At 40.9% G+C, this 72,089-nt stretch overlaps 1 protein-coding gene across 1 annotated transcript; it reads right to left on the bottom strand.

Annotated features, from left to right (window-relative positions):
* Positions 1–17,164: 17,164 nt before the first annotated feature.
* trabd2a (TraB domain containing 2A) lies at positions 17,165–69,192 on the bottom strand. The gene is made up of 7 exons (XM_076079872.1): positions 69,079–69,192; positions 67,123–67,683; positions 45,051–45,197; positions 44,390–44,564; positions 25,407–25,497; positions 21,117–21,389; positions 17,165–17,363 (listed from the first exon to the last, which is right to left on the bottom strand). Exons 1-7 carry the CDS (start codon positions 69,181–69,183, stop codon positions 17,165–17,167), a joined length of 1,551 nt encoding a protein of 516 aa, XP_075935987.1. The 5' UTR covers positions 69,184–69,192.
* Positions 69,193–72,089: the final 2,897 nt, after the last annotated feature.

Genomic DNA, 72,089 nt, shown 5'->3' with positions numbered 1-72,089 from the left:
GTTTAAGCCTCACCCTTTATAGCACCTGTTCAATACATGAAACACGAGCATACACAAAGAAACATACACAAAAAGAAGAAAAAAACAAACTAAAATTATGGTAAATCGAAGCACCAATAAATGCAAAGCCTATTTTCATCCGTGTACCAGAGTTAATTGGATAGTTATTGTTGATTAGTGGGCGGTCACCAGCCAAGGAATTTGCATTCAAATTGTGTTTACTTACCGGTTTAGTCTGGGAAGATGCACGTGATGCTTTATTAATTCAGTTTTGCTCTTAAGTCAGTAAACATCTCCAGGCCATTAAACGAGACGGTAATGGCAGTTTGTATTGTGTTGCCCTCAACTGTTGATTACTTTTTACAAGTTCTTTATACCATCATAGAAAAAAATGATGTGATGTCCTCTGTGTTTACCAAAAATGAGCTCCTTAGGCGTAAATACTCTTGCACAATGTTCGGTATTTTTGTGATTACAAGAAAGAAATGTAATGAGTCTAACCATATGCTAAAAATTCATCCAAAGATGAGTAAATCAAATTATTATCAACAGCCTCCTCGATACTGTATGTATGACTCATTTTATTGTTGTGTCTACTATGTCTGTCTCCCTATTATTTATTTTTTCTTTGTCCCAGTTCTTCTATGGATGTCACCCTTTGTGGGAGGTGGCCTATGACCACTTAGGACAAGTGACAGGTGAAACCACGTACCTTAAATAAAGACCAACAACAAAGGTGCCTGTCTTTTCTGCGCTTTGGTCCAGACTGAAATATCTCAAATAACCATGAGATGGATTTTCATGGAATTTAGTGCACACTGTCATAGTCGTTTGGTGATCCCTTTATTTTTCCTCTTTTTTTGTAACTAACTATTTGAAGGAGTGACATGACATTTTTACAACTATCAATTGATATTCAGAGGAAACATTTGAATTACTTTGGTTATCTGCAGACTTTTCATCACCACTATAATTATGTCAAAATGTTTTACATTTTTCCAAAACTATAGTTTATGTTACACAAAAATTATTGGTTTGGTTTGCATGCATGAGGACATGCAGTGTATAATTTAGTACAATTTGGACAGAGGAGATGTCCATTATTCATACACTTTGATTAAACAAACAAAGGAACGGCGTCCTATTCAGGAGCAGGGCTGGGGCTTCAGAGCTCTCCTTACTGAGTCGAGCATGTAGAGTTGGCGAACCGCAGCTCATTGATTGCAGTTCACTTTTTTGATGGATGCTGGATATACTAAACTGTTCACTTACCGAGGGTCAATACGCACCCAGGACCTCTCCTGCGGGCCGTATCCTTGCCAATCCACAAGATACTGAAGATCTCTGCCACGGCGGAGCACATTCGGGAGCTCTCAAACAGAGAAAGCCGGAGGTGCATCAATGACCTGGGTGGTTGGAGGGGGATTGGACTGCACTGGCAAGGGAGTTCATGCAAGCTTTGTGCACCTGCCGGAAGGGTTTGCGGCAATTAAACACTGCAGGGCCGCTTCTAGGTACTGGTTAGCCCTTTGGGTTTGGCCACTGGTCTGTGGATGGTAACTGTAACTGTATTACCTTGTGATGAAGGTGACCAGTGACAATTTGGAGGGCGATAAACCACAGGCCGAGCATTCGACCTGTTCCAAACAGGCATGTTTTGCACACACTACTAAACACAAGAATGATAGCATTGTGAGTATGTTAGATTGCATTTAGCTCAAAGCACTACTGTGCCAATACAGTACAGCCTCACAAAGTAGCTAAAATGGGTGTATATTCTCAGTCTTCTACTTCTCCAGCTTGTGTTGGTTGAAGCTGGATAGCTGCCAATTAAGTGTGGCATTAAACCGGCCACACTTTTGGGTAGTCGAGAGACAATCGCTTCCTTGAGTACTCTGAGAATCGTGCGACGGACGATCAGAGAGAAGAGGGTTGAAAGAAAAGATTTAAGGAAGAAATAAAAGCACCATTAGTGTGTTTAATAAGTTAAAGTTCCGACAGCAATTGATGGACATTCATGAAGTGAATAATTGCAACAGGCTAACTGAGTTACGGTTTTAGTTCAAAAGGTGGATCCAAATGCAAGACACCAGGTTAGTGGGTAAAATGAACAAAGGGCAAGCTTTAATAACAGGAAGCTGGTAGCAAAAAAACAAAACTGACAGGAAACAAAAAACTAAGCAGGCAGCGACATTACACAGCTGACAGCAATGGAAAAACACCAAAAAGACAAACTGAGGACAAACCATGACACAAGGAGTTTAAAACTAAAACAGGAAAAAAACTGTATAAATCCTGTCTGTCCCCTTATTTACTATTTCTATATGTTCCTTGTGCATTTTAGCTAATATTTCAGGTATTTTTCTATAGAGTTGCAAAAAGGCACCATAAATGTGTTCAGCGTACTCTGTCACAGTGTATATACAACACAATCAGTCCATCAGCATCAGTTTGATTCATAAGAAAATGAAGCTGGCAAAGACAGAGAGGCAGACTCATGAGATGTGATGTTTTTATGGCTCTTCTCAGCACACACCTGGATGATCCAACCCCTGCAGCTGGATTGGGCAGCACAGGACTTATTTTTTTATTTTATTTAATCTTTTCTTATCAGTCTTACTAGACTCGCTGCAGACCCATCTGGTGACTGGGGCCCACCTGGAAAATGCCAGCCTTCTGGATGGTCAGTCCACCACACAATGTGAAAAATGGACGAGGAGATATTGTAGTGTTGTGTGTTGTCCAGGGAGAGACTGGACTGTACCAACACATTTGTGTGGTAATGTTTTGAGTAATGATGATTATGACATGCATTGTGTGGCAGGAGAGATGTGCTGTAGATTAAATGACATACAAGTAGTTCCTTTTAGTCTTTCTTATTTGATCATTAAAACATAGATTAGATATTTCTTATTCACCTAAAACAGAACATAACATCATTTACTACATATTTTATTGTACATCAAAGTGACACATTTTAATTATGTGAATTGTGGATTCACCACCATGAGATAAACAGATTCCCACGCCCCCAAATCAAATTCTGCTTAAATCCCACATTCAGCCTTGGGCTGCACGGTTGTCCTCATCATTTATCAAAGGGGACACGTGTGTGGTAGGGTTCACCGAAGTACAACTGCTCACAGATTTGTAAGAATCAACACTGCCACCAACAGGTCTTAAAACAGAAACATTCCTTGGCCTCGTCATCTACTATACCTCTATCCTCCACGCCTAATGATCTGCTTTAAGATCACATATCATGTGCTTCTTCTGCACCGTTTTGTATTTCTTCTTCTCTCTTCTCTATTATCTCTGTACAAAGAGTAGACAGGCAAAATGAAGAGACAATTAAAACGCAATTGTCTTGATGTGCACACTGAGCGTGGCAGCAGGAAACAGCTGAGAGCAAAACAAATGCTCGAAGGAGCAGCCACAGTTTAAAATAACAGAAAATCTGAGAAAAAGGATGACAACAGTTGCAGAAATAAGATATGACAGCATAAAGTGAGCTTTATCAGGCTATGATCGCTCTAAGACCTCAGGGGAAGAGGACTGTATGGCAGGTAGAGATGTCAAGGAGTGTGTATCTGGTGTGTGGATTTTATATGCACTTGTTACTGCATCAAATATTATCTCTCTGCCTTAGTGTTATTGAGATCCTCTTATGGGTATCAGAATGTATATTTCTCTGAGGGCATCATATCTCGGAATGTATTTTTCTTCGTAAAAAATAGTTGTTCTCTCTAAGACAAAAAAAAAAACAGGTTGCTGGAGTAGAGTTCGAGATTGAAGGTATGTTCAAGAGTTACATCCACGCATCCGCTTGTCAAGAGTTGTATCTAAATATCTGCAAGACTGCGAGGAGATGCCTGGAATAAAAAGAGGGCAGAGAGGAATCAGTTATCCAAACAGTGGACAAAAGAAAATCAGTATCATAAATGGGCACTTTTTAAAGGTATTCTTCAACGATAAGAAAAAGCGGTAGATAAAATAATCGTGTCACATTCTTAGCTGGGAGGTTAAAGCGCATTATCTGCATCACGATCGGCATAATAATGGTTTCTCTACACAATAAGCTCTTTTTTTCAGACAAAGTCACTTTAGTTCTTTTAGTTCTGTACTGATTTTGAAAAGGCACAAATGAAAGCTCCTATAAGTTGTACTTGTCACTTGAACAACGGCGAATTTTCTGCGGGCACAGTCAATTCTGCGAGGGTCTAAAACTCACAATATGTTGAATTGTAAGCAATTTCCGTACTAATGAAATACATCCACATGAGTGCTGATTGACTAAGGCAGATCAGTTCTTTGCTCTGTTTTTCGGGCACCGTCGTCCCTCCAGCGTTTCCATTCTGATGTGCCATTATAGTTTCCATTATCAAACCTCTCAGAGTTTACAAAGAGGGTATATTATAAATGATGCTGTTCTCAAAGTGTTTCTTTTAATTTTCAGGTTCCAGCTCAGCCCCAAGACCTTGCACTCATCATTATTCAAAAATGGTCTGTTGGATAATTGTGACAGTGTTTTTAGAGTAGACCAGGGCTATTGAATATGCTCTGCATTCAGTGCTGCCTACAGTGGCTTAGAAGGGTCCAACAAAGTGCAAATAAATCCATTATTTCCATGTGTCTTGGGGCTTTGCATTCATTCGAACCTTCTCAGCCACCGTAGGTTACAGCCAAAAAGCATGTGTGAGCATTACTGTGACATATTCTCAAAAGCCGGTTTCTTCCCCTTTGTACCAAATGTGTTCATGAACCACATTGTGTCTAATGAAGGCATCCATACGGAGGCCTCCAGGTTCACTGTGTCTATTGGTTTGTGGTTATGTGACAACAATTTCTCTCAATTGCTTTGTCTTAACATTCTCTTAACTGCAATTGTCACAACTCCATTGCATGTCTGCAAAAGTGAGTCACTCTCACATTTCATGTCATTCATGCTTCAAAACCTAAATTGTCCAAAACCACAAAAATGTGTGCGTGACTTTGTGTGCGCCTCTGTGACTGTCCACAGCTAATCTCACATTCTGATGCAGCAGACTGCATAATATTTAGGGTGGCCACTTATGGCTGCTTAAGGACCTCTTGTGGTTGCTGTGACTCACACTTTCTCAAAACACCTTTTATTGCCTGTTTTATACTGCCATTGACTCACTTCTCTTAACTGGCCCCGTGCTAGGAGGGGCCACTAGTGATAACACATCTGAGTGTTTTTTTGATGCTGATGTATTTTTCTAAACCTAATTTTGTTTGTTTGTTTTGTTGCCTGAACTTTAAATTGTTTCCATGGTGCCTACATACTTTTGACACATTATGAGGCACAATCACATTATATACTGAGGTCGTGGTCATTTCACGTATTTCTGCGAGACATCATTCACTGTTCATACTTTTACCTGAAAAGTAATGCACTCTAATACATTTAAAGCCCATATACTCGTGAAGAAGGGAATGCAGGGTTTATTTTAACCCAATGTTTTTCTTAACCTAACCAGGTTGTATTTCTTGTGTATTAGTCCTTTCTGTTGTCTGTTCATTGTCGTTTTTTAAATTTATTTCAACCCTTGAATGCTGTATGGAGACTTGTTCTGTTTTGCTGTTACCTGCCTGCATTTTACACACTGTAAATTCTTTCTTTCGTTAAATTATTCAACAGCACTATCTGCCTGTCTGTTCTGCATTGGGGTCCTTCCCCTGCTGCCTGCACAGTATATCCAATTGTTCCCCAAATTCCTACACACACACACACACACACATACACACACACACACATACACACACACACACAAACACACACACACACACACACACAGTCTGATCTAAGATTAATATTCCAGACAGAGGCTTGGGACAATCAAAAGGGAGGTAAAGACTTCTTCAATCAACACCACCAATCAACAGCAATTACAGTGCTTGATACTAAATTTAAAAAATCTGCATTGCCACAAGCCTTGTGGATAACAATACTTGTCTGTGTCAAACTGCCATCTAGTGTTCAAATATCTCAACTGCTAAACAGTCTTTGTTGGATGTTCTTTTTTTATTCCTTAAACTAAAAAAGTACTTCTAGCCTCTAGTAGGCTTCTATATAGTCTTCCAAGTTATCCTCAATTCTGGACAGAGGTATAGCCAAACCTGTTTCAAAGGACACTGTGTGTATCAGCTTTGGCATGCATCTCCATAGCTCCTGTTCTAATGTCAGTCTTCTTCTTACCTCTACAGCGCTGTCACGGCTGTGATCCGCGATGCTTCCAGGAGTCGATAAGGTTCACCTGCTCCATCTTTGCCTTTTTCTGTCAGTAATCCGAGCTTCGCTGTTGAATACCAGAGGATCCTCGAGCTGCAGCACAAGGCTCAATCACCTGCCACATCCTGATAAAGGATCAATCCAGCCATGTGGTTAAGCCTATATATGTGGAGCTAATGATTAAGCTGTTAAAAATGACTCCTTTTATGTAATTGATTGGATTATCGTTGGGCTGTAAGCTGTCCAACATGAGCTGAATATTTCATAGTTGATGCAGAGTTGCTTTTTTAATGAGATTTTCAGGTCAGAGCAACCTCAAACCTAAAATCCTAAAATTATCAACGGGCACTTTTAGGCCTCCAGACCGTCAGTCTGTCAAGGAGAATGGGTAAGGGCTGAAATCCTCCATCCATTGTCAATGAACATAAAATGGCGTTCAATACATAAATTAATTATATGACTCGCTCATTTTGTGCACTTAAAACTTTTATTTCATGTTATTGGTGTACTACTAATAAGATGTGTTTCTCATATTGAACATTAACCTTGTACGTCGTATTATTATACAATAAATTACTTCCCTGGTTACTGAAAAAAATATTATGAGTTTTGCTACATATTCACAGTTGCTGTGATCAACATGATTTTGGGATTCCAATGAAGACTTGATGAGATCTAATCACGGTTACCCTGGACGGGAAAAAAAAAGAAGTGTACACGGAGCGTGTTCCTGTCCTGTCCCTCTGAAACCAAGTTGATTGCGCAAAAACAATGTTCTTTTGCGTCTAATGAATGTGTGACATGGCAATGGGAGATGCAATCATGAGTTATTAACATGGGGGCACTGCAGGCAGCTTATTAAGAAATGTAACAAAACAGTGGCAGCCTGGTTACATGACAGCCCAGACTCTCATTTTAACAGAAATTAGTGTGAAAAGCTGAGACGGTTGCGAAAGGAGAGTGAGAGATATGTTCATTTTTTGGGAGCTGAAACACACGATGATTTATATACTGTATATATATATATATATGAATATATATATATGTGTGTATATATACTTTACTTTGACAAATATCTTAATGAACATGTTCACAACAGGATGAGAAATGTTTATAGTCTTTGGCGTTTACATCACATAAGGGGGTGATGAAGCCTTAAGTAGAATAAGGAAAAGGCCCGTGGAGTCTAGACACTGGTGATGGTGACAAGGATGAAAATAATTCTGGAGATTTGGACGAGATGCACAGTGAACTTTGATGAGCTCACCTGGACGCTGAATGATGGGGGGGGCGCGATGATTTTGTCTGAATGTACTAACCTAACCTCTAAAATCTTTACAAATGAATCTTATTATGTGAGACTTTTCAGCAGGAACCCTTATATTTGCAGGGTTTTTTTTTCCAATGGGGTGATATTTCACATTCTCATTTCAGTGAGTTTTCTGCTACTTTCTCACAGCGTCTGACTTGAAATTGATCTTGGCAGGGTGAGGAGCCGGTCCCAGGTGCTTTGTATTCAATAACGTTATCTCCAGTTGCTCGGAAAGAACCCGAGGTGGGTAGACAGGGAACTTTATGAGACTTCACACTAGCATTTGAGAGGTGGAAAGAATGGTTAGGAATTTTCAGAGGAGGCTGGTAGCACTACCATCCGTCTTTCAAAAAGGTGATGGATTCAGCTAAAAGGAAAGAGCTGAAATGTCTTGAGAAAAGCTACACCGCAGAGGTTTAGACACTTGATTCGACGGCGACAGGCAGTATTCTGCTTGCTACTCCACAATCCAAATGACAAAACATGCAGTAAACTAGAGTGACAGACAATTTAATGAAGAGTGTTATGTTCAGCTAAAGGACAACAACGAATTCACTTTGAAAAGCATGAGCAGATAAGCCACTTTAATGTATCCCATCAAATTATAATTGTTGCTTGTTCTGTTGCTAAACCCTTCCACAGTACTGCAGGTGTAAAGACCAGCTACTTGTCTTATGGCACCTTAGACAAGTTAATTGCTAACTGATCATCACATCACTCTGCTGTAGTTCTAATAGTCCACTGAATCAGACAGTGAGAATATTTATTTTTAGTCTGTACATTTCTTGTTAAATCATATTGGTTGAAATCAGTGACGACAGAAGCCTGTGCCAGTCAGTGGAGGAGTCTGAAGTGCCCTTGAGCAAGGCAGTTAATCCCTCCAGCTGTGCTCTCTTTATGTTCTGTTTCTCTGGGGGGTTTGAGCAAAAGGCAGTCACCCTGCAGGAATCAATAAAGGTCACTAGTGGTAGGGTAAGTCCCATTAATAGTGCATGTACTGTATGAATAGGAGAAGAGTTAGTTTTATCAGCTGAGACAAGATGAGCAAGGTCTCAATCCCTGCCCGTGCCTCCATTCTGCAAGGCTTGTAAATACCCACCCAGTTAATGAGACATGAGACGTTCCATGTGTGGGAGCGTACATTTACTCTCCAATAAACTCCTGTCAGGGACAACATCATTCCCTATTTCTTATAATGGCAATTTAATAGCTACTCATTTAAAAACACGACTGGAGAATCAGTGTAAGGGTAGGCGGCAGGTACGGGGGATGGGAAAGGCAGAGAGGCATGTGTGTTTGTATGGGAGTTTTTGTGTGTAGCTTATGGTAGGAGGTACTATGAGGGAAAATAACAGAAAGAGAGAGGACACAGGCCACAGATTTATATATATATATAATACTATGGAATGTATACATTGAAATACAATTAGTCTTTATTGATTAAAAAAAGGGATCTATTTGTTGAGTTCTAATATTTCTGTATGGGATCAAACATAAGCCTATCTGCTCAGCCTCTATTTGTTAGATGATCTACTCCCCCAAGATTACAGTTGTTTCCTCGAAAATTGTACCTATATTTCACCCTCTAAAGGACTGTATTAAGGACTATACTGAATATTAGAAGTTGTGTTTTTTTTTAATATAAAATGTCTTCAACACCCTAAAAGAAGGACGAAAATATAACACTTTGTGTGGAGAATTCCACTGCTGCAGCAGAAAATAACTACAGTACCATCCATTCAAAGATGCATTGCTGGCTTTTCTGCCAAGGTAACCCAGTTGAGTGTGAATACAGCAGCACTACCATCCAACAAAAAACAAAACAATTCATTGTGCATTATGTGTATTATGTTGAAAAATGTGTGGCATAGTATGACAAAGAAAAGTCATTGAATAGTTTGTCAAAAAAAGTCATGAACAATCATAGTATAGTACGTCGAACAAAGTCATGTTATAGTATGTGTAAAAAAGTAATCAAAACGTCATAGTGTACTATGTGGATGAGTGTCTTGTGTGGCTGAAACTGTTTGTCCATCACTCCAGCTATCTTTCACATGTTACACTCTGGTTGCTTTTAACAACAACCCCTTTTTTTCTTTAGCTCTTCTGAGTTACAAGAAGTTTTTGACCTCTTGGGGCCCACTTTTTTTCGTGAATCTATTTTCTCTTAGCTGTTCTTAGTAAGATAATAGCCTTTATCTGATATTACTGCTTAAGTGGGTTTTAATGTATTCAATGATATGTATTTAATATATACGTGTTATACTTTACACAATGCATTTTTTTATGGTTTAAAGTTTTATTAAACATTTTCTTCTTTTTTGTGTCTCATTGTTCCCCTTTATTTGTTGTTTTTTTATGTAACATTTGCTGTACTACTACTACTACTACTACTACTACTACTACTACTTGCAACACATGGATACAATGAGGATGAAACGCATCACAAAATGAATAACTTAGTGAGGCGTGGAAAATGCAGAAATGCAAGATAACTGTAGAAATGGCACTAATAACAAAGCTTTGTTTACTGACCCATTTAACACAATTGTTGTTACCATTATTATCCTGGCTCGGTTCCAGGATCAGCGATGTATGTCACCCAGAAGCCTGCAGTAGCTCCACAGCTGTCAAGAGCTGTACGAAGAAATACAACACAAACTCAGAGATGACACCTGCCTGATGGGCTGAATCACTTGGATACCACTTGTTACATAACTCAGTATGTGATCTATGTATCTGCTGAAAAGGCTGATGGAGAGTTGTCCATCAACTGAAACACAGTACCTCAGCTCACAGGCAGCAGGCAGCATTGCACACCGTTTTGTTGCAGAGTGATTTACATAAACCTTCAAAGAGTTGTCAACCACTCCCTTTCTGTTTTACTTGACACATCATAATGATTGGTATGTTCGCAGTTTTCTTCTATAAGTGGAAAGAAACATACATCTGTATTATTATACTGACTTTCCAGATTGTACTATAAAATTAATGGTTCACACGCAAAAAAAAAACAACAAATCCCGACCATATCTTTTAATTTAGCATATTTTTGTGACACAATTGTCTTCATTGTTTAACAGGTTTTACAGTCTAATTCAATATTAGTGATGGCCATTCTGTGGTGCTTGATTCAGTTGGTCAACAATTGCTTGAATTCACTAACATTAAGCCATTTTTCTTTTAAAATTAAACTTTTCAAATGTAAGAGGACGAATGTGCCTGAACCCACTACTGCCACACTTTGGTGCAAAATGCAAAAGCTAGACTAGGGAAATATGTATTACAATGCAAAGCAATACAATCTGCTCATAAGGATGACTGAGCACTGTATGACTGTGAGAGACACAGGTGAGAGGAAAGTCAACTCCACTCCCTTTAGTTACCCATCATGACCTTTTAGCTTCAGCTCTCTCCCTCCCAGTGACTGCATTGACCCGGAGCACACATTCCTGAAGCTGAATCTGAGAACCTCTGCCGGGGGTAACTCGTAGTTTGAGTTAGAGTTTATTGAGAGTGAAAATGGATATAAACCAAACCCACTCAGAACCATTTAGACTATGTGTGTGTTCCATACGTGTGTACAATGGTGGTATGGTGTGTGTGTGTGTGTGTGTGTGTGTTATGGCTCCAAGTTCGAGCTCCCAGTGTGGGCTTCCTTTTATCAATAACGCACCAAAAAAAAGTGGTTCCCTGTGAATGGGATCTATTGACCCTGGCTGTAACTGAGTGACACCCTGTGGTGTAGCACCAGCTCACAAATGGTCCATTTGTTTATAAGCTGACAATCACAGGTAGGCCGACCCTGAGAGGCACTGACAGACATAAGCAACGTTTTGCTCTAAGACTCCTACCGAACAGTAAATGTGACTTTAAGTGCAACAAGGTTTAGCCTAAATAGCTGTTTTGATAATTAATTTGAGCATTAGGAAGAGGCCTGTTTATCTTCGATTTTGCCAAGGGAAAATAAACTGTGATTAGTTGCGATTACATTGCATTATCTTCTGTGGCAACGTTCAAATTTAAAGACAAAAACAGCAGATGTTCATACTTCAAGACTCAATATACAGTACAATGCATGTATTTTAGACTATCACTAAATAAAAGTATTTCTATCAGCATCTTATAATGCAAGCATGGTGGAGACTTAACGCCACTTTTTCATCAGAATAGAAAACTAATAATTCTTAAATATTGTAGATGCTGATGAGGAAGTCTAATTTGTGCGTAAGGAAGGAATCTATGGAATCTCACTTCCTTGTAGAAATAGACTCTTTTTATAGAAGATATTTTGTCATTGTAGGAAAAGCACAGGTGTTACCAATGACATTAGTAATCGCTAGGACTGTGAAACTGAAGCAGCTAAATGGAATTTAACCATCATTCATTTTATTATTTACATCTGTGCCTTTTCTGTTGTGCCGTGTCAAAATGTCTCCTGTGAAAAGGACCTGACAATTAGATGAATCCTCCTTTTGTTAAAGCCACATAAAAAAACAACTCGCACATAGAGACGGGGTGGATGATTCGATTTTTAATTGGAGTTCTGCTGCATTCTATTCATTCTCCCATTTGAAAGGCTTTATTGGCTTTGCATAACTGAGCACAAGCAGGTGGTCGTGTTTCTAGTCAGGTCACTTTTTTGAATAATATTAATGTGTTGCCAGCAATCAGTAACAAATTCAGGGGGACTATGTGTTAACTTCACTGTTTCTCCATTCAGTTATTCACAATGAAGAATTGGTATGTAAATGGGCCCTCTAGAGTAAACCCCTAGAATTCAAAAACACGAGTCCCAGTCCTTCGAATGGGTTGTTGTAAGTACCTTTTTAAATTTGGTAATTAATAATAACAATTCTGAAAAAAAAAAATCATGGAAAAGTACAAAGCATAGAGGGAGACATAATCCAGGCCCTGAATATTTCCAATACGTGCATCTTCCATTGTCCTTAGAACTGCTTTGAATTCATTGAAACTAATAGGTTCCTGAAGTTTGGAGTATTTCAGGGATTAGTTTCACACAGAGGAGGCAAGCATTGTGATTTTTTTCAACCCACCAAGCCTTTGGGAAAACGCTGGGGATGTACCATGACTTTTAAAGGTAATGGTGTCTGAAACTCATGGGTGAATGTCCCCTGTGCGTGTATACCAACACTTCATGAATAAGGCAGAACATGTATTATGTCGAGTTGGGGCTGGAGAATCCATTTGTGGAAACATTTTTGTCTTAAATAAAACTGCCATAAAATGGCCTCCTTATTAAGAAAACTCAAGTTTATACCTACAGCTTTAAAATAAGAGGTGGAGCAGTGACAATACATACATCATTTCTCCTTTTGTTCTCCCCTGTGTTCAAATGTTGATAGACAATCCAAGAATAGAGTGTTCTCTGATATAGAGAAATCCTGTTATTTACACTATGAACTCCCATTGGCCAAAGCTCTTAACTGCATTGAAAACATATTAAATATAACCCCAAGGAGATTTACAAAACAAATATACAGAGGACTCAACATGAACACTTATTACCGTGGCTCTCAGTTAACACACTGCAATGACTCTTAGTCCGATGCAGTAACAATAGCCACAATAAGACCGACACATATAGGCATATTTGTACAAGACTGTGAAGGATTGACCAGCGCTACATCAAATAAACAATAACATGCTGGGCTTGTTTTAATAATGGGAAAAGGATTTGACCGTGCGGCTCAAAATGTACAGAGAGACTAGTTATATAGACGGCTGCACGAACGCATAATCGGGTGGATGAATGCTTCAAAGGATTGGTAATAATGGGTGAAATTAGTATCCATGTCCTGGCAAAAAGAACATGAGAAGCACTGATTGATCTGGATCAATGGCAGGAAGATACCAAAGTCACAGTGAACACATTTCTTCTCTCCGACATAATTATTTACTCGTTTTTTATTATTTCTTTTTAAAATCATGAAAGAAAACAAAACCAGTCATTCTACAGCGCATACGTTCTGTCTGTCGTTAAATTCAGTTGTGCATCGCAAGGTGTGATTTTCCGATTTCTTCACAAGGGATGTGTTATTTTTAACGAGGTCTTTAGCTATACCGGCAAGCGCCAATAAATATCGTACGATTCCCGTGTTTCCAGGACATAAACTGCCTACGATTTTCAATGCCATGTCTTTATTTTTTACCTTTTCTGCTCCACAGGAAACAGGCGTCTGCATGGACATCTGCTTTCAATTTCTACAGGTTTACTTTTTCCAATCTGGCAACCCCACCTCCAGCCCAGTGTGGCGTGTTTTCATAAGACCCATTTTCTTATTTGATTGTGTTTTAAGGGGTAGATGTCTGTCAAGAGCATATTTATTTCATATGAACGTGATGAAAGAGGGGATAATGAGCCACACTGGTGCGGTAACAGATCCTAAAAAATGTTCCTTTACGTGATAGAACCAATTTAACTAAGATTCACCTATCTAGATAATGCTTTATATATCGTTTTGTGCGTAAGAAAGTGTTCCAATTGATTCTGGTTGAAATACTATCCTGCAGCTAATTCATGTCCATCATGTTTGCCGTCACTGGACTCCTGGGTGTGAGCTTGCAATTACGCTCAACTGATATAGACGTACAGGCTGTACAAGCTTAAATTACATATTGAACACTATTCTTCATGCAGTGTATCTGAGCTGTAACATCAGCCATTAAAAATACTCAACGGGAGGCAATTAGAGGGGTGACCTGCACCTCTGTTTGTTTATTCTTTTATGGAGTGACTGAGTGACTTACGTGGTCTGTTGTTTTTAAAGTTTATTGTTACACGGAGCCGAAGAAAGATCTTGTTTTGAGCCACATTCTTCTTTTTTTTTTAAACATGATGTGAGTTTCATGGGGTTTATTTGAGCAGTTTGCGTTGGCGATACACGGTTATGAAATAGAAAGCTGGTCCTTCACTGCACATTTTCTGTGCCACATTACACATAGGATCAACGGGGGAAAAGTCAGAGGCATAATGTGTTAGAGAGACAGATTCAAAATGCCACCTACCTTAATCAAATTAAAGAGGGAAAATCCAGATGCTGTTTGTGTCATATATGATCAGTCTGGGATGGCCTTTCCATCCCAGATGTTACCCCTGAGTCAGGTCAGCTTTTACCATCAAACTCAATTAGTGATTTTACTCTACTTCCCAGCATGCCTTTCAACAAAGGAATGGCCTGGACTCAGCATGCAGCCGTGAGCTGAAACTGCTCCTTCTTAGCGGAGGAAAAAAACAGTATTGTTGTAAGAAATCAAACAAATCAGACGGAGAAAAAGCTCTGTTAAATCTTAGTGAGAACTTTGTGGATTGAATCAATTACCTCTCATACCTCACTTATACCTGAATATCTTGTGTCTTAACATTAATCGTGTACATCAGTTATACTATAGGCAGACCTCTATGACCTCCTCTAGCACAAACTAACAACTCAATTAGCTTTCTTTTCCTGTTGATACAACACATCAATTAACTCTCATTTCCTGTACATCTAAAGAGTCTGTTTTTCCTGTTTGTTTCCTGCAGGATCGACATGCGCTGGAAAAAGCAGCTGCCTTGTTTGTGGCCGGACCACATGCACACATCAAACAGCTTCTAATAGCAGCCTTATCACAGCACATTAACCTCACATAAACATGCCATGAACCTTGGGTCAGGGCAGGAGGGCAGCATGTGTGTGTGTGTATACTCACCCACACATTTGTTCAGAACAGCCAGAACACACGATCAGTGTGATGCCGTTGTGACACCAGATTACTGATTTGTATCAATAATTAATAATATGTCTTAAAGTACCTTGAGACATATTACATCTTACTGCATTTAACCGAGAGACACCTGATGCCTGAGTATACATGTAGTGAATTATGCTGTCCTCTGTCAAATGGAGGCAAAAATGCCACAAAAAATAACCTCTGTAGCGCTGAGGGGGAATGCAGAGTCAGGGGCTACTTAAGTGCTGGTTTTTCATGAAGAGCACTCCCTCTCACACTGCTCTTAGTCATTTGATTCATTGTTAATATGAACATATTGATCAAAGCAGCTCTGAACCTCTTTATGATGGCAGGATCTGACCGAGTGATTTGCTTTGCAGCCAAGCACGAGCAATACAATCAGATTTTAATGTAGATAAATATTTTATTGTTGTCATAGTAATACTATTACAATCAGCTCATGCCGTAAGTGAAATGTGAAAGACCTAGAACACTATGCTGTATGTCTGTGTAGACAGCTTTACATATTTAAGAATTATTACTATCATATGCATTTGAAATCATACTTGAAAACATTTGAAATAATACATTTGGAAATCATGACCGCGAAAAATTTGAAAAAAACAAACAAACGTTGGGATTGTTTGATATGGCCTACAGTATAACTATAGTAGTTAAATAAATTAAACAAATGATCTCTATGTGGAGAAAAAACACACATAACGTGAATCCTTTCAACAGACGCATACAGCAACGCAAGTGATAACACTGATACATAAAGTATAATACCCTTTCCAAAAATGTCATGTCAGTGAGACACCTGCCATGGGCTATGGTGGTTAGTTCCTGATTTTGTTTTCAAAAATATACTGCATATCTATTTATATATTTATATAAACAACAACAAAACTTTTGATGATTTTCATTTTTTTTTTTATAATTCTAAAATACATCTATAATATTTAGAAACAATATGTACAATTAACCCCCGCAATAGGCTTTGATGCAACAAATTCTTCTAAAATTGAAGAATAAATTAAGGTCTTAGGAGAAACACTTCTGTTTGTAAGGCCAGGGGGGTTTAAGAGCCGATAGACTTTGCTTGTCACACTCTCTCTCTCTCTCTCTCTCTCTCTCTCTCTCTCTCTCTCTCTCTCTCTCTCTCTCTCTCTTTCACACACACACGCACACACACACACACACACACACACACACACACACAGACGAAGGACATATGGTTCCAGTTGTACTTACTGAAGGTAATTGATATTCAGCAATAGTTTCGGCGAAGTTCTCAGGTTCATTCAGTGAACAGATGAGAACTTATATTCTCAGAGGCTTGAATGTTGAATATTTAGAGTCTATTGTAACACTAAGGGAACTGACACGCTGTGTAATGTCAGTGAGATGTCCGGTAACACTTCCCGTTTGTGAGCTTTCGCTTTTCTTTCCTGCTGCGTTCTGTGTACTCGCTCCTGCTGTGTGTGTGTGTGTAAAATAACTGAAACCTTATAAAACATTTATGTTTCAAGAGTCCTAACGTTATATGAACTTACATGCCCATGAAGGCCTCAATTTGTAAGAGACGTGTTCTATATGATTTACCATTCAACACAAAGTGTATCTAACCCAACATCCATGGAGTGTATTGTTACCAGACAGCTACAGCTGATATCACATCCTCTCTCCATGCTGTTTCGTCGCCTCTGCGACTCACCACACTCTTTTCCAGCTTCCTCTAGGTCTTATGATGCACGATCAGATCTCGCTGCACATGAGCCGATACAGGAAAACCACCACATGTGAGAGTTCATCCTCATGAAGGGCTGGCTGCTTTTATAGAGTCCCAACTAACTAATGCTCTACTAGAGAAACGCAGTCCATGCCTGTGGGATGACTGTAAGCAATGTGCAGAGGAAGACAAGTAAAGATGGTGAGCTCGAGGAGGTGGTCCATGCTGAAGATATGTGATGGTGGTGGCTGTGGACTCTGTCAGGTGGCTGCACTGTGATGTAACCATTGATGATGCGAACCAGTGGGGGAGGTGGAGACTGGACCATAGTGCTGCGGAGAGAAGACAAGAGAGCAGAACAGATAAATTAGATGATAAAAATCTATCCTTTTCTTTTAAAGGCCCCAAAACCAATTTTCTAAATCAGCTTTTTACTATGAATGATGGGGTCCTACAGTTAGAACAGCTTTGCTTATTTAGTGTTTTTGTGTGTGTTCTCCTCAAAGGTTTGAGAAGGACGGAGTTCAGTTGGAAAATGTATTTGATGTTACATACTGCCATGAACCAATCAGGGTTTAGCAACATTTATCAACAGTTATGGGGTTGTGTGGTCATGTTGCCAGGCTGCCGTCAGTCAAATGTGATCAAATCCTCATGAAGCAGATTAGTAAGTAATAGCAAAGGATGTTTTTTTTTCCTAGCTTTAAATTTGATCGTTGCTTTTTTACTCATGGCTATTAAATATCATAGAAAATATTTCAAATATGAAACCAAGTTGGCAGGGGCCTCTAATGTACGTTGTGAGAATAACAATTCAAAAGCAGGTTTTTTTTTTTTTTGCAAGAGTGTGTTGCTCAAAAACCTTCCCATATTCAGGAGTTACAACAGTTTGGGTAAGACCTTATTATTTCCGGACTAATTACCATATTTATTTATTTTATACTTCGCCACTATACTGTTCTTTGGGATTGAAAAGAAAATCATAATAATCTGCAGAAGAACCGGACTCCCTACGTCGCCATGTCGTCCGCGATTCAAGAGAAAATGTGCAGACTGCATGGAAAAAAAACAATGGAAATATGAATGATGCTACACAGGAAACATTCTCAACAAAGGAATCCACAGGCCAATCAGCAAAGATTTAGCGAATACAAAACTCCGAGGCTTGCAACCCATTGATCAGCGTATGGCTATAAACCAACAGCCAATCAACCCGCATGCTTCGCTCTCTTTCTCTTTTTCTTCTCCTCCCAATATTATATATCCTGTCTTTCTGTCTGTATCTGTCCTCTTTTAAACAAGTCTGGCAATTAAATCATTTCTGATCTGCCGTTTGATCTGCAGAGCTTGTGTGGTTTGGACTGGGACGAGGCCAGGCAAAACAAACACCCAAGTTCCTGAAGTCGGAATCTCCTCATACCAGTGAGCTGCAACAGCAGTGTGGAAAGAAAAGTGTGTCTATCACCATTGCAAAAAAAATTCAATTACGTCCCAGCCCTCACCTATCATCGGTCGCTATTCTGACTGCAGACAAACGAGACCACATTTAGAGGGATTGTTGTGGACAAAATGAGTTTCCGTTTGGATGGCCGGCTGCAATCTCTTTGGCTGAAGAAGGGACAACATTGGAAACGTTTGGAGAGTTAAGCGCCAGTGAAATTAAGATGGTTAAAATATGCAGTGTTAGAATCAGTGATAGATGATCGAAAAAAACACCCAAATAGGCAATAGCACATAGATCACAGTGACATGCCAAAGCAGTAACAATCCTCTCTAGAATCAAACACAAGCCGCTTCGCAGATTACACTCTTTTTATTTCCCTCACAAAATTACCCATGACTGATTTCATTACTCACAGACACTTGGAGATAATATTATAAGCTTTGCATTGATTGGTGTTGTCTAAAGACTGTACAGCCTGCAGCTTTAGGCTTTAGTTATTAAATACATTTTAGTATGGACGATTATTTCAGACCAAACAAGGGGCAGAACTCTTAACTGGTACCTTGTTTAGCAAGATTTATTTATTTTAAAGTGTCTGTAAATTATTAAAGCAGCAATTTAAAAGTCCAGAGCAAACATTTTTTTTAAAGTTATGGAGCAGGTTTATTTAGATTTGAGGGCAAAGAGAGGTGTCATGCATCAAACACAACGGCGAACTGTGGCTCTATAGTTCGGTAACTCTCTCCCTTTCTCAATCATCCACCTTTTCAGACGTTAAAATATACAAAGATGTGCACCGTGTACACTAACATATGTACACAAACAGTCTGTTTCCTTTCCGTTCAAAATACACGGGCTCTCAGAAAGAGAGAAAACATTTCTGCAGACATAATGTACACAAGCGTTCACAAACCCCCTCTGTTCCTGTGAAGAACAGACGCTACATGGTTGGACATTTCTTCCTGTAAAGAATTTGGAATTTTGTATACTGTATATGGAAAAACACATACGGATATATGGAGGTAAAATATATCTAGATGCTTGAGAGCAGAGTCCAGTTTTGCAAACCCTTACCCACCAGTAAGCTGCAATTTTGAAATCACTGGAATAAATTGTAGCCTTACCAGGTTCAATTTGAGATAAAAAGACATTTTATCTTCTCTTATTTCTCATTCATCTTGTTCCTTTCACGTGTTCCGCCCCCAGTGCAGGACCCACAGTCCACTGCACTGTTATTATGCAACTTGTTATCTGCTACAACAGCAAACGTAAAGGACTCAGATCTGCTCACGTGCTTAACCTCTAGCAGAACTGTTGAGTTTATCCCAATATCCCGTAGTCAGATTTAAACATGCAGAGAAACATGCTCACACCGATGGACAATTTACATTCTCCCAACCACGATAACCTGCATGTCTTTGGACTGTTGAAGTAAACTGTAGCAGACAAAGGAGAATGTAATGTAGAGGGAATTTGCAGCTTTGTATTAACAAAGGAAGAGGAAGAGTCGGGGTAAAAAACAGACTTCAAATATTGAACTGAAATGACATGGTTAATGGTAGCCTATGGCTTCGGCAGGACCAGAGTTTATGTTCCTGCATAAACAGTTTCCATCTGTATAATGTTGATACTAGCCATCGGAAACAAGCACTAAGTTCCACACAAATTAGGAGTCTGGGAGGGTTGACCAGGCAAACACATGCTCATTCAGGAGTCAGATAAAAGAAAAAAATTATACTAAAAAGATTCAATTTGATTTTGCACCTTTATACTATGTTCACACTACGAGCGACAAAGCAACATGCTACGAGCAATGTTTTCTCCCACAGTCCAAAAATGTGCATGTCGGGTGAACTGGAATCTCTTAATAGGTGTGAATGAATGTGGTTGTCTGACTATAAAGTATATGTTATGACTTGTGATGGATTATCCCCTGAGCAGCATAAGCTGGTGTAGAAAATGGATGTCGGGTCAAATAAACCTTTTTTGCTTCCTGCCCACGTGCACAATTATATTCATCACAACATAACATTGTGCCATTACAACAAACTAAAATAACTGTCAACACGGCAGACCACACCTTGTGCAAAGGTCTCCTTTTTGTCTGAAAGGTGAGCTTGTTTTGTTGTCCGGTCATAGATCCCTGCCTGGAGCTACTGTGAGAACAAAACCGGATACTTAGCAGGAATTCCCAGGCTGCTATTTTTCCATCTAAGACACTTATCTAGGAACTAGTCTGGACTCATACTACGCTGCATGGAGTGTGTGTGTGTGTGTGTATGTGGTGATATCTGTGCAGATTGCATGAAGACTATGGTGATGTGATATGGTGGCTGTTTGAGCCTGCGGCATCACACCAGGAAGTGTCAGTTCTATTCTATAGACAGGTGGAAAGGCTGCATTACACATTTCCAATTGCCCCTCCCTCCTCTCACATCCTCTCCGTCTTTCTTCTCTGAGCTTTTACCGTTATACTCTTTTCTTTTCTATTGTCAACACCTGTGACCGTCTCGCTTTTTCTACGTTTCTCCTCATCCCTTTTTCACAGCACAGGAGACAGACAAGTCATTAATGACAGATGTGTATCAGAAACAAGATGCCATGCACGTTCATCTTTTCACCCCTCCCCCTGTCCTCTTACCTCTCCTCAATGCGAACCCAAAGGTCATTAAAATGCCGGTGCCGCTGTTTCTTCTGCTTGTTCCTCCTCTTTTTCTTCAGCATTTTTCTCTCTGCTTTCTCAAGCAGCTCCAGGCTGTCCGGCGGCAGAAGCATGTGGGGTAACAGATCGTCCTCCAGGGGATGCCCCTGATCGTCCTCTTTGTGGGGGAGCTCGTGGAGGAAAGGCTCGAGAAGAGGGGGCTCATCGTGGTAGTCTTCTGACTCTGGCGAGTCAGGTCTGGATGATGATCTCCTAGTGGGTGCAAATCACAGGAACGTAAGATACTTTTGAAAGAATTTAGTCACAGAATGTGCCATTTACGCTTAAATATGACCTTTAACGTCAGCTTATGTGGTATGTGACCTATTTGTCCCACACAATATTATCAATACTTCTGGAGTAAACCTATATGATGGGTAGAATAGTGTTTTTAGTTGTCCTTCAAAGGTACTAGGATTTGTGGATGCTTTGTTCAGCAAAGACTGTAGATTGTTGTTGTTTGCATGCAAATTATGCCAAACAAATGTGAGTCTCAGGAATGCTTGTTTTCCTCTAGTCTTTTTTCTATGCATGTCCCTGTCAGTTGGGTGGATGGTAAGTCAAAGTTTGCACAATTCCAATATGGGCTGAAATCATGGCAATACAAAATTACGTTTGGTTTGGAGAGACCAGCTAAGCCACTTCAGGTGGAATCCACCACCAAAGCCAAAAATCTTCTCTGCCGTATTGTCAAGTATTGGTTCCTGAACAAATGGATAAATGGTGGAGAAATTGATTGTGCTGCAGAAGTGTTATATATTCATTCACACACACACACACACACACACACACACACACACACACACACACACACACACACACACACACACAAGAACACAGATCTGCAATGAGATAGCCACCCGCGGAGTCTGCTATGGTAGACTGCACTACATGCTTCACAGCAGGAGGTATAAGCTCTGCTTGGGTTGGCCTTTTCAACAACACTTCTTTGGTGGCTGGTGGGTAGTTTGTCAGATTTATCTCCATTACAATCTACATAGTGGAAAAAAAATAGACAGCCCCAGTGAATAAGGAACATCACTGAGCATATTTTTTTCCTTAAACTGAAGAATCTAAACATGAGATCTTTACAGCTATCCGACCACCACAGTGCACACGGAGAGTTGGTTTACCACCGTCGACTTAAAGGACGCATATTTTCATGTCGAGGTGGCTCCGAAACAAAGGAAATTCTTGCGTCTTTCACTTTCCAGGGGATAGCCTACCGGTACAACAGGCTGCTGTTCAGCTATTCTGTTGGCTCTCCGCACCTTCAGCAGATGTGTGGATGTGACACTGCAGCCACTGCACGACCGTGGCATGAGTGTCTTCTTTTATCTTGAAGACTTCATCATCATGGCCAAGTCCAGAGAATGCGATATGTTCGACAAGGGTCAATTGGTCTTACTCCAGTTGAGGTTTGCGGTCAACTGGAAGCAGAGCACAACAACCCTCAGCCACTCCAACAGGTGGCTGGGGGTTGTGTTCAATGTGTGCAGGTTGCGGTCCACTCTATCGGAACACAGATAAACAGCCCCGCAGCAAACAGTTGGCAAACTGTGTGATGATGACTGTATTGACCATCATGAAGACTTACAGTGTTCTTGGTCCTCCACCACTTCAGGCCCCTTATATGGGGGAAACACGTGATGATGAGGACCAACAACTGCACCGTGGTGGCCTGCACAGGCAGGGCGTGGTTCAGCCCGCAGCACTGCTGGGTCATTCCTTGACTGGAGAACAGGGGTGCCCACCTCATGTCCAGAGGCGGAACCCTACCAGATGAGTGGAGGCTTCCCACCAAGGTGGTGAAGCAGATTTGGACATGGTTCAGGAAAATCCTGATCCACTCCTGAGGGTGGACACATTTGCACCAAAGTGCCATGGCCAAGAAAGCCACTTTCCCCGCCTTTATCAGACTCATCCCTTACACGTTGGAGAAAGTGAGGGAGGAGCAGGTGTCCAGGCTAGCCACTAGCCACTCTGCATCGTGGTATGCAGAAATTACTCAGATAATGGCGGGCCAGCCCTGGAACATCCCCAAGTTCTGGGGTGTTCCTTCTCAGGAGGCTGGTGCGATAGGCGTATTGCCCACTCTGGGACATCCTCTCCAGGCTTTGTTCCTGAGGATAGGCTGAGGGGGCCTGGACTATCCAGGCAGCAGGGTGTCTACTGCTTGTCTGTTGACTCCTGAAAGGTTAGGCCATGGCTCTACCAGCTAATTTGCATACTACCTGACTGTGATGACTCACATCTAGCTGGTCAAGATTAGTGTGGTTGGGTCTCTGGTATATTGCAGCAGGGCGTGCATTAATTGGGCTCTTCCCACCATGCCCATAGAGTCCAGTTGAGGACAGAGCCTGTGTGAGTTAGAATGGATGTAACAGTATTGTAACCCCAGTTCTATAAGCAAAAGCAGAGCCCTCGACCAAGGGGGACCTGTCGCTCCTACGTCACTCACTGAAGAGGGTGTAGGATGGCAGACAGCTGGGTGTGCTGCATTATATACTGCGGGGTCCACACGTACTTGCGTAGAGTCCACTATATGGCTCTACCTGTGCTTATAGAACTAGGGTTACAATATTGTAACCTTCATTTTTGATGAATGATCGTGGTCAGCTCTTATGGCTGTGACAACCGCATTGTTTTATTGCTTCACAGTAAAAGCCAGCCCATGTTTCGGCAGTTGAATGCTTTTCATGTAAAGCAGTATGCATTTGGTATGCATTAGCAGTAACTTAATACAGCTCTGATACAGCCTTGGGACAGTGAACAGCAAACAATGCATCGTTTCTTGTAAATCCCTCACGTATTTGAGAGCAATTCGATTTGAGTGCAGGAATGGCAGACTCCGCCTGTTACAATGGAAAATATGATTATATGATATGATAAATAAGTATCAAAAACAGGGCTTGATTCCATGAAAATCCTAAAGATTATAACTTTAAAGCTCATTGAGTTAACAGCTTCCTTGTTTAAGACTAACAATGATACACTAGTTTAAACCAATGGGAACAACAAATAGCTAATTCCTGTAAAGCTCACTGTTGGTAATATAATAACAGTTAAGTTTATAATTCTCCTGCTGGAAGTTTAAAGGCAATGAAAGTCCTTTGTATCAACTGTAAAAACAACAGTGCTCTGAATCTCACTATTTCTTTTCTTTTCTTTGATCACCAACTTCCACACCAAAATGAGCCCTTTATGTGATAAATAGATTAGTGGTTCACTCTCCATTGTCAATAGTACAGGTAAAGTACTAAATTATGATGAGACGATAAAATAATACTGATGTTCAGGAACACTTGGAGAAAGTGAGAATCCCTCAATGGATAACTACTGAGCGCAGTTTTTCCTTATTTGCAGACAACGCATTTCTCACAAGGGCCGAAGCAGAACTTGAACATCTGTTTCAGGTCTGCAAATGAACACAGACCAACTATGGAGTTGTGCTTACTGGGAAAATGATTTCCCATTTGAAATCCAGTGAAAAAGTTGAAAGGAATATATTCAAGTCAGGGCCATGAGACAGTGGTTGCCCTGTAAAATGTGGCATGGAAATGAAACCCTACACCGATTTAAGTGATAAAGTATGGGCCTTGGACTTTTACAGAATCATGTTTTCAGAAGAAGTCATCATGTGCAACAGCTATGGTGAAACATGATATCTTCTGTCTAGTTTTCCATCCGTGATCTCTGTATTTCTCACTTTCTCAGTCTCTCCTGTCATCTCTTGTTACTCAGACATTTCTTCTGCTTTTTATGGAGGTTTTTCATTTTTTTTTAATTGCTGGAACAAAAATGGCCCTGAGAAAACCAATCATTTAAATATTCTTTCATCATAAATCATTATAGGTAATGTTGATTTTTTTTGTGTACAATTTAAGGTTTGTCTCATGTCTGGATTTGTACCTAAATCTGGCTTACCAGCAATTTACCCTTCCCCATCATTAGTGAAACTAAAGCTTTTTCCATTTCAGGAAACACATTTCTACAATTTTAACTCACGAACATAAAACATAAACTCAGTGTTGATACAATTACAAGAAAAAGATTTCTTTGATTTCAGGAGGATAAATTAGTTAAATATGCACATGTATTGTCATGATAAATCACAAAATGCAGGTCGTTAAATGTGTCGCTAGAGATACCTGTGTGTGTATGTGTGTGTGGGGGGGAGGTGTGGGGGGGGGGGGGGGGGGGGATTAAGCATTTTAGCAGTAAATGTACCTGTTTACGGGCTTCCCAGCAGGGGTGTGCTCCACATCATATCCCTGGCGACGAAGCACATCAATGACTGTATTGTTGCCAAGAAAGTGACCTGCGACCAAAAAAGAAAAGAAAAGTGATGACCTCCCCTTCCGAATGCTAATGATTAGGTACTGCAAGCAAATTGACAGAGCCAGGCTAGTTGTTTCCCCGGCTTTTAGTCTTTATGCTAAGCTATGCTAACCACCTTATGGCGCATTATCGATCTTCTCGTCTAAATCTTGGCAAGGAAGTAAATCAGGTTATTTCCCAAGATGTTGAACTATTTCTTTCCTCTTGCATCCTTTCATACTTGTGCTGTGTCCTAAACAATTAAGTGCTCGACTTTTCTTTGCTTTCTATTTCCTACTTTTACACCTGCTGATTTACACCCTTTCCATTCAGCACCACCTCTCTTCAGCTTTTTCCTCTGCTACTTTTATTTCATAGACTATCCTTCATTTAATTTCTCTTCACCTCTTTGTCTCTCTTTCTCTGTCCTTGATGATTCTTCATCCGCCCTTATATCAGCCATTTTTTCTCCCTCCTCCATTTTCATCTCTCCATTCTCCTTCTTCCGTATCTCTAACTTCCCCTCTTCCCCTCTTCCTCGCTCCTGACCCTCTCAGCTCCGGGAAGTGGGGGCATTGAGGCTTCAGGTTGCCATGTCAAGAGGTCTCCATTCTTCCCCTTACTCTGACAAGGGGGAGCAGGGGCCCATTGTTTGGGCCTGTTCGGCCGTGGCACCACAGAGCTGTGTAAACAATGAGCCCCGGCACTTTAATCTGGCCCAGAGCCATCGATAGAGAGAGGTTGGCCTCGATTCACTATGGGTGCCATCATGCTGCCTCATCTCTAGAACTAATAAGTGTTGGCTAAAACTATGTCCCAGTGTGTAATAACCATGGAAGAGGACTATCGGTACTACCGAAAAGTGCAACATTTGACAAAATGTAATAACCTCTTTTTAACTAGTATTTTTGGTAAATGCAAGTGATTTTTGTCTGCTTAGCAACTCGAGAAACACTGTCCCAAAATAATAAAGTCTGATGGACCCTTTAAAACCTGATGGTCAGGTGGTGAGTTAAATGAATAACCAGCAGCTTTTAAACTCTCCGTGGGACTTGGAAACCAGACAGAGAGACAGAGTTTCCCAGCCTGCCCACGTTTAGAAACAACTCAGTGTGATTTATGTGAGTTTACTTCAGAGGATTAAGGTGGGACAAATGAAGCTGTTCGGCACAATGTAGGGCCACAGAAGGGTGGGCGGAATTCAAAACTTCAAAGGGACACACACACATACAAATTCGTATACACACGCAAATTTTAATAGGAGGTAAACCATCAAAGGTGATGTGTCCCCAAAGGATTCAATGTGTTTTTGGGGACCGAGTCTGGAAAAAAAAACTCTCTGCTATTATATGCTTGAGACAAGAGAAGGAGATATTTAAATAACCCTTGGGCACAAAACAAAAAACAAACGAAACGGTTATAAGGGGTCTGATGAATTGCCAAAACAAGTCCAAAACCCAATTCTAAAAATTGGAAGAAGCTTTTTTTTTAGGAGATCAAAAATGACACCCTGTTTTTTTGAGAGAACCTATTTTGGGAAAAATGTTTTGGAAATTTGACAAACAAAAGACTAAAGGATGACTTTAATGGAGGTAATTTGTTATGACCAGCAGTCCACCTTAACAAAAAAAAGTTTTTTTCCTTGAAAAAAAAGGCAGAACCTGCAGCCGGCCTTTGCACCGATGTCACGGAATTAAAAACAACAACGAATTCAGACACCTTTGATTAAAAATGATTGATGCCACGGAAAAAGGCAGAAAGTAGGAACAGAAAATGATGTTTTAGAAGGTCTGCATTTTCCTGAAACTAGGCCTTGTGTATGATGTAGCCTTTGGCAACTGACCTGAACTTTGGGCCCCAAATATGTCAGGTGATTCGTGACAACTACATCTCTCTGTTTCTCTCTCATCCTGCTAATACTTGCGACCAAGTAATACATTAGTCTGTGTTTCTGTCAGAAAGAAAGAAACCTCATGCAATCCTGGATGAATATTGTTCCTCAGCCTATGGAAGGGCATTCATTTTTTCTGCAGAATACAAAAAAACACTATCTAAATAGCAACGTCTGTGCGGTCAAACACTGAAAAGACTGTGGTGAGAAAACACCTGCGTCTCCTTTTCCTACAGCGACACAGCAAGCATCAATGCCTGGGTTAGTGAGGACATTTTTAGATCGTTGGGAGCCACACAGTGACTCACTGCACATAGCAAAACTACTTCCATATTTAATACTTCTACATTTGCTTCAAAACAAAACACACATGATAAAAATGCTAACATTGTGGCGCTAACTCGTAAATAAAGTTGCATTCTTCCATGCAGTGTTAAGTTTAGTTCTGCTACGCTGGTTTCAAGGAAAATCAAAGTATAACAGACATTTTTTCTGGTTATTGGTTTTCACATGGCAAATCTAAATAAAAACATTTCTTTGTACTCCAGCTATAAACATTTGATGTTATTGCTGAGTATAACTTCCCTCTCCGCACTACATAACTTCAATAAATGAATTCAAATTGATTTGATTTGGACATTATTACAGTTTTCCAAGTTATGGCCCAAAATGTGTCACATCAGTGTTGCTTTAGGTTCCCGACATAAGAAATAGTAGGAGTCATATCCGTTCAGGCTCCTACTAGAAACTAGAAACAGGCCTGCAGACCATAGTTGAGGCCCAACCCCCTGATTAAGAAGCCCACTTCTGGAGTGACATCTGACATATATTTCCACAGATTATTTATTTAGGCCAATTTCATACATTTTAAAACTATAAAATGGGCCAAAATATGTACATCAATGCACAATATGTAGACTGTATGTCTTTCCAGGAGCAGTGAGATGGCAGAGATAATGACCAGGGACAGACCTGAAAGCTCTCATTCACAGCTAACTCCCAACACGCAGCGACATTCATATATGGCACCACTGAGTCACAGATTAGCTCATGTCATGGTTATAGAAACTTACAGAGTTGGTATGTGTGGTACTGAACTTTTCAATGAAGTGACAGCGTTTATAACAGTCTATAAGTGTCTGCTATTTGGAGGAAACACAATTGCTGCCTAGATCCAGGAAGTGGGACTTTCTTATACCGCACAGAAGTTGTGTGGGAGGTGAAGGTACTGTTGGACTGTAAGGCTGCATGTACAAAGCACACAACTTTTACACCAGACACCAGGGTTCATGTCCTGTGCTCCATATGTTATTAGCTTAAGGATTCTAAAACATTTGGTTACTGTTGCGGAAAAATTGTTTTACTTAAAATAACCAAAAAAATCTTTGCAAAAAACAATCATTTTGCAGATACTGTACTAAATTCATTCTCCACCCTTCAAATATAACAGTTGTTTTTTTGTGTGTTTTTCTTATGGACTACAAATTGCATTTTGCAACCCTGTTGTACAGTGACAAACCCTTGCCACACACTTGCCGAAGCAAAGTTGTTGTTAATTAATGTATTTTTTGGAGACGCGTTGATAATTGAAATAAGTCTACTTCTTCTATATCACATCTGGAATTGATGATGCTGGCTTTGTTTTTAGACTTTTTATGAATGTCTTTCAGCATGAGATGATGTCACTTGACTTACAATATAAGATTTGCATGTAAAAAAACAGTTGAAAGAAATGGAATTGTAAGTTAGAAAACAGATCACTTATGTTGTAAGGAAAGTGAAATTATCTCGTTATCGGCGTGCAGAAAGGTTTCCTTCAAGTTAAAGACAAACCGTTCTGCACACCTGTACTTAGTAAGAGGAACACCAGATGAGAACCGCAACAGTATCCGTCCTTAGGAAGACATCCAGTCTCCACAATCAGCGGCTCACATTATTAAGAACATATGGTAAGTCTTAAATAGCGTTCCTTTTCCATACACATCGATATTTACATTACAACTTGTAACCACTGCCCATGCAGCAGTTCTCATAACATTACGGCATGTTGGATAAACAAACGCTACAGGCAGTACCGAGGCCATTCTGAACCCGTACAGCCATTGCTAGCATATTCCCTGCTAGTGCGCTATTACCACCACGACTAAGATCTGAATAAAGATGACAGTGAGGTGTCTGGTACTTTCTTTAGTCTATAGTGTTTTAGTTGCCAATAACATAAAGCCACAAACTTTTGGCTTGAATACGCCTTGCCACTGGCCAATATTTAAGGCTTTCTATTCTTGTGTAGATATTTGACACAGCCGTGGTTTTAGGAACATAAATTACACAGGCATGTTAAAAAAAGAGAGTTAAGCTACTCAAACTATTATCAAAACTAAATAATAGACTGACGTTTAGGATTTGACATTTCTAGGACATCGGATGTACTAACCAGCCAAAAGATTTTACTGGAAAATCATTGTATTGGCTCAGCGAGTTGCTAACAGTCGAGCAAAAGCTCAGGGTCTTCAACAGTCAAGAAGACGAAGCCATCCATAAAAGTGACAGGCATGTCAAAGACAAGTAACAGAAAAACTATTAGTTTTCCACTGGCATAGAGATCACACAGCCAACCTCCTGTTTTGCAGCTAAATGAACGCTCATATCAAATGTCTGGAAAAACAGGCTCTGCTTAGATAGCACTTCTTCTTATCCCTGCTTAAATCATACTGTTTTAAGTCTTTGATGGACAGTCTGTTCACCCCTCTATTAAAATCTCAACCTCACCTATTAGCAGGCAAGTGCGAAAGGAACAGGGCACTGTTGCTCTCAGAAATTAGACAATATGATAAAATACTATCAAACAGGTTGAGAGTCATTATGAGGTATTATAATGTAATCTATCAGTCTTTACTTCATTCTTTAATCATTTGTGGTAAAATACATCACATTTTTGGTAGCATTCAGTTGAACATACTGTATTTTTGTACAATCATTGAAATCAGCTCTTGGCAGCACTAGAGTAGTCATGGGATTACCAAAGTCCTTTGGATTCATCCTAGTGGGACCATGAACGTACACAATTGCAATCTGTGAAATAGGTGTTTCGATGTTTCAGTATGGAAGTGGTAAACCCCCCGACCAACTGACATTGGCATCCCTAGAGCCACTTTGCTAAAATGTTGGATGGCGACAGGAATACAGGAATCAAGCAGAAAAGCACTAAGTGCTTTATGTTAACATATCTTAACCGCAATTCAATTACTGGATAGCAGCAGTTAATGTTGTTTTTTTCAGACTTTGATAATTTATGTAACGTAGCCAACTTGTGGTGTTGAGACCTAAGAGCCTCTTAATGTTAATATAATATTCATCCTAGCAGGCACCAAGATTCTTTACCACTGGATGGGTCTTGCAAAAATTGTTTCAAAAATGGATGTTTTCGCCTGGAATCAATTTAGGATGATGTTACTTGCAACTATATGTTGTCATTTTGATCCAAATGCTGCAGGATAAGGATATGCTTAATATATTAGCATAGGAGAGAACGTCGGGAGCCAAAACCAAGATATGTTAGGTTAAATGTGTCTGCACAAAAGCCTGAAAATTCAGCTTTGGTCACAAGAAAAACAAATCTTGCACTGTCATTGGTTTTAACCACTCCAAAACCTACAGCACACTCAATTTTACCTCCAATCTGTTGCATCCCTCAATCCTCCCTTCTCTGTATTCTATCTCATAAAAATAAATGGTACGTTTGTACATTTCAAAAAACATAGATTGATGAAGAAAGAGTGAAGTCCAGTTTTAGGTTGAAACTACTGACTGAGCCAAACTAAACCTCCACATGTTGTTTTAGTGCTTCTGCTGCTCGGCCGTTAATGACCTACTGTATGGACCTTGTTTCTGAGCATGATGTCATCATTTCCTCAAGTCAAATGAACATTTTAAATCTACGTTTTTGAGCACACCCTTAGACAAAACACTTTGGTCGTTTGCAGTATCTACAAAGGGAGCTACGGTGTTAGCATGGCTAAATATCTCATCTATCTTGTGTTAACATTCAGTTCTGGTTGATTTTGGTTCTTTTTAATGACTTTATGTGCATTCATTTTTGCCTTTGTCTTGCATCATTTAAACCGTCTTTACCCAACACGCATGGTATATTTTTTCCAGCACAAACTCAATTGTCTGACTTGTCATTTTGCAAATTTGATACTGTGCAAAGCTGCCAGGGACCCAAAGTACAATACAAAATGGCAGAGGTCTTTAAAAATGTACATGTTTTTATATGATAATCACAACTCTTAAAACAGTTCAATGTTGTAAAAAATATTGTTTCACTATCCATGCACAAAAATACAGAAGAGACATTTATAAAACTATAATATAGCCGTATTACAGGTGAAGTGAATTTATCCCAACTCGTTCTTGTTCCTCTTTTATTGAAAGTCTATCTGTGCCATTCTAATTCACTGAATAAATTAACAATTATGTTTTTAGATTTCCTTTAAAAAAACGTTTTTGTGGTCTACAGAAATAAATGTAGACACTACGAGAAAGCCCACATCAGCACTATCAACTGCTTTGCTCAGCTTGTCTCTATACAATATATATAAATAAAGTTATGTTACTAGAAATAAAAACATAGTCAGTGTATTCAGAGATTACTCCTTAGGGTTAAATCATATTTTTATGGGATTTATTAATATTTGTTCGTGCATATCCATCTTAATTTTTGATACTGGAGGTTTCATTGATACCATTTAAAAGAAAATGTGATTTAGTGTAAGTGACGGTTTGTATTTTATGTCAACTGCTGCTATTATACCTCATAAATTGCCAAAATGAAATGCATTTGATAATCTGTTATGACTTCCTGAGTGTAAGATACCGGCGATATGAGAAAGCTGTGAACACAGCGGTGATATGGTTGTATGACTTTGAAAAGACCCAAAACAGCAAGCAGAGAGCACAAACACACTCTGTTCCGTGAAATAAGCCTTTCTTAAGTCAAGCCAAAGAATGCAAACACCTCAAACACCACCAAAACATTTCTCTTTGGGTTTCTCTCAGCCATAGTGAGACGCACAGTTCAGAAACAGGCTGAATTCAATAGGTCATTCCTTTATTGTCAAATTGATACGATCTCTATTTCGTAAACAGACACAGGCTGTTGAAAGAGAGATGGAGGGAAGACGAAAAACAAGTTGACGCAAAAACAACATCGGGACTCAGACAAAAAACCAAACGGTTCAAGACAGACAGAAGCAGAGACAAAGGGAATGAGGGCTGATGCCAATGGTTGAATTTAACATGGAAAGAAGAAGAAGAACAGGAATAGAGACAAAGAGAAAAGGCATGCAAAACAACACAGGAATGTTAAGTCGTCAGATGCCAGACTGTGATGGCTGAGGATAAGAGCATCCTGCCTTCGGTTCAGGGCTTAAACACCTCTCTATTGAGACTGTGTAGACTGTATCTTGACACAGTGCCCATGTAAAGTCTGCTATACAAAACAGGAGTGGAGCCGGGGCTGCTTGAAGTGATATCTTAGTTTGGCATGCAGGTTTTCCAACCATTTCCAAAGCAGAACCATGGAGACAGGGTCTAGAAAATGACCTTTGAAGAGATACAAAAAAGTACATTTCTTTTTAAAAAAAGAGTCAGAACTTCTCACCTCTAAAAGTCCTAAATCATTAACTTTAAACATACAGTAGATGTTGTTGTAGCAGAGGAAATGTGAGTCGTTGCTTTCTTCACCTCCACCTCATCTGTAGTTATCACATATCAGGACACCTTGTTTATCTGGGCAAATGCGTTATTATTAAGTAGAATCATCTCAATGTTTCTGGAACCAATGTCCCCGCCGCAGACAAATGTTGATGACTGATGTTCTGTTAAAAAAGCATCTAAGTTAAATGTATTATGGGTAGTATTTGGGGGATGTGCCCAGAATGATGGGAGAGGTGGTTTGTTTAGCTTACAAAGAAATCTTCATGAGTAAAATTGCAAAGAACAAATGTATAATTTGCCGCAGCTTTATGTTCACTTGTGGAAATTAAAGATACGGATTATTAAACATGCCCACATTTTAGTCACTTAGTCTTTTTACATGAATTATGTTTCGCCGTGTTTATCGTCAGGGTAAAAAGAGGAAAAATTGTCTGCACAAGTTCTCTTGAGATCGTGCTGAGCAACTTCAGCTTTGAATTTATGCTAAAATAAATGAGAAACAGAGCACATAAGAGGCCTGTGGTGTGAGGTTGTTTTTTAAATAAACTCACATTCAAAATTTGTGGTGGCACACAGCACTCTGGAGCCGTGTTAGGGTTTACATCTGTCAGACTGCAATAGTCTCTACACTCGCCTCAGTTTTGCTCTTTCTGCCAAGAAATTATGGCGCTTGAGCACACACCAGCTCATTCACTGTGGCCATATGAAACAGTGATCAAAGTTAGAAAATTCAGTAAAAGTGAGCAGTTCTTAAACCAGAGCACTGCTAGCTCTGAATGTCCCTGCAACTGAATGTCTCCTTTTCACCTAGAAATACTGTCTCAGAGAATATCCGTATGATAAAAGAAAAGAGATTTTAAAAGCAGTTTAAGGGGGGGGGGGGGTACCTGCCCACCTGACCTCAGGTCGGCTGAGTTTTTTATATTGACTCTGAAGTGCCGTACAAAATCGCCTTTTTTCATACTAACTGTAGGTGTAACATAAATGTAGTGATGTAAAAAGCACAATGAGTATGAATCTAAAGTTTTATAAAAGTAAAACTCTTCACAATTGTGCTTAAGTATACAGTACTTGTGTAAATGTACTTTGCACCACTGATCAGATCCAATTCAGGAAAAGTCCTTTGAGTGTTTGAATTCTCTTCACTTCGAGTACATTTTTTCAAGTGCAAGTCTACTTTGTTTCTGCCTGTGTCAGTAGAGCATGTTAGATTAACTTTTTGGTATCAACAAAGTATCTGTGAAAAATTAGACAATTCTTCTTCTTCAGTTTGACATTACCACAGAGAAATCTACATTTGGAATACAACAGGTGTATTGTTCTGATAGATATGTTGAACTATTCTGAGGGGTTGTGAGATGGTTAACAGGATAGGAAAGCAGAAAGACAATTTTTGCAGCACAAAATGTAATTTATTTTCGGATCATTTTTTCTAATCTTTGCATTTTGCTCACGAAGTACTGGATAATTGTACACCGTTATGCTCAAATAGAATGATCTCAGTCTTTGGTTGCAATGGCCACCACACATAATGCAATTTGTGATCAGTAGAAAGAGGGGTTACAAGCCCAAAACAAAGTTGTGAAGCCCTGTGATGGACCAGACTGACTGAATGAGGCTTCACACACTGCAGAGTTGAAGGATGCATTGTGGGTTCAAAAGGACTAGATTGGCATCAGTAAAACCATTAGTCTAAAACAGCACCAACAAGTTTTGAATTAATCCGAAGTGAATTTATCTAGGAAATTGAGAACGGTTTCTACCAAGCAACACAACCGGCTGTGTTATATCTAAATCAATCGCAGACTGTTATGCGCTGGAGGTTTGATCGCAATCTTTCAGCTCGTTCAACCAGCAGGAGTTCTGAGACAGAACAGTGTTTCTTTTCCTCAAACGTGTTTCTTTTGCTCGTCCCAACCTTCCAAAACAGTATTCCTTCAGTTTGCATTTTGCGGCCTCCACTTATAACACATGATCCCGGGCCAGCCTCGCTTCCTGCTGCGAGTCTCTGCTCAGCCTTTCATTTATCTCAGTACAGAAAGAAAATACCAATGGGGAGTCGGATGCAAGCTCACTCTTTAAAAAGCATTCCACATCGTAGTTTTTGTCAGATGTTTTCCTCACAGAGCTTCCATCGAAAACACGTGGCTTATGGGGCAATTTTGTGCCTATTTAATTTGAGTAATCTGCCAGAGATCTTGTTGATGTCAAATGAGGCCTGCAGATCATCTGTGATCTATGTCTAGATTATAACTAAGAGCAGATCCAAAGGCTCTGTTTCTGGCTGTGTTATCTTACCCGATCTCCCCCTATGTCACTGTTTAAGTCTTTTTTTCTTCTTTTTATCCTCCTTTCCTGGCAGATTTAGTTACTATGACAGAAACATGTGTCTCTCTTTGTCAATTACCAAACCTCCGTTCATCCCATTTCCTCCCAAATCATTCTGTCCTCTATCCCTCACTTACTAGCTAACTATAGTCTGGATAACACAGTGAGAGTGAGCTTAGCTGTCCAAAAAGTCTCTTGCCTCCCTGCAAATACTTCACAGTGAAGCATGGACAACTTTTACATCTGTGCCAACTACATCATCTGAAACAGCCTGAACAAAAAACGGAAAATCATATTTCTTTAATTACACTCTCTCATTTGCTCCAGACCTTTATTTTTGTAAAATGAAGTTATAAAACCTACGACGGTAATTGAAAATAAAACTGAGCCTGTTAGTGTTGAATGCAGACGATTATATTGCTATTGCTGCATCAACGTGGCATCACACAATTACACAAAGCTCTATTTTTGCCCTAACCCTAACCCTTATAAGATATATAAAAGTTGTATTTATATATGCTCTTTGGCATCCCAGAATCCTGCATGCATTCACACTGCTTGTGTGACGATGCACATAAGCCGTGCATATTCATAGAGCGAACCAGAAAACTCTCCACCCCAATGAAACAAAACATTATTCGATAACTCCAGGGAGAGAGGGAGAGAGTGGAAGCCACTAATCACACAAGTCATGTTTTCCTCTGTCTCTTCATATCTTCATCCCCTCTGGGCAGTGTGTTATGTTTTACCTCCAAAAACGAAAAGGGACATGGCCTGCATAACAATTCCCACTCTGAATCATCAATAGATGCACTGCTGCTTGCTAGTTACGTATATAATTGTCCTTACCCTTTTCCTTTCATATAGAAGTGAGGTATTTGTGGCCCTGGGCAAGGCCTGTTAAGAGCCAGGTCCAGGTGTATACGGAAATACTGCTGAGTTTGAATGGGGTCAGGGGTGAGGAGTTCGACTCTTTCAATAAATCAAAACAAGCTGTTGTGACAAGGTTTCCCTGCTGTGACTGGGAGAGAAGTGTGGGCTGTATGAAATATGTCTTTCAAGTGCAGAGATGGAGGCCTTTGAACCGATGAGTGCAACAAAATGTATGTGTTTAGGTGCCTTTCACTCCGCAGCTTAACAGCCAGTTAGTTTTTCAGAGCGGCTGACAGGTTTATCCTTCAATTTAAGAACAGACAGAGATGTACCACATGATACGTTGCAGATGCTGCTGACATGTTAACATCGCACTGGTAAAATGTGTTTCACCGTTGTATGGGATGTATTTAGGATTGTAAATATGTAAGATAATATTTCACCTCTGAAGAGGAAGAAGATCAAGAGGAAGCTCTATACAGACGGACTAGAAAAACAGGGACACGTGGTCAGTTGTTAAGTGTTTCACGTCCCATAAAAGATGAAGAATTGTACTGTCACTGATTGGATTTTAGTTTTAGTAAATGAACTGAGTAATATGTAATATGAGCTACATGTAATATCAAGATATAGATCAGAATATGTTTGTAATATCTATTTATTTACTTGCAGGAGTGATTCCTAGGAAACAATGCATACATGATGCAATCCGGCACGACCGTTGTAATTCTATCTCAACTCTCCCACAGTCGTATCAAGTTAAATTGCTGCTAATGCAAACCAAACATTTGTTTACTAGTTTGCATTAAAGGCATTTAACTGGCGAAACACTGATTATTGACTGACTTCTTTATCCCCATTGAAATCTTGAGGATTATCCAGTAAAAACCCAGTAAAATCCCATTTATAGTAAAAAAGACCATAAAGCGGAATATGCTTTAGAGCGGGCTTAAAGGTCGACCAGAGCCGTATACGGCGTCTCTACGTCACTCCTCCGCATTACAAATATGGTAACTTTCATTTTTCTGGCTGCAAAAAGCCAAGATGGCGTCAGCCATAATCCAAGATGGTGACGGATAAATCGCAGAACTCAAGGCTTCAAAACTGCAGTTCCCAAACCAATGGGTGACGTCACAATGTCTCTGTCTGCTTCTTATATACAGTCTGTTAGATTATCTTACTCTAAAGCAAGGAATCTGTGTGAATCTATGAACTGTGTGGAGGCAGGGGTGGGGGGGGGGGGCAGAGTTGAATCTCCCGGTGGTTGGGGAGCACAAATAACTGTGTGTGAAAGGTGCTACTTACTGTCTGTCTGTCTGTCTGTCTGCGAGTATGTGCTTAGCATATCTCGAGTAACGTTCATCCGATCTACTTCACAATCGGTATTGCATGGGGACCCACAGGAGTGCCGTGCCGAATTTAGTGCAATTTGGACAACACAACATATTCAATATCGATACACATTGAATAAACGAGCGAACGGCTCTTCAGGCCTCTGCAGACTGAGTCGAGTAAGTCTTCCTTGGTGTGCTGGTTTGAAAAAATGTGAATGAACACTGAAAAAAATCCCTGTTTTCTCATCTTCCACTTCAGCGGTTGATTTTTGGCTGTTATGACGTTTGTCTCTATTCCAGTAAAAAAATTATTCTACAACATGTTACATTCAAAACTGCAACTGTTTTTTTTTTTAAGCAAAAAGGTGTCACGCAAATTTAAATCCAGGACTGAATCCAGGTTTGGCAGACGTTTCGCCCCTGCCTGCTCACTTCCCTACCCAAAGTGTGTGGTAGGTCTGGTCTGGATTTTAATGGTGCTGTATGACATGTGTGTACTCATGTCAGCGACTGCCCCAAACAGTTGTAAACTGGCTGTTTATGAGGGTGAGGTGCTGTGAAAAAAAGCACCACGTTTCTGACTTTCACACCATCTGGGGAAGAAAGAAAAGCAAAAGAGGGCAGCAACCGCAGTGATGTAGTGCTCAGTGTGAAAACACAGTGGAGGGATTCTGGCCAGGTATGTGTGAGAATTAGCCCGGGGATATAAATAGGAATGTCCAGTCAATCAGCTATAACTCTGAGCCTACAATCTTATGTACACAGGGGTAGTTAAAGCATGGTTTATGTACAAGATGCTTTGATAGACATCTATTTAATGTTGTCTAAATTCTCTTATGACTGCTTGCTAAATAAATTGAAATCATTTTATTCCAAACTGTCTGACAGTATAATGTACTCCATATTCTGCACCAGTTTGTTCCAACTCTTTATTGGAGATATAAGATGTTTATACTGAGGGCTATGCTCCATGTGTTTTTTGGCTGCACCATTCAGTCCAATGGAAATATTCTAGTTGCTTTGTGCAAACTTTTAGACACATTTTCCAACATATATGGCATATTTGTGAGCTTTAGAAACTTTGCGATCACTAGATTTAAAAATAAAAGTCTGTGGGTTTAAAACAAAGTTTGGCTGCACTGCGTGCCACCTGGGCATGGGTCACCAGTGATGACAGTATAACAATTAAAACGTGAAAAACTGCTGTTGTTGTCTCTTTGTTTGCTCTTTTTTTCTCAGAAAACATATAGGATCAGATGCTCAAGGTGACTGTGCACCAGAAATAACTTACAAAATACCACCGTTGACACTCGTTATGTCATATTTATTTTTGACTATTACACATATATAAATGTAAATTTGGTTCAGTCAGTACACGGTGCTGACTCTTAAACTGCAGTAGAGTATTAAGTGACTATTTCCCCGCTCCAGTACCGACAGCTATCCACACACTGACAAGTCAAGGTGCTTTGTGTGAGTTATGAGTTCATGTCAAGCTCTGTCATGAGCCGGAGCTCCATTTATTACAGTCTACCCACCACACTAAACAGCTCACTAACCGAGGGGTATTCACTTTAGCGTGGCCCTACCAACCTAAATAGCAAACGATCCAAAGGTGAACCGTAATTGTCTGTGAAAAGAGTCAAACATGTCAAAGTACAGTAACCGTCAGAGCCTGTCAACCACACTGGCAATTACACCACCACAAATATTCAAATTTGTGGTTTTGGAGCGGAGTCTGAGGGGAATCGCGATGTGCTAAGCAGCTTGGGGTTGAGAAACATTGATGCATTCAAGTTCAGCCCGGAGGGGGGAAAAAAAATCAAGAAGAGCCGGCAGAAATGAAGGCCTCAGCCATCAGTAAACATATCATTTTATTAAAGTCAAGAGTGCCAGGGTATGGCAGAGATTATACGGGAACATGGGTTGAGATTGTATACATGGATTGGGTTACTGTACCTATAGAGCGCAGCAATAACCGCTTCCATATGCCTGCCTGAACATATGGCGCTTTTTAAACATCATCCTTTACGTTGAGTGATGGCCGTGGTATTTCAGACAAACAGATAGGGAGGGGGAGACAAATTTCCAGGAGGTATTTACTTACAGTACAGTAAGGTATAGTGAGGCATGACAATACCCTAAAGTCAGAGCAGGGTAAGAGCGGGCAGCGGTTTCATTATACATGGGAACACTGGAAAAAAACCTTCATTTCTGCCCCAATGGATACAACTAGAGCGCTTTATGTTAAGTTACTCCTTCAAAAATACTGCAGGCCTGCTGAGATTCAAACGCTTCCTGACAGAGTGTAAGAACTGGCAAGTCTCATCTGTCATAAATACTACTTCAGCCAGCAAGCAAAGCTTTGTTGCTTATCAAAAACCCACCAGCACCGAAAGCTTGCCAAATTCCAAAACTGCTGTCAGGGCCTTTTTATTCAACAATAGTTGCGTGTGGATGTCAGTAAAAGTCGAGGCAACCGTTCTGTTACCCTACTGACCCCTTTTTAGTTTAATCTAGCACGGAGGCTGAAGGCTATTCAGGGAAAACTGGTATAAAGAACTTAGTGTTACATGCTATGTTTCGTATTCTATTAATCTCACAACGCCCACATAATAGTAAATAAACTGCTGGGTGGTCATCACGAGCGTGCGCTACATAAACACAACACTGGTGTAAGCAGCTCGTATCATCTCCCAGTCAGTCTCTCTTTCTCTTTGTTCTTGTCTCAATGTTCAGTGAAATTAAGCTAAAAATGACGTCTGCAAAATGTGTGAGATGCAGACAGAACTTAGACAGACACACCAAAATGAAAGTGAGTGTACGGTGGGTGGGCGAAGAAAGACAGCAAGTGTGCAGCGAGAGAGAAGCGAGAGGCATAGAAGGATGTGTGTGTGTTCCTCTGGGCCGACCAGTGACCACTTCTGTTTGTTTGACTGTTGCCTCTCTGACCACCACTCTGACCAGACCGCTGCAAAAACAACATTTCTCCAACAGCGAGGGCTGGGATGCAAAACTGGTCATTCTGGTGAGTCTGGATACAACCAAATAACCTATATCTTAGAATTAATATGAAGTTATGTATAGGACTGATTACTAGTTTGGCTACGATTTGGCTGACTAATTGAATACTTCATTTTAATTGGAAAATCTCTCAAATAGTTTCTCACAAACAAACGCTACTAAATGTCTCTATGATATGACAAGAAAATGTATAGATATACATATATATATATATATCTTTCTTGTCTTATGATGACTTGAGACATGGTCCACAAAGTGCACTAAGATACTCATAGAAAACTAGACAGTGGGAGAATGAGTGCATGGCTCTGTGTGCGTGCTGCGTGTTGTGCTGGAAGCACATGAGAAATCATTTAGGGTTAGAAAATGTTAGCTCTGGTTTGGCAGTGTGCGACAGTCGACCATTAATGCTTTCTCCGTAAACAATTTCCACAAAAATAAATTCACTAAATATTTCTTTCCCCATAGACACAGACAAACATTTATCCATTTTTCTTCACTACTGTTATACTTCTAATACTACATGATCGTATTTGTGTGGGGTTCAGCTTCTTTCAATTACAATTTTATAACATTTCTGACAAGATATGATTCAACTACAGGTCAAGATTGGTGATCTACAAGAGGAGCATTGTGTTTTACTGCAGCAAAAGATAATTCATTTAAAACAAAAAAAAAGATGAATGATGCAGGTTCATCATCACATTTATATGATGCTCTTTCTGGCAAAGATGTTTACAGCGCTTCCCTTATCAGATTACAAGTTGTTGCAGTGTACTTTTTTCAGATGCTTAGTGTCATCAATCCTGACAAACATGAATGAGGCTTCCACAAACACGAAATCTTTGCAAGTACAGTTTCCTTCAATGAAGCGCAATCTGCATCCAACCAGGCAAGTTGACAGGGAATAAATTATGGTGTACAAACTGTTTTGTTAACTTGTTGTGGCAATAAAACCTATTATGGGGGAAAATGGAAACCCTCAAAGATTTTCCACATAGGTCAGTCGGGAATCTGCAGGCCAACCTCTGCAGGCTAATGGGATCATTACTGGAGAAGATAAGTATGATACATATGTGGCTTTTTCCCTCTGAATCCGATTTAGTTTGAAGTCTGGATGAATTTCAAGTAATCATAATTTACCTAAAGCTTGCAGCATTGCAATTTTATGTTCGTTTCTGGTCACTGCAACACCTCAGACTGACACTTTAGTAAATCATTAACTGAAAAAAATACAAAAAGCTCAATAATCACTGAATCTGTCAAGACGTCCTTTTGCAAAGATTCAGAGAGACATGAGATGGTCACTGATAAGACTGCTCTCACACCTGACTGCAACATGGAAGTTGAGTACGCTGACATAATGGGCTCCTTTGTAGTGTGTGCGTGTGTGTGTGTGTGTGTGTGTGACCCCTCCAGGGATAATTAGGGACATATTTTTCTCCGATCTGTCTTGGGGGCTGGGGAGTGTGTGTGTGTGTGTACATTTGTGTGTGTGTGTGTGTGTGTGTGTGTGTGTGTGTGTGTGTGTGTGTGTGTGTGTGTGTGTGTTCATGCATATGCACATGTGCGTGCACCCTAATGTGCCCCATCCCGTTCCTTGAACATGCCGATCCAACCTGCCCTCCGTATGTCTAAGACTAGTGCTTCTGGGCTGATTGCCTGTATCACTTTCACTCACCGGCTCACACACATATTCAAACACACACGCACATACAGACACACACAAATACACACAGAGGCACACACCTTTTTAGACCAAGCCCTTGTAAAGGCACCTCCTCAGGGACGCGTCGTGAAATGTACTCCTTGTTAGGGTTTGTGTGTGTGTGTGTGTGTGTGTGTGTCTGCTTTTCCTCAGCTGTTTCCTGTCAGCTCTGAGACCAACAGACTGTGAAGGCCTCTCTCTCTGCTCCAACTTTGCAGCGTCTCTGCTTCTAAATGACCAAAGAAACTTTGGTGGAGGATGTTTTCTGACGATGTCATCACAAGGAAAATCTGACTGTGAAGTTGATCGCACTAAAATGTGATCCCCTCTCCTCCATACATATCCCATAACAAGCTAAATCTAATTTGGGGCGAGCAGATTCTTTCCCATGTGTATGCGCCCTTCACTGCAAAAATATCACACATTTTCTTAAGGCTTTTAAGGTTCCATTGACACATCAACTAAAAGTCCATATTGTGCCATTAATGAGTGAGTGTGATGAACTACAAACCTATGACTGCAAAATGGACATTATAATTTAGCGTTCAATACATCGGTTTGGCCTGTAGACATTTTCGGATCGACAAAAGTATTTATTGAATGATTGAGAAGATAATCGATTGTGAAAGTAATTGTCAGTTGCAGCACTATCTTACTGAATGTCTACTTCTTGGTGCACGTACCCTTCTAGAAACATAATACAGTTTAGAGAAACCTGGCCACAATAATTCAAACTACTTTTTCAACGACATGGTCATTTACCTGCAGATGTCATTTGCACGTATGTATCTTTAGGTTTGCGGCCTTTGTATTCTCTCTTCTGCTATTCAGTGCATAATTACTTTGAACTTCTGCACTTAAAGAAGTCTTACCTTTGGCTTTTGGTTTTTATGTGTGCTTGGAAGATGTTACATTTTTGACGTTACATGTAAAGCACTATCTCGTGTGGAAAGGGTTGAATGTTTGGAATGACCAAAAATTGCAAAATAGCCCTGTCTTCTTATTCTTGTCTATTAGGTAAGAACAATGCTTTGATTAAACAACCAAAGGTCGAACAAACCAATAGATTTCCCCAGAACAAAGACTGTCCAACCAAGAAACATGATTATGCACACACACACACACACACACACACACACAAAGAAGCATCCGTGCTTCAGTAGACGACTTTGTGGAATCGTCTTTGCTGTTATCTGCTCCCTTTATACTCCCTGTTTTAAGTCAAGTCTCTTATCAGGCTCTTGTGAGGTTGCTGCATATAGTTATAGAGGAATTCAAAGAATTGAACTGACATTTCTAAAACTCTGTGAAAGCACTCAAACAGACCAGATGTCTGTTTCTGGTCAGTCCTGAGCTGATAAAAAGGATGTTTTATTGAGCTTCTGCTTGAGAGAAACACCCAACACGACACTGTTTCATCTGGACACTCAGCTGATAAAGCTGTAGATCAATGGTTTCGTCTAGTCTAGTTTAGCGAAGTCAGCTAAGCCGCTGAGCTGAGTCAAATGTTTTGGGAAACATTGTGAAAGATAATAGTCACATCCAATACAGAAAAGAAGGATTGTGGAAATGTTTTTGTGTGTTGTTGGTGTTTTTTTTTTATACAATTGAATAATATAATTTTTAATAGGAAAGGAGCCTTGCAGATTAGAGAGAGAAAGCTAATCAGTGAGTTCCACCTCTCTGATCAACCGGGATTTCTGTCCCCCTTTTTTCTTGTTTTCTCTTTGTCTACAAGAGTTTTGTTAAGCTGCTCAGTTTGTTAAGCTGTCCTTTGCAGAAGTGCCCTCGTAACAAAAAGAGGAATTTAAGTCATTTTGTTGGAGAGATAAAAGTAATCTTATTGAGTGCTTTGATGAACGGAGACTAAACAAAGACCTAAAATACCTTCTTCTTAGTCTGACATTTTAGCCTGAAACACTGGCATCTCTGGAGACAATCATTTAATACCACTGAAATATTATACTTTGTTTCTATATCCCTTTTCATTCATTTCTAGTACATCGTTAGCACCAACCTGCTCCAAAGGCGAAAAAGAAGCTCTTGTCAGGGTGTTCCTCGAGCAGTGCCTTGACCCTCTTCCCCATCCTCTCATTCCTCTTGTAGATGAGCTCCTGTCGAAAGTAGCTGTCTATTTCCTGGGCGGTCACCTGCTCGCTGGGTGGCAGTGTCACATTATTGAAGTTAGGGACCTAGAGGGTGCGAGGGGTTGATGGTTCAGTCAAGCCCACAAAGGGGAAAAGGAGAAGAGGGAGAGGGAGATTTCTTTTGTTTTGTGTTTCCCAGCGCTTTTCATTCAATTTTCACACAGTAAAAGAAACTCTGAAAACACGTTAAAATGTGTATTCAAACTGACCAAGGTGAACTGGGATTGTTGGGCGGAAGAATAGCAAATATAATAGAGAGAAAGACAAGGCACGGATAATGGAAGGAAGAACAGAAGAAGTAAATTGGCGATAGAGAAGCTGATAGAAGGGATGGTGTAGGAGGAGGTGTGGGGGATGAAAGGTGGTCAGAGGGTTAGGGGTGAAGGTAAAAGGTCAAGGGTCGTGTCACTGGGACACTCCAAAAGGTCAAGGGGTCAAAATTACTCTTAGCTTATTAACTACATTGAAAGTCGTTAAAGTTCACTGCTACATAAGAAAAAATAAGATAAGATGAGATGAGATGAGACTGACCTGTGAGGTGTCATGATTGAAGATGATGGAGTTGAGATCTCCACAGTTGTAGTGTCTGATGAGGTCTTCGGTGGTGTACGGGACCTGTAGGCTTCCTGCCCTCAAAGACTCCTGCTGTAATAACGTCTGGTTCAGGGCAAAGATCACCTAGAATGAGACACTGGCAATTAGTTTATATGTTTTTTACCCTGATGGAACCCCCCAAAGGCTCTCTGGTCTCATAGTTGTATATTGATCCAGCGAAAAGCAAGTAAATGTATGTGTATGTACAACAATTATAATTAATAATGCACGACTTTGCTCATGATCACCTGTTTCACCTCTAAAACTGTTCATGTTCTGGCACTTGAACGGGGATTATAGAAGGAAGCTGTGATATTAACTGACAAAAATGAAAAATAAATAGGTTTTAATTCAACAAGATTTGTTTCCTCTGTTACAGTCGATCACAGATGCAAACCTATCCAAACAAGACCAACAGTCTCCTGCCATGTTGGCCGGATTGTATTAATCATCTGGGGACCAGGAATCCGTCGAGTAGTTATTGAGATATTTCAGTCTGGACCAGTGGTGGGCCGTCAACTGACTGACCGACCAACCAACCGACATTTCCATCTCTAGAGCCACGTGGCTAGCGTGACCATAATTCACACATGCATCTCACACATATCTTTTTGTTACACCTTCTCGAGTGACAGAAACCTTGATGTGATCTAAAACCCAAACCGGTGGTTAACAGAGTGAAATACGTTAGATTTACTGAACTATATAGCAAAGGAGACAGTTTGAGTTGTCCCTGCCGAACCCCTCCGTGGCTCTGCTGCAGAGACTCGGCTTTTGTGTGAGCGTGAAATCAGCCAGTGTTTGGTGAGAGGGCCCTGGTGAGCCTGCCGCCTGTGATCAGTACCGCGAGGACACACATATGCATAAATGCACACAAATACACGTGAACACAAACACACACTCTGAAGGTCCTATGGTCTGCGCATAGGCGACCGAGACGGACGCACAAAGAAACCCACCGCCACTCACCTCAGCACATGCTCTCCCTCTGATCTCCCCGCCATGCACACACACACACACACACACACACACACACACACACACACACACACACACACACACACACACACACACACACACACACACACACACACACACACACACACACACACACGCGCACACCTTTCACCCTGCAAGCCATTGATCTTGAGCCTCATAAAAGAGGAAAGTTTGTATGGCTTATTTGTTTCTCAATGGGAGCAATCAGTCAAAGTGAAGATGTGTTTTGTCAGCTGTGGAACTATGTAAATGTGTCTACAGTACGTCTGCATGTTTTTACAATTCAGTGTGCATGTGTGTACGTATTTGTCTGTGTGTGTGTGTGCGCACGTGTGCACTTTCAGATCTTTGTCAAATGAATTCTGTATTGATATGCATACCCGTACGCCAACCCAAGCGGCTGGTTTTTTTTTTTGTTCATGTTCTGCTTTCTAAGGTGCTCTGATGACACTTTTCTCTGTCGGCTGGCCCATTGTGGGAGCCTCGGTGCAGCAGAGGAGAGGAGGAGATGAGGGCAGCCTGGAGCAGATGCCTTCTTGTCAGGGGACAAAGAACCCCTCCGTCACCCTCTCTTCTCGTCTCCCCTGCGCTCCCTCCAGCTTTCATCGGCCGCGCATCAAAGTAGCGCTCTGCATATGAAAAGGGCCCCGTCTTTATGCCACGCAAATTAGCCTATCGCGCCCCTCCCCGACTCATTTCACAAAAAAAAAACACCCTCACATCTGTGCCACGTCCGTGAAGGAAGGCCCTCATCTGCAAGGTCTCCCCTTTTTCTCAGCTCTCTCCTCTCCTCTTTCTCCGCTCGCCGTGCCTTTCAGCCCCTTAAATTATGGCTGTTGAGGGAGGAGGAGGGAGAGCAGGGGGAGAGAGAGAGAGAGGGGGGGGGGGGGATCAGTCATAGCCGGCTAAAAAGAAAGAGAGTTAAAAAAAAGGGGGAGGTTAAGGGATGGAAAGAGATAGACAGGAAGAAAACACAAGCGAGAAAGTGAGGGAGGATATACAGAAAACAGGAGCAGAGCGAAAGAAAGAAAACCTTAATGAATGATTTCTTTCTTTCCACTGTGATCCTCCTCTTCTGTTAGTGCACTGTGGGTCAGCGGGTGCATTTTCCCACTCGGCTCCTTTCATCAGGTCCCCCTGTTTCTTCTTCTCCTCCACTCCCCCCCCCCCCCCACCCCGCCTCCTCCAGCACGCACACACAGACACACCCCTTGCTGATATCAAAGCAAGCGGAGCCAATGAAAGTCAATAATTGTCCTTTGTCATGGAAATGCCCCCCCCCCCCCCTTGTTGAGGTGGAGTGGGGTGGGTGTGTGCATCCAGAGCAAACATCATCACAGTCAGATTCCCACATGTGGAGATTTGAAGTGTTCGGCGTCTCGGCTGAAAAAAAAAAAAACTCTCGCTGCTCTCGCTCTGCAGCACGTTGCCTTCGTTTGAGATTTGCAAGAAAAGTAGCGAGCATGCTTTGGGGAATATCTTTGAGAGGAGGATACATTAATTGCATTCATGAAACGGTTGATCAATTTCCAAAAACCCTTAGCCTGTTGAGAACAGTAATATCAATTCATCAACGGTACGCACGAGGGCCTAATATCAATTTGCCAGCAGCGGCATCATTAGAAGTGAGATGTGTCAAACTGTTTCACACAGTTCCACAAAAAGCCGACTACACACTGAACACAAGCACCTGCGCCGTACAACTGCATCAGTGATGCAGCATAGTGAGTAGTAGCGCTCTGCCTTATTATTTGAAAATCATTATTTGAACATCTAGTGATCTGGTCAAATTCAGATTTCATAGACTTTAAGCACAGCGGACTATTTGAATTCATTGTTCTACTCCACTGAGGTCTCACAAATGTTCACGGCATTGGGCTTATTATCGAGCTGATATCAAGCAGTCTGAACATTTTCATTGCAACGGCAACAAATCTGAGCCGTCACTCGAGTGAGGCAGAAGGGCCCCGCCATAAATTAGCAGAACAACGTCAATCTGGCAAACCAGTTGAGAATTCGAGGATAAAATATGAACTTTTTACAGTTTGTTTTAGTTGTAATTCATTCCAACTAGTTTGCTTTAGAACTGACAGCACTGTTGAGCACAAAGCCCACTTTTAACAGCAGGACAGGATTACGGCACGACAGCCTGCACCGCTCTAACGCAGCTCAACACCCGGCTGCTTTCATGCGACTTCAGTTCCCTCCCCAGTATATTTTAACACTGCCGTCGTATTCAGCAGATACGATAGCGTAAGGCATTTAATATCAGTGTGTCAGCAACACATTTTGTCAGTATATAAATGTATAGTGAACGTAAACTGCCCGTGAGGTCCTGTCACTGAATGAATCTGGTGCAATGGGAGCAGCATATAAACACAGAGATAAACTCCGTGTATGGTAAATTATTCTGATTGGAAGTGCTGGCAAAGGAGTTGGAGAATGTTTTCAGTAACTTAATTTCCTATTTAATTTTGATAAGGAACTAAAGAGAAGCATGTGTGCGCCTGCATGCAGCTATTGTTCTATCGATGTGTTTTCTCTTGTTTTTCTGACTTGTGTGCGTGTTTGTGTGTGTGAGCAGAAAAGCATGTCTCCGGGTTGAGTTTCATAAAAGGTAGCCCGTCCACACTGTGTTGACAAACCATGTGCTCAGACAGCCACACACACAAAACACACAGCACTTGCAGCTATCTCCCAAATATAAATGAAGACTTCCAACAGCTCGTCTGTTTCCTACTGACTCGCTGATGCTATCAGAGTAATGCAACTCTGACTCGCTCTGTCCTACATATTACACTCACATAGGGCACGAGAGGGGAAAGAGGGGATGGCTGCCGATGATGTCGACCAGAAATCAGCAGAAAAAGAAACACAAGACCTGAACCAAAGGAGTGAAGTCCAGACAAAAAGAAAGAGACAGAGATAATGAGAATATTGGACTCTCAGCGCTGATGTTATCAGTGAAATCCCAGAGGAGGAGAGCACGAAGGCAGACAGAAATAGACAGAGAAAAGGGTTCTGAGTTACTTATGAGTGATGTTATCAGTGAAATGTTAGTCGGAGCAGTCGGCCTTCAAACAAGACCTATCAGGAGCACAGCAGCACTGCCAGGGTTTTAAAGAGACTCTGAACTATAGTTCTCAGGTAGTCCCACATTTGAACACCAACACCTGGTTATTTACAGTGGGGTTTGTTTAACTGCAGGAAGTAACCTGTCCTGTATTTCATCTTCCAGACAAGGTGGGGTTATGGGACGGATTTTAGCAGCAGATTTTAGGGCTGATTGTAACAAATCGGCATGGGACCCAATATATGAAGAGGCATAGGTCATAATGTTACACCTTAAATATTGTTCTAGTTTCTTAAAGTTTGCAAAGGTCTCGAATAGATAATGTTGTCAAAACACAAATCGTTTTGCTGCCCGAAAAAGTCTAAAATTGGCAAAATTCAGATCAAAATCAGCAACTATCAAATCAATAAATAAGATTACCAATCTGGCATTCAATACCGATTTGCAGTACTTTTCATTAATGACATTTTTATACATTTGGAACGTTTTGCCATGACATTGGGTCAGAATTGGAAACCATTGTAACTCTGTGAAGCTGACTACAGCAGCCATCCCCTGAAAGAAGTGAGCTCAAACATTTTCCAGTCACCTTTTAAGCCTACAAGTGGTGACAATGTGTGATTCAAAATGTCTGGTGGAGTATTACCCTGGCATAACTGACGTAGAAGGACATTTGGGTGGTGGAAAATGTTGCTTATTGAGGACTTGTGTGATGTGAAAAAGAAATGTATCCACGTTTATAAAGAAATGTCTGTCGAGAGTAGCTAATGGGTACTGCAGCTGCAACAAATGGTCACAGCCTCATTCAACAGGTATTCACTGAGATTCCCCATTCACACACACACACACACACACACACACACACACACACACACACACACACACACACACACACACACACACATCTGCACATGCATAAATCTTTCACCACTGCACAAGTGAGCTTTCACTTTCTGGCTGAAACCCCACCATTTAAACACACACACCTGTCAGTTTGAGTTATCTGTATTGTTTTTATGTCCTCTAACCTTCCTCATCTACATGTTTTTCCTCCCGGATCTCCCCCTTTTCTCTCCTTCAGTCCTTCCATCTCCCCCGTGAGCACATTTTCTGATACTTTTCTCCCCTCTTGCCTACACCTTCGCTCTCTCTCTCGTCCATTCATCCTCCCATCATTTCATTCCTCCCTTCCTCTCCTCTTTGATCCTGTACATTCCCTCCCTCCCTCTCCTCATATGCCTCCTTCCATCCATCTCTCCCTCCTGTTCTCTCTCCTTTGATCCTATACATCCCCTCTATCAGCCAGGTCTTTAAAGATTCGACCCCTGCATTCCTCAGGTCACTCATGATCTCCTCGCTGCATGTGTGTGTGTGTGTGTGTGTGTGTGTTTTCGTGCATGTAAGAGTGTACACACCTGTGCAAGATTAGGGCGTTTCTCTGTGTATTTGTATGTACATGTATGTGTCTGTCCATGTGTACATGGGCATGTGTGTGTGTTTAAATGCTTCATCATCGTGGATTACCGCAGCCTCTGCAGGGCTCAAAGCAGACCTTTGAGGATAGCTTTATTCGTTCTCAAATATAAGACAAAAGAAAGGAAATATGGGGCCTTGATTTCCAACACAGGAGAGAAAGAGAGAAGATGGAGCGAGAAGACAAAAAAAAAGAAAGATGATGATTTCATTGCCAAGCCACACAGAGAAAAATCCCCAGGCCTACATCTTTGACAATAATGATGACCGAAAATTGTTTCCCCCTTCCCCTCTTTTTGAAAGGAAAATCCACCCTCCGGTATAATTGATATATCCTATTCCTTTTGATCTTGAACAGTTCAATCAATGAATGCTGACATGAGCAGCTCTCTGCCGAGCCAGACAGCTGAGGTCAGTGTGCACACATGAAAGTTTCTGTCTCTTCTAAATGTGCATGAAAAATGTTTTCTACTGTATGGGATAAATCAAAGAGGGGTTTATTCTCAAATGGACAACGTATTTTCAGCTCTGCAATGGTTGCAACTAATGATTATTTTTCATTGATTACTCAGTCAATTCTTTTTCTGATAACTCAATTTATCTTTTAATACATAAACCGTAAAAAGAAGACGGTGTCAACCATCCCAGAGCCCACGATGACGTCTGATCAACAGTCCGAAACCAAAAGATAATCAATTTGCAATAAGTAACAACATTTTCTAACCTGATAATGACTTTACAAAAGGTTTGACAGAAAGGATTTTTGCACCCATGCCATGAAATTGCCAGATGATTTATTGCTTTATGTGTCCAATGTTCAGGTCTGTGTGCATGCTATGTTGCACCATGTCTGCAAGACACACATCTCCCTTTGAGGACAGTAACGTTGAAAGGAAAATATTGTTTGTATGTAATGTATTGTTGATTCATTTTCAACAGTCCACCAATGGGGCATCACCTTTCTTTAGTCTAGTAATTATTGGCACTATATAACATATATATATAATTAGGCGTTAGTCATTACATACATGATAATAAATAATGTAGTTCTAAGCATCTATAGAGATACATTAGTTGTTATTACTGTACAGTATTTGTCAACAATTAAAACTTCTCTTATCTAAAAACATATTTTCTATCTTTACAACTCTATTTTACTCTCAATCATTATCTATTTATAAACCAGCCTAAATGTTGGCAAATACATGAATAAATAATTTATATCTGCTTATGTATATTACAGTGTATAGTGCTTATGAATACTAAATGGCGGGAGGTCTCTTACATTTGATCCATGTAGATCACACTAATGGCCGGCACACAAACCACATGTAAATATAGCGGTGAATACAATTCTTCTCTTTCTTTCTGTGTGTTCCCTGTTTTTCTCTCTTTATCGCTGTCCAACCCCCCCCCCCCCCCCCCCCCCCCCCCCCCTCTCTCTCTCCCCTCTCTCTCTCTCTCTCTTTTCTCCCTCCCCTCTCTCTCTCTCTCCCCTCTGTAAAAACATTGTGGGGTGCATTTACCTTGGTGCCCGGACGCAGCCAAATATTTAGGCTGTCACAGAGAATCAACCTCAAACCAAATGGCTGCAGTTCTGTGTTTGTCTGTGCGTGTGTGTGTGTGTGTGTGTGTACTGGGGATTGTGGTGATTGAAATGTCAACTTCTCATACCCTCTACTCTATCCTGCTTCACTTCACTACACCCTAAACAAGCTGTTCATGAGTCCCAACCAACAGATCCTCAGACACACACATGCCAACACTACACGTGTACAGTATCTATCACGAAAACACATTTTTAAGCAAAAATGCCAAATATTTGGTGGTTCCATCTTGCCCAACGTGCATGTTGCTGCTTTACATCATGGTGTATGTCAACAAGCAGTTCAAAGATGCCACCTTGTGCTCTTTGAGCTGCTTGACATTTTACAGCCTGAACAATAAATCAAAGAAAGGTTACTGATAGATTAATCTGTAATAAATATAATATAATCAATATAAATATGCACTAATCTCAATCGATGGAATCATCCGATTATGAATTGAAAAAGAACGTTCTAAGCGTGACAACACACAGGGTTGGCAACGTTGGCAACCACAGACATCCACTGGTTCAGTGTCTCTGTCTTTCTGTACGTCACTCTTCCTTTCTCTCTCACACACACACACACATACAAAACACCACAGAGCAGCCAGCCAGCCACTCAGCCCATCAGTCCACTAAGAAACAACACGAGCGTCTTGAAAACACAGCGAGCCACAAGGAAAACAGCCATCAATCTCCATGACTTGTCCGTCGACTGAAGGAACGCCGTTAATCTTCAGGACGGCACGAGTCAAGAACAACACTGTGTCATGCCGAGATTCAAACCAATGCAGCTGTGAGCACTTAGCGCGGATACACACTGAACATCCGAGTATTCACATTGTGTTCGTTGCAACCGGTGACAGCCATAAAAGATCCGTCATCACCTGCAAACTGCTCTTCAGTGTCACTTTATTAGTTATGTTCTGTGTGTGTCAATAGAGCAGCACATCAATACATGTACAAGTATAATCTTACTGTATGTTAAGCTATTGTTTGAGGCTCTCTTTCAATCCCTCAGCTGTCAATCTCCAGCAATAAAACAGAACCAGGTATTCATACTTTTGGGAGTTCTAGTAGCATGCTTCATATATCAGGACAGCACAGATGCACACACAGACACACATACAGGTTCTGCTGGGGTCAGACAGTTTGACCTCTTCAAGACCCTAAAGGTCACTAATGGACTTCCTACACTGATCGCTCCATTACTACGGTCACATAAACAACATTGCTTAAACCACATCAACCTCAATGGAGGGAAACGGTTAATTCATACAATGTTTATATGCGTTTGCATGTTGAGGACAGAAGCTTAGTATAATATTGTGAATCTTCTGTTCAATTTGCGTTGTTATTTTCAATGACAAAATATTAGAACCTCTGCGATGTCAAAAACAAAGACGAAAAAAAACTGACTTTATTCTCAAAATCTCAGCTTTTTACCCAAATACTGTCGTGGAATTTGTCATACTTTGCCTAATTGTTGCTTTTATCTAGCTTTCGTTTATTTAATATTTGCTCCAACAGACCAGTTTGCACAGCATACATACTGTAAGTCATTCAGCTAAGGCCTCTGTCTTCAAATTGAAAGCCCTGCAAACATTATGATTGGCCGGCTTCGGTTATGCAAATTTTCAGCTGGCAAATGCATGCTTGTGATTGGAGGAGAGAATTACCTTTGGATTCCAGTAGAGCCTGTGTGAGTTAGAACAGGGCTGTTTATTTAGCTTAAAGAAGATAACTTTTTGGAGACACATGGTTTTTACAGGACATTGACAGTTTGGAAGTTTGAAAGGTGCTGAATTGTAAGAATTAAACCATTGATTCATTTGCATCTGTGTCTTATTATTACATAATATTTGTTGGATTAACATTCCATGTCTTAAATTGCTTCATCTCAAATTGAGTTGAACTGTAATTGAGAAGTCACATTATTGCAATCAGGTGTTCAGATATTAGGATTACAATTTATTTGAAGACGTGTCTGATGATTCAGCTCCTGGTGTCTTTGAGCCCAAATGCAGGGATTCCAAAACCCTGCATTTGGGCTTAAAGACACCGGCTCTCCAACTGTGCAGGATGATGGAAAAAATGTTGTCAAGACAACATGTTCCCAGCAACTGGACAACAAACACAGCAGGCATCTGTGCCAGAAATAAATCTCCAACTTTTGACTCTGCAGAAGTCAGATAGAGAGAGACAAAAAAAAACAACACACAGCACTGCAATTTCTTAAACCACTGGCCCGGACTCAGCACCAAAAAGCACCGCTGGCAAACCACACAGAACGAGCCACGCACACACACCAGCACACAGCCACGCATGTTCACATTAATATGCATGTAAACACTTTCCGTCAGCTTGCATCGATTCCCTTGTTCTAAACAAAAACACATACTCAAAGCGCATTGCCCTAGACCTTTAACACCAGTGCAAATCCTTAACCTCACACATGCAGGATGAGTCTATGTCATGGAAAATAGGGTATAGCTTCCAAACCATCTGAGAAACGCATCTGTTTATTGTGGCGAAGGACTGATCAATAGTGGAGACAGAAGGATTGAGAGAGATAAACAGAAGGCGGAAACAATATTTAGAAACGGACAGTGGGAGGATAGAGAGAAAACGCTTGTAGGAAAGAAAAAGGAGAAAGTGATAAAGAGACATAGGTGGAAATATAGAAGAAGAGAGAGAGAGAGACAGAAGAAAGGGAGAGATAGTTGTTGTTGTGCAGACATCTGCCACGACCCACAGCCTCAGAACCACAAACGTATAAACGGCCACGAAAATATGAAAATCATCCAAACATCCTAAATGTGTTGGGAGTTCAGTTTTCAGAAAAGGATGGTACACAAATAAACATGCTCCTGTCATGTGAGATTGTGACCAAAATAACAACTGTCAAAGCAACAAAAACGGTCCGAGATACATAAAAAAAAACATTTCCATGAATTATAGATCAGGGGAAGTGTTACGGGAGGAGAGACGAGTGAAAGACAAACACTCAGAGACACAGGGACAGAGTGCGGTTTGCATCGGACTTTAGATATCGATTTGGGGATGCAGCTGCAAAGTATGCTTCAAAATCAAACCAGGTATCTGTAGTGTGGCTATAGCGACACATGCTCAGTAACACTTCATTCATCATATTTGTCCATGAAGCAATTAATAAGTGTTAAACTGATGAATCATTTAGTCTCCAAAATTCACATTAGAATGTCCTACAGTCTATCGAGATTTCTTCAAATTGCTCGTCCAACCAACCGTCCCCCAAAACCCAAAGATACTTAATTCACAATGATAAAAAACATTATAAAAGTTTAAAGGACTCAAATAAATAGACACAAATCTGTTAAATAACAAGATTAAGAGTCTACAGTTACGCTAGTGCTTCTAGCTAAAGTCACATGATCACCTTAGTCATTATTTGTCATCCTCTGGGAACCATGGGAATGTCTGTACCAAATGTCATGGCTATCCATCATAGCTGTCTGGACATTTCCCTGCACATTGTCCCCCTCAAGGTGGATCACCAAAGTCAGTGTGATTCATCCTCTGGGGACCATGAATGTCTGTACCAAATCTTAAAGTTTTGATATTTCTTATATGTCTTACCAACCGTCAGACCGACATTGCCATCCCCTAGTGCCACGCAGCTAGAAACGTTTTAAAAGTTTGCATATCCAGAATGGTGTCCGAAGTTATGGAAATAACACCAAGGTTGTTTAAACCTTTGTAAAGGGACTGAAACAGAGAAGACAGACACACACACACAGAGAGCGGGAAACATTGTGGTGAAATGAGCTGGGAGGCCAAACAGTGGCGTTGCTGTTAAGCTCTCACAGGTTTTATGATCTCAGCCGCAGCTCAGACAAAACCCCCAAAACATAAACAGTCTTTGGGTAGCAGCAACCCTGAAAACCTTCATCCACAGCGTGGAACGGACTCTGGGTGGTGGGAGGAATCCGACACACATGTTTATGTATGTGTTGGTCTGACATGTGCGGATGTTTGCACGAATACTTAAAAACATGTGTGCATATAATAGCTTACATACACCTCTATGCGATCTTAATTGTGTGTCTCTGCCCGTGCGTCTGTGTGTATCACGTGCCAACGCTGTCTTTGATGCCAGCCATGGAATCGCTGTGTTTTTTGAATTTTTAAAAGTGTATTTATATATTGTTTAATTTAACACAACGTAGTTAATTGTATGCTTATCTACAGTGGTGGGGAACATGAAAGAAGATTAAAAAAAGAGAAATAGTAGTATCTCTATTAGAAGTCAGAAACATTATCTGCTACTTGCTTCATAGAAAACCCCTCCGACAAAAACACAACCACACACTGCAGGTTTATACAACATCACTCCCTTTTCTCTCCTTTAAGGGTGCAAAAGAAGTCAGAGCAGCGGACCATCACATTTCCAGTTGTGTTCAGGCCAATATCTGTCATCCAAGACGCAACGACTATCAATCAAAATCACAAATGTGCTCCGCTGAAAAGATCTTATCTCAGAAGCTAGAACTACTGAACATTTGAGCCGGCTGCGCTGTTTGAACCAGTTCTTACATGCTGGAGGGGAACCGTGTGTTGATCATGTGATATCACAAATCTCCAATTTAATCCACTGCTGTTTTGCAAGGTGGCAAATAATGGCGTCTGGAACAATGATGAGCATCAAGAAGGACAAATTCTACATTCAGGACGCCTGACGAGACCCCCGAGGAAAGACGAACATAGTTTGACAACATCAAAGATGCTTCGGGCATCACATTTGTCGATATTCCTGATACTGGACATCCGCTTGTGTTCCTTCCTGGCTGATCACCTCTGCACAACATGCTTGAAAGTTAGGATCGGTTGGTGCTCAATGTGTTCCAACGGTGTGAATTTGTCTGTCAAGTTCACCAGAGTTCAACTCTATGCATAACTTTCGCGCTGAATAATTTGCCACTGCGGCACATTACATTTGACTTTTCCGCCAATTTGTAGAAACTACTATCCAGTGAAATATCTTACAAGCACAGGTCTGGCAATAATTCAACAACCTGTAGTCATTAAGAAGCTAACGCTGAGAACACTAACTTGACAATCGCATGCACGTCAGAGAGCAACTTGGCGGTGCTGGTTGAAAAATTCACCCGTGAAAGACGCTCCTTCATCTTACTCCCAGTGCGTGTGAAGAAATGTGACATTGTCTAGACATTTGCTCGTTTGAGTCCAAGTCTGGTCAGAACATCTGTGGAGAACAGCAAAGTCTCACAAAACCCTCATGTGTGGTGCTCACCTGTGAAATTCCACGAAAGCCATCAAAAATGTGGACCGGAGCCAGAAAGACACAAGTGGATTTATGGTAGCTCAGAAACTATGTGGTCCTTCTGAGTGTAGTTAAAATCGTGAGGGCTTAGAAATGCTTCATCAGCATCCGTATATCCATGTGAAATCACTACAGTTTCTATTCATTTGTATCACTTGGTTTGAAGTATTGGTTAGTAAAAGCATTCTTGGATAAACTCTATAAAATAACCACCCAAAGAGTCTTAAGTTTCAACATTTCTATGCAAAAGGTTGCCTCAAAGCAAATAGTAGAATAATGAATCCTTTCTCCTTTTTTTGCAGTCACAAAAAAAAAAACAAATTAATTTAATCCCGAATCACAAAGTGGCTGCTGCACAAAACCTTTCCACAGGTTCCAGGTGACACTCTGCGAGGAAGCAGAAACTATTAATCCTCTGTGTTGGAGCATGTGGACAGCTTTGGCCTCGTTATTGCTCGGCTGAAGTCCAGCCAGGTTTGGCTCATTTCTACAAGCACTGATTTAATGCAGACCAGCCACAAACCTGGCCCGCACAGAGAAAGCACAAGTATACCAGTGGCAATTTATAAGACTTTATGTCAAACTGTGAGAGGTAAACGCTCGTATGAAACTAACTACACCCCTATCTTAAAAAGTATCTTCGTCTTTCATTTATTTGCATTGTAATTTTTGTGTAGAAACAACGATAGGCTACAGAAACAAAGTACATTTTTTTATAATTTTTAATTGAGTTTGACAACATTTAGAATATGAAAGTGAATCTAAAAACAACTGCTTGTTTCAGGTGCGTTATTTTCTATTAATGGAAATAAAAATTGCCCATATGAAAGAAAATATTTTAACATTAGCAGTCGTCTGACTCATTTAACATTAGACTGTGAACACAGGCATTAAACTTTTCCCTACTGATCCACATGTACTGTAGAGAAGATAAATATGCGCATCTTATCTGATAACTCCTCCACCTTTCTCTGTTAGCATGTAGCCATCGACACGCTGTTCGCACATAGACAACACCTTAACATTGTTTTAATGGTTACAGGAAGATAGAAGTGTGATGTTGAAGTTTTACATGTGGCAGTATGGAAATTTAGCGGTAATGCAACTGCATGTTGATTGAACAAATTACTGCAACTGATACAGTATCCCAACAATACAATCATTCCTCCTTAATGGCAAAAGTAAATAAGTAGAGAAAGTGTCAATAGCAAATGCTGCATGTGGGAAAGCAACTACTGACAGCTATTAGTCAAGTGAACACTAATGCTATTTAACAAGTTTAATTAACAAATGACAGTGTAAACCACAGGAAAGTGATGAATCAATGTACAGCCTGCAAAATAAAGTATGGATTTGGTATGAATTGTAGGGAAAAGTCATTTTAAGTTGTGCCCTCTGTGTTAAAACAATGGAAACGCTACACATGGTGCTTTATGAATGTTCTGAATGAAGGATTAACTGATATCTGCAAACCTTTTTACAACTTAAGTATTTTAATACAGTAGCTAACATTATGCAAATTAAATTTGTATTTTTTTTCAATACTCTTGAATTAATATAATTCACCCTTTACCCCAAAAAGTGCATGTATATAATTCCTTAATTTGTATCAGTCACATGCTAATTGAGTGCTGATTTACTGGTCATAGCTTAGTAATAACAATGACCCTGGGGTATCGGCCACATTCAGGACAGCAAATAATTTAACTTACACAACAATAGAGGGAGTGATGGGCGCCAAACAAATTGAAATTAGCATATTAATGACTGTAATTGCTCTTACATATAACTTACATTATCTTTTCATGTGAGGAGGTCGCTGTTAGTGAGTGTTAAGTACATTTGTAGATGCAGAGCTTTTCTTACTTAAATTAAGGTGGGGGAGGCACACACTGCGAGACGGCAGACGGGCAAATGTGTTTCAGTGTTTCTCCGTGGGCTGCTTGCCCTCTGCAAGCTTTCACAATTTGGAACAGTGACTGGAAAAAAGCCGGCAAAAACAAATGAGTGGCAGTGATATTTGTTATCTCATCTGTAATAACATTCAGAGCTATCTCTAATTGTTTCACTTAAGTCATTACACATTAATCTTTGGAGTACATCTCGTCGTTGATTAATTAATTGTAATGAGCCGTGTTAAACTTGAGTGTTGCCTTGGACCTATTTGGCCAACTCAAGCATTACCAGCACGGTATATAATTTACTGCCGGGTGGATGTAAAAGGCCTCAACATGTCTTTGGAAAGTGCAGGTAATACATGATAAGCATTAGGTAACAAACACTCGATTTGTTCGAGGTATCGACCAATAGCACGGGTGCAGAGCAGTGATCATGCTACAAGGCTCGCCAAACCTGCACAAGTTTTCCTGACCCGGTGTTAAGTCAGAGAGACAAGCTATTAAATCCCCATTTGAGCTGCAGAAGCCTGCGTTACACAACCAGGAAAAGCCTGCAGCAGTCTCCAGAAGTCCGACTCTCCTCCACTGGAGTGTATTACTCTATATACACTTTCAAGGACCTACAATCTTTTTCTTGGCACACGGTTGGCACCATCCAGCTGCATCCGATCCACTTTCAATCAAATGTGCTTGAAAAACAAAACGTTGCAAATGGGTGGACATGCACATGGAAAATAAAAGTTGTGAAATTATTGTACCTTGATATGACAGCAGCAAAGAGGGGGGATTTACTCAAGATTATGTAAAAAGTGTTTACTGGAAAACGAACACACCCTCTCCTAAAATAGAAGTAAGGCTGGTTCAAATCATCTTATAATCAATAAAAACTCAATGGCATTAATCTCTATCAATAGTCCATGCAGCAAACAAATCACACTAGCCTTTGGGGCTTTTTTGTCACTTTTCCTTGTGGTCACTTGTTGACAAATCTTGTGCTTCAATTTCTGTCTATCAAGCTTTTTTGGGTGAAAAACGGGGTTTTTGAAAGTGAGATGAGCTCAGCGTCTTTGTCTCCGGTGTCGTGTATCCAGACAGATTGACAGATAATGTCAGAAATCTAATATGGGACTGTTTGGTCAACAGTGGGGAAGAAATCAAGCACCTCAGTGCCACATGAAACCAGGGACTTGAAGATAGCTGTGAGGACATGTTGGAAATTCAACCATATAGATGTGAATGCACACACACACAAATGCCCGTTCATGCGCGGACATGAACTCTTGCATAAATGCAGAGAAACGCAGATGTGCACAGCACACGCAGACGCAAACAATAATAAACGGATGCAAGCAATTAGATGATCAAATACACACTGGACACACACACACACACAACACGGCATGGGAAGTTTACTCCCTGTCATCAAAGTAGAGTGAACAAAGAAAAGAAATAAACAACTTGTGAAACAAATTGCTTCCTGCAATGTAATTGAGGATAAATGTGAAAAAAGTGAGCATCTTAGCAGGTGGATTTATGTTACAGGACAACATATTTCACTTTAATCTGATTTATTGCACCTACTTTTTTCTGGTTTTAAGAAATTACATTGCATGTGTTTCCTATTAATATCTCATATGATGACATTTACTTGGAATAACTGTTTCATTGGTTATTTAAAAATGTCCACATGATTCATCATTTGTCTAAATAACAAATGAATATTTTTTTTAAACCAAAACATACCTTATTGAGCTTAATATATTCAAGCCCAGGTTAAGATTTATTGCATTTTTTTTGGCTGTGTCTACCCATGTGAGCACATGTATACATTTCATCACTGCAGGCCCTCCTGCTCTAGTGATCCCTGAATCAATTGGTTCTTTCCAGTGGGACAAATGAGATTTAATCTGATTTGCTGCCAGGGTATTGCTGTGCAATACTGTCATCGTGCCAGCATGCGTTCTCTCTTTCTCTCCCTTACACACACTAACACACACATTTTCTTTCTTGCCAAGGATTAGATAAGAAGATTGATAACACTCTTACTGTATGGCTGTATGGCAAATAAAGCTACAACTGGAGACAGTTAGCTTAGCTTAGCAAAAACTCAACATGCAGGCAGAAACCTCCAGTTCTGAAGCGTGAAAGCAATGCTGAAGTGTCTTAAAACTTGCATTCCCTCTACTGAACAGCAGGGGGCGACTCATCTGGTTGCAAAAAGAAGTCTGATCGTATAGAAGTCTATGAGAAAATGACCCTACTTCTCACTTGATTTATTACCTCAGTAAACATTGTAAACATGACTTTTATGGTCTGAATCGACAGCTTCAAGTGTTCTTCAATACAGCATGATGTTCATTTAGTACATTATGGTCCAATTTAGAGTAAAATAGGCCATAAAGCGGAGCTTACTGTGATTGACAGGTCGCTACCACTACTAGAGATAAATACGCCGTCTCTACGTCAGTCCAAATATGGTAACTTCTGTTCATTGGTTGCAAAAATCCAAGATGCCGACGGACAAAACGTTAAACTCGAGGCTTCAAAACGGCCGTCCACAAACCAATGGGTGACGTCACGACTACGTCCACTTCTTATGTACAGTCTATGACTCAACCAGAGCACAGTGCAGCTCCAGGACGATGTACAGAGTGTGCAAGTGTTGGAGCGCATTTGGAATAAAATAACTGGATGTAATTGTGACACCAGGAATCAGGATAGAATCCAATGGTAGGATTCCCAAAGCTTCCCACTCCTACTCATCATCATTATCATCATCACTCTCATTTTGCCGTCTAATCTTATTACAGAGGTGATTGAGACAGATTTTTCCTCAGTGGCAGCTTGCCCAAAGCGCTGCCCATGTCGGGCTGGAAAATAAGGACAGCCATTGTACTGTCTAGGAAGTCGAGCGCGTACGTATAACCAACACACTTAGCGGTCTAAACCATCGGGACAGCGCAGGGTGTGGGAGTTTTGGGATGCTCACACGTTGTGACATCGTCTCTCCTGTCCAATGAGCTTTGAGTGAACGTCTGCTCTCATGTGACCTCTCAGACTGGATTTATGGTACGAGACATTTTCCCACAAATCTACTGATTCAAGAACAAACCGTACTTTGATTTTTTCAATTTAAAAAGTTTACATCCACTAACCAAGAGAGCTCTGCTTTAACTGAGAACAGACTTCATTTCCCTGTGTTCACAGTATATTATTTGCACAAGATGATCTGTTAAAGAAAAACCTTTAACCCCAAATCTTGAAAGGTGTTATGTAAGGAGATGTGAACTGAAGTTCAAGTTTGATATGGGCTTGATGTCTAAATTAGACAGGCGGGAAAATACAATAACTGTGTTAAAATAAGGTTATAGAAGTGGGTTTTGTTTGGATTACATCAGACCTTGCCTCTTTGAAGCCCAGCAAATCCAGAGACCTGTAGTCGAAGGAAACATCACAACTGAAGTTACAAGGCTGTCAAACAAAGGTAACGTCATGATACCTTTAATGGAGACGGAGTCACGCCTTCCTTCCTTAATGGCTCTTCTACTGATCTCAGTCTACATCTCAACTCTCCCTGTTCCAGTCCCTCCTCGTCATGAATGAACCAAATGGGCTTCAAACATTCCTTCCCTGTTCTCATAGACGTACACTGAGACCTGCATTCATCACCTCTCCATGCACCATTACTCCCAGTGATGGGAGGAAAGAAACAACACCTTCATTAGCAGGTCTGCTCCACTGAGGTGTGGAATGTCCCGCGGGGTTTCCAACAACAGTGACAGAGAAAGCCGGCCTTCATACGGCCATTGTTGTCCTCAACAAGCTCACTTAGTGTAATGGGCAAGGCTGAGCCATGCTCTTCAAAAGACGAGGGGCACCGTGCAAGAATAAGAGCAGTCATGCTTAGCCAGATTAGGGATCTGAGTTTAGAAAGTATAATTCATTGTGGTTTGAAAATAATGAGCTCAATGGGCTTAATTTATAGTGGCAGGCAAAACTGGACACATCACTTAAAAGATGAAAAAACAGCACCTTATTTTTTAAACGCATTAAGCTTTCTTATAGCATATCAATCTAACAGACGTTAGGCACTTAAGTATCAACATATAACAATAATCAGTTCAGCCGATCTTTATTTAATTGCATTTTAATGAATATTATTATATTATTTATATATATATATATTGTACAGTGTAGGCGCTCTGCATTGCTCGAAATAAAGAGCGCCTCTGCTATTGTCAGAGGAAATGATTACACATTAATGAAACATAATATTAGGCCTATTAAGTTTTAGAGAAAATGCGAATTACATCTTACACTAAAGGCCAAATATGAAATGAGCGTGGCAATCGTTTTAACCATCAGACTGAATTTTAGGTTTATATTAACAAGCTGGAGGCTCAACTCTGCTGACCAATTTCTCAAATGCCTCTGTGAGATCAAAAGGGTCCTTCAGCAACTCCTAAACCTCACGGACGACTATTCAAACTGTGCTATAGAGGTAATATTATCACCTCAAACTTCTTCGGGACTAGACTGCCATATGACTCCAGAACAGCCACCACGCTGTGGAAATCATACTCAAGGAACATTCATCCAATCAGCTGTCCACAGGCTTCACCAAAGGCAGGCAAGGAGAGAATATTTTTCCAAATTTCAAAACATGAAATATTAAATTTTCCATTTGCCTTCCACTTTCCTCTGAACTCTGTTTCACGCCAGATGTAAATGGCCAGTGAAAACATCACGGAGACTATTACAGACCGTAGATATGGTTCTCTAGTTGTAGCCTCATTAAACAGCATTTTCAGTCAAGAATGGCGTCTGAGGCGCTAGCTTTGTTTCACCAAGAGCGTATCTCACTCATCACACTCTATCTGGACATCTTACACTTGAGTTGCGCTAAAAGGCTTTAAACGAGAACTGTGGAAGAACATGTTGACTGAAATCTCAACCGGTCTGCTTCACGCCAGCCCGGTTAAGGCATCCATCAAGCTACTGTTGATTGGATTGAAACCGAGTGTGGACATTATGGAGTGCCAGGCTGTGTGCTGTGCTGGTCCAGTGTCGGGGTAGGTGGTTTCTGGGACACTAGATTCCATTGTTCAGCCCTCTGGAGGCTTTGTGGATATAAATCAATGAAAGCTGTGATGATGGGAGGTTTCTCTCTCTTTATAGACCTGTTGACAAACCAAATTTCAGCCACCGACTTTCTTTCTGTGATATGCATAACAACTGGACCCCATGTTTAAACACCTGAATGGTGACAATGTCTTCCAAGAGACCAATATGACCATTATGAAAATGGTTCATGATGGCCTACTACTTTAGGTTAGTGGTCACCCTGACTGTAGCTATGGCTGCTATGTGCATAGGCTCTGGAGGTACGCCATAGCTGACGTACGGGTGGGCTACAGAGGTACCACATGGGGACCTCCAGAACTGTGATTGGCTGCTTGTTATTTTCTCCTACAAGTCACGGGAGCAGTCTCCTATTTAGTGACCAGACAAGGCAAAAGTTACCAGGATGCAATTTGTGCCTACGTGTGTAGCCCGCAAAGTGAAGTCAAACAGTTACGACGGGGATTATATCAATGCGGGGAATCTGACACTGGACTACAAATTACAACCTGTGCCATAGGTACTTATGTTGGGAACTCATTAGCATAAATCCAGCTTCAGAAGAAACCAACAAAGAAAACGTGATGCAAACCCTGCCCTCAAATGTCACAGTCAGATGCTTTCTATAACAACATCACCTGCGTTTGCTTCTGAGGAAAGAACCGTACTTTTTTTTGCACAACCAAAGAAAAAGGTTGTAGTATTTCTGGTGACGACAATCTCGCCCAGGAAACCTCGACTGAATTAAAATGAGAAAAGTGTGCGAGGATCTGCGCAGTAATGGCTTCACTGTTCACCGTGGGAATATGCTTCCTCAGCAGAAGTGAGGGCGCAAGCTAAGTTGTATCATCTCATCTCAGACAGTCAGAGAATAAAATCTTCACTCCTTGCGATTGTTAACTCTATGTGTTCACCGTGACATAAACATTGCCCCATTCTTCATCTACGACTCAAGAGATGGCTAATAAAAGTGCAGCTGGGTGGTTTTTGGCAGAGACTTTATGCCTGAAGGGCCAACAAGGCCTGCTTTAAAATAACAACACTCAAAGCTTCTGGGTGTTAGGGTAAGTGGTCAAGTGTAATCCCCTTAGCTTCTGACCAGCATTAACAGAAATTCCTCGATAATACACATGATTTCATAGCGACTGCTGCCGTTACGAAATGTTTGTAATACTGAAAGGGTCATAGAGGGGCGCAGACAGACAGGCAGACAAGGGGACTTAAGTGTGCTGGTTCCCTTTTTTTTCCTGGTAATTTCAGACTTGAGTCATTAGGATCCATTTTTCTTTAATAACAAAGAACGCGGCGGAGCACGGCTGAATGTTTGTACAGCTGATTATTAACACCACACCTTTCTCCACTGGACTACGCTATGGCATAGAGCGGAAAAGACCAAACTAAAGGCCTCTGTTATGAAAATAAAATGAACGTAAATCTATACATCTCGCCATTTGTATTACACATCTTGGTGCTGGTGAGTAGATTTGGCATTGAGTTGACCGAAACAAATCTAAAAAAGTGTTAAGGGTAGACCCACCACTATGGTGCTATGCGTCACATAGCAACCCTGACACCTGTAACACACACACTAGCTGCACGAAGGGTTGCACCAATGCTTATTCTTCAATCAGCCAATACCAGATACCAATCTGATATCAGTGCTCTTTTTTCCCAAATGTAAAATCTGTTACCCTCTCTGTGTGGAAGTGGTTAAGATATGTGAAAGCTAATGTAAAGATGTAGCTACACATAAATTCACAAACCGAAAGATCCTTTTCAGGCTTGTTTAAATGTTAATTATAGCCTGGGGTTTTATGAAAACAACATACTGAATTCAGAGCAGGGAATTCATGGGTTACTGCTGCACTACATTGAAAAACAGCGCAGGAGGACACACATTTTAACTGATAGGATTGCAGAAGAGAAAGGAGACAACTGGACTAGACAGCATAAATATGGATCTTGAGCGCGCCCAGAGTATTGACCAGTACCAGGAGGGAGGAACAGCTGAGGACAATTGCTGTAAATGTTTGAGTTTCCTTTCCCCTGCCAAGAAATGAAAGAGCAGAAACATCTACAGGCCTATTTAAAAGAACTAAATTGTAATAGTAACTCATGTGTTAGGTATAATACATTTCAAGTGAGCACTGGTCATTTGGTGGTTTCATGTCTACGAACAAATTACATCATGACAACTGTTCTTTGTAAGGCTTCTTCTGCCTGGAATATGCTCCCCACCCACCAACATCAAAAGTTGGTGGTCAAAAGCAGATTTTCTTTCAGAAAGTATGTAAAAAAAAAAAAAGTGATGATTCTCAACGGATTATCCCTCGAACGAATGCCAACAGTTTCTGGACTGTTAAACTGCAATGACGCATATCTTGACAATGTCAGTGAGTGAAATAGATGAAGAAAAAGCAGCCATAAGTTTTCAAGTATCAGACGGACCGACTGAATCATGCATTGCTACACTGCTGACCGGTTGAAATGGTAAAACAGTCAGTGCGCCGCAGCCAGTACAGTTTCAAACTCACCTGGGAGAAGTTGAGCCCGTTGAGTGGATGGCACTGCTCCTCCACCTTCTCGACAGCCCCCGTCCTCTTTCGCATCCTCTCCGCCTCCTGGGCCAGGTACAAGTCCAGCACCGGCACCCCACGTGTCTTGATATCTGCCTCAGTTAACGAATTCACCATCAGCATCACCCAAACGGGCCGCTTCCTCTCCCAGTTCCCGGCGATGGCGTTGAAGAGGTAATCAGCGTAGAGCCCCTTCCCTCTCTGATCCGGGGTCATCCATGAAGGCATCATGAGTTTTACATACTCTAGGTGTCTTTTGAGTCTCCGATAGATGTCTCTGGGCAGGACATCCTGCAGGTTCTCGCCCTGAGGGAGCAGCTGGCAGCTGGTCAGGGCTGAGATGGTGTAAGGGTCCGTCAGGTCCAGCTCAAAGTAGACGATGTTGCTCTCCTGGAAGGCCTGCTTGGAGTTTTCAGGGATGAAGTCCCAAACGCGCGTGTAGGGAACGTGGATTGTACCATAGAAATATGAGGGAGGGTCACGTTTGATCGTCCACAGGAAGGAGTTTAGGTCGGTTTGCTAGGGGGGAGATAGGAAGCAACGAACAATTACTTTCAGTATGATTTTATTCTGATTAATGCCTTCATAGATGGCAAAAAAAAGTGAAATATGCCCAAGGAGTTGCCTTCAAATGACTTGTTTATATGACCAAAATAATTCATTTTACAGTGATGTGAAACACAGAAGTTATCACATTTGAAAGCTGATTAGTGAATGCTTCATTAACAAAATTATTTAAATTTAGCCATACATTTTAGTAAGTCGGAACCGAATGATTGGCATATAGGGGAGAGAGAAATCAAGAAACGAGCGGTGAATTCACAAAAACAGCGAGACTGTGCTTTATACTTAAAGTGCTTCATGCCATTTACTTTACATGAGCCAACACTGCTGTCTGGCACCAGTCAGCAAACTCTGTCTGTGAGAGGCTGTTTATTAGACAGGCTGCTAACAGACTGATAATGACTTATTAACAGGCCACTTAGGACCCAAGTGCCAACAAACAATACACAAGTCAGTGATTGTCAGACTGTGAACCCAGCGTGTTTTACCTTCCTGTTTCTGCTGGATCTGACCTGAGACGCTCTGCGTGAGTTTAAAGAACATGACTGACTGAGACTGCAGGGTAATCAATAAAAGGGAGGTTACGTAATCTGAGCCATTTGTGTATAATGCAATACAAAAGGACGAGGAGTTAGTCTTGAAAGGATGCCACTTTCCTAAATACACACACCTAGAGTGTGTAAAGACCTGTTACTAAAAGCCAATACACAAAGCCATGCAGTGCTGGAACGATTAGTTGATTTTGCAATTGGTCGATTGACAGAAAATGAATCATTGTTCATTTTTACCTACCATTTTTACTACCAGCTTTTAATGACGTTATTAATTATCATTATATGACGATTTATTGAGCTTCTTTGGGGTTTGGACTGCTGGTCAGAATTTAAATTATTTGCAGACAACATATTGGGATGTGGGAACTTTTGATGGGCATTTTATACTGCTTTTCCACTTGTTACGGACTAAAGAGTTAAATGATTAGTTTAAAGAAATATGACACAAATAATAAATCAGTGATGAAATCAGCCATTAGTTGCAGACCTAATCAAAACATAAGGGCTTCAATAGACAAGGTGTATTTGACCATTTCATTACCCTTCATCACTACAAAGGGGGAACCACCTTCACAGACAAGCAAATCTCAGTGTGGTGCAATTAAATATTAAGAAGTTGTAGACATGTCAAATAGCAGAGAGAGAAGAAATGGCACGTTATGGCTCCTTTACTGACACTTTATACTGCAAAATATAAGAAAATGTGGCAGGTTTCAGAGGTCCAGATAATAAGTTACAGCTGATATTACAGCTAATAGTGTAATTACTTATTAATTGTGGCTTCAAAATGACTTACTTTCTTGTTAAGCTCGCAGTTGTCGGAGTCCCTCAACCTCCACTGGTCTGCTCGGACCAGCAGTATCACACAGGACTGAATGAATGCGCCCAAAGTGCCCCGCATCGTAGCTCTCTCCAAAAGTGTGCGCGGCAGCTTGTGTTCGCTTCGCAACGTGTTGCAGCAGCAGCAGCAGCAGCAGCAGCTATTCCACCGGAAAGCGTGAATGAGGTATAGGCTTGCCTACATCCACAGCTCCGGCTCCATGCGGTCGCGTAAAATGAGCCGACAAGCATCCGACAAACCGCCGGGCAGAGTCATGCTGGCCAGAGCCCCCGGGCATGGACGCGCTGCTGCTGTTTTCACGTGTGTTTGAGAGCGAGGGAGAGGTGGTCACCGGAGTTTACGCAGAGGGTCACATTACCCTCCGCACTGCCGGTCGGACTGGACTGCTCTCTCTCTCTCTCTCCGCACTGCCTCTTTTTTTTCCGCGATTGTTTTGCAAAAGTTTGCACGAGTTTTATCCAAAAGTGTTAAGGTTTCAAGCCAGACTGTTCCGGCAAGCGCACGAGTCAGCGCACCGGGAGACAGAATAGAGTAAATAAGAAATAAAATAAAATAAAAAAAGATTAGTTGTGTGGTTGGTGAAGATGAGTCTGGTGTGAATGAACAAACTGCATCGCCGACGAGTTGGACTTTAAAAGCCAAAGTTCTCTGCACACATGCTCAGTCTGTCTGCCAAGACCTCACTGTTTGTATCTGCTCTCTCTCTCTCTCTCTCTCTCTCTCTCTCTCTCTCTCTCTCTCTCTCTCTCTCTCTCTCTCTCTCTCTTTCTCTCTCCCCCACCACACACGCGCGCACACACACACATGCACGCACACACAGCAGTAATCTGATTAAAAACCACCCCGCCCACGCGATGAGCAAATCTCCATTCACCTCATTCATGTCAATAAAGGTGTGGAGTCCTGCAGACCATTACAACTATAACGCCAATAGCCCGTTTATCATTATTATGATCATGAATAGACCGATACATGTCATGTAGCCCTGATTTCAATACACAGTGGACTTTTTTTATTTTCAGTTTCACAGACCGATGTGGTCTCCTGTTGCCACCCCATAGGAGGCCTGCGGGCAATCAAGGGTGCCAGTGGAGATCCCGTGGATAGATTATCATGCCCTGGTAGTTAATGCCTGACAAACTGGGGGCATTTGCATGAGAAAACCCCGCAATAACAGCGCTTTACTCTGCGTTTCATCACAGCACAGACACGGAGACCACAGAGCTCCATCTTTTCATGAAGATCCGCAGACTTCATGCGCCAGCCACTCAACATAACCAAATATAGCCCACTGTATAATCTGATAATCCACATACATTTATAAGGAAGCATAAAGAGCAGCATCAATAGTTTGGAGACCCTCATGGAGCCATGACAGGAGCAAGCACTCCTCATTCATATTTAGGCTCAATAAAGTAAATATCCAAAAAATAAAATATCTAGTGAAACTTGGATACCAGTGTGGAAGGCTTCAAACCAGAATCCCTGACCCTTGATTCGCAGTTGAAGGCGGATCTATGCGCTCCGATTCTATGCTCCGGTGCCGTCAAAATCCTGGTTCACACGGGGGCAGCGAACACATGTTGGTGTTGTCAGACGTCTGAGTAAATACAGGACGGTTTGTTGACGCAAAGAACGACTTCGGGGCTTAGATTTTTGCAGACAAAAGAACAGGCTGGAAAAGTGGTGATGAGGCCCGGGGATGTCTGGAAAGACGGATATCAGCAGTCCAGGACGACCTCACAGCTGCGAAGTCACTGACTGTGAAAATCGTATTAATTAATAGAGTTTAATAAATGTCTTTGGTGATATGGGGAGGACAACATTTACCATAGAAAATGAAAATAGCAAAGCGCAATACAGGTACTTCAGCGTCTTAAAATATCCATTTTTATTGGCCAGTTCTACAGTGTTTCTGTCCACTGAAGTAATTAGGACCCGTGGTTTTTTAACGGGACCCTGTTCACGCTCCTCCTAGTGGACAAACTTACTTTTTTTTTTAACCAGATGTGCGATTCTCTGCTCATTCTCTGTCTTTAAACATTAAAGCTGTAACATCTCTGTGCTATAGTTGCAATTTGAAACACTGAAAGAGAAAGAGGCGGCAGAAAGATATAGCGAGGATGGAGGGTGCAAGGACAAAACACAGACAAGAAGCAGACACAGTTATAGATACAGACTTTGTGAGTGATGAGTGATCAGCATCCACTGATCTAAAGACTTCCGGATGTGGCTGGTTCTCCTGAATGTCTCATTCAATTTAAACTTGTTGACCCTTTCCCCCCCCATTCTACTTCATTCCCAGACTGAACAAAAGGGTAACCTTGAAGAAACACAGCAGCATTCAGGCTCTACTCTCACTAGCCTTCTCAGAGAATCTACAAGTTTTAACTGCGAATTTGAAAAACTATTAAAAGATGGCGTGCAAATGTAAAATTGAAGAATACTACTGCAAATGCATGGGTGTACATTACTTTGAATGTATCCAAATTCAGATTCCACTTATTTTGAATTTGAAAATTGACCAGTGACGGTTCTTGAAAAAAAGTGAATTTGTCCAAACATGTTGTTAGAGTAGTGAAGATATGGCCATCGTTCTTACACAGCCTACTTGAAATTACTTTTGTCTGAAGGAAACCCATCCAAGGGGCTCCCAGATCACAATGAAAGAGGGAAAACCAATGTGATGCCTGCGTGTGTGTGTGCGTTTGTGCGCGTGCATGTGTGTGTGTGTGCGTGCATGTGGGTGTGCTCATCTTTGTTGTGCATCTGTAGAAATGTAAAAAGAACACCTGCAGCTGCTTCCTCTTTAATGTCCGAAGAGGTGGAGAACATGCAATTTGTAGAGGGGCATTTGTGTGCAGCCACACACACACACACACGCACACACACACACGCACACACACACTTCCTTTATTTCCATTCCCCACAACCCCCACAGAGGCTATTTTTTATATATACTCATC

Source organism: Anarhichas minor, unplaced genomic scaffold, assembly GCF_050575085.1.
Source record: "Anarhichas minor isolate MPS153535 unplaced genomic scaffold, ASM5057508v1 ptg000073l, whole genome shotgun sequence".
In the NCBI taxonomy this organism is placed as follows: Eukaryota; Metazoa; Chordata; class Actinopteri; order Perciformes; family Anarhichadidae; genus Anarhichas; species Anarhichas minor.
This window is presented reverse-complemented; position numbering and strand designations above follow the sequence as displayed.

Excerpts from the sequence above, each read along its gene's own strand:
- trabd2a (XM_076079872.1), bottom strand. The coding sequence starts at position 69,183 with ATGCGGGGCACTTTGGGCGCATTCATTCAGTCCTGTGTGATACTGCTG. Across the intron at positions 25,498-44,389 it reads CTTTTTCGCCTTTGGAGCAG|GTCACTTTCTTGGCAACAAT; the intron begins GTTGGTGCTAAC and ends TTTTGGTCGCAG. Across the intron at positions 21,390-25,406 it reads GCTGGGAAGCCCGTAAACAG|GAGATCATCATCCAGACCTG; the intron begins GTACATTTACTG and ends TGCACCCACTAG.